Raw genomic sequence first — 72,089 nt, 5'->3', positions numbered from 1 at the left:
CAGCTATATATCCGTCTTTTTTTTTCTTTGTTCTTTGGAGCGCCTATGTCTATGTGCATGCACATGCCAATTTTGTAGTCCCTTTTTCAAGCCTTTTTTTTTTGTGTTTTTGTTGATGGGTTATTTTATAATATGCTTAGTTAAAAAAATGCGATAGATAGTTGGTGTATTTGTCGTTGTTTGTTATACTTATTTGTTACGCGATTGAATAATTACAAATTCGTGTTGGATGTTAAGATGAATCAAATGTATGCACGATATTAACTTTGTATATATAAGGGTATCCGCTATAGAAATCATGGAATTTGAAAGAAACTAGATATAAGGACATCTGGTAGAGACAATTTGTTAGGTAGGGACTAGGGACAATTAATTGTATATGCAGTGGTAGGTCTCGAGACTCTAATACCCCCAGTTATATGCAGAACAACCAAAAAAAAAAAAACAAGACTCATGTCTCCGTTATTAATTTTAGTCATCCGTGTAAAATATTCTGGCATTAAATACTAAAATTTCGACGTTACATCCGTTAAATCATTCATGTTTAACGATTCGAAAATCCAAATAACTATATACATGTTGATATTTGTATATAATATGCAATCGAAAATACGATAACGATGTGTTTTATTGATATATTGTGTATAAAATAATGAATTTTCCGTTTAATTAGATTTTATATAAAAATAATAATAATAGTCGGAATTCTAGCCCGTGCTTGGCACGGATTTCCAAGCTAGTATATGTATATATAGAAATAAATTTTTCACCAAAGCATTCTAATGACATGTGGTTTCATGGACTAAACTCAAGCTTCTCATGCATTTCCCCATAAATGATAACCTAAATTGACATTGAAATTGTTTTATAACAAAAAAAAATTTTAAAAAAAATATATCAATGTAACTGAAATTTGGCATTGAAACTGCTTTATGGCCAAATAATTTTGAAACATAAAACTTCTTCCAAAATAATAGTGTAAACAAACAATGACATCAATGGTATAAAAAATTACATAACCGAAATTTGGCAATGATATTGCTTTATGGTCGATAATCATTAAGAATAATAAATGACAAATTTTATCAATTTTTTTAATAACAAAACGGAAATAACTAAAGCATACACATATTTAATTTATTTTCAATTTTATACACAGTTCATAGCATCCCTATATATTACTCTTATACACATTTCTTCCCTTTTTTTTTTCTTTGAAAAAAGCACCGTTTCCTAAATGCTATTTTATAATTTTAAAATTTTGTCAAAAACTTCTCTCAATTTGGTTAACTAACTTCAATGCTTTATTCAATTTCTACAAAACAGCACATGTATCACATTAATTATATTTGTTGGGTTCAAATCATATTTTAAAGGCAAATCATTAACATGATCAATCTTTTTAAAATTCAATCAAACTGTACTTCATTTGTTCCGTCGTACTAAACAAATCAATTTAAAATACAGATCAATTGTACTTGCATTATGAACCATATTTTATAGACTAATATCCTATATAAAGGCTTGATGTTTTAGTGTAATTCATCATCTGAATGTCAGGTTGATATACATTCAAAGCATATTGTTGGCCCTGATTTTTAATTTTTAATTTGAATAAGAGCAATTACTGGTTTTATTTTTGATGTGTACATTCATTTCTATTCTTACTTCTTTGGTTTTTAGAGATTCCCATGTAAATTAATTTGAGGAGATAAAGTTAGGATTCATGGAACAAAATATATGCTAATTTTATGCTATTGTTTGGTGTCATTATTCATGAAACATTGAAAGGTCCATTTCTTTTCCAATACTACTTGATCAGTAAGAAGTTACCTTGCACATCCATCATCTACGCCAATTATTGAGAATGATTCACATCTACCACTGCTCATAATGATTTTATTTTTTTAAAAAAATATTCATAATGAACTTGTGGAAAATTGTCATGTGTAGACATTCGAGGATTTATTAGTAAATCATATGTATATTGGCCACAATAATATGGTGTATACCACTTTCTTATCGTGTTGTGTTGTTGGTGTAAATATTTATTCTTTGGAAAAGCATTTTAAGAATCTCAAGTTCTATATATGGTCTTCGTTGTTCACCATCAAACAATAATGATTTGTTTTCAAACTGATGAAGAAATACAAATATTCAAAAGGACCATATAAAAAACTAATGATATTAATGTAATAAAAAATTTCTAAATCATTAATCACATTTTAATATTTTAAATGAATGTTATTTTTAATGAAGACATTCTCCTTAATGAGAGGGCTGTGTTGCAAGATAGCATATATATATATATATATATATATATATATATATATATATATATATATATATATGACTACTTTACTCCTATAAAAGTAATGAGAATCACATTATTTAAATGATTTAATTTGTTTAAATCGATTTAATATCATAAATAAAATACCTTAGATATTTAATGGAGAAATAAAGGAGAATCACGTGATTTTAATGCATTAATCACATATAAACTGGTTTTAATCTTTACAGATATTCGACTTACTTGAGACATTTTTATTAGTGTTTTATTAAATAAATTTTATACAACATAATTTTAAGTGTATATAAAAAATTATTTAATTTTGAGATATTTGACTTCCATAAGAAGTTTGTACGAGTGTTTAACAAATTTTATACAAATATAGTTTTAAACATATATAAAAAAGTTTTAGAATATATATATAAAGAGAACTGCTAGCTACTTATAGAAGTTTGTATGAGTGTTTATCAAATTTGGAACATATATGCTTATGAAAGTTATAGTTTCTTATATTTATAGAGAATTAAATTTTTGCTTATATGCTTTAGCAAATTTAGGTCTGACTCTTAATGATTATACTAACTGCAATAGCATCTCTGCCCAAATTAGTGAGTATTTCGTTGAAAACAAGTTTGGTTTATCAAACTTTAGATTCTTAAATTTCTGAGAGAGTTTTGGTTTGGTCTCTCCTCTTTTTCTATTGTATATATTTTTTATTTAATATATTTTGGTGAGGTGATACTCTAATTGCCCACTTTTGGTTTAAAAATAAAAATTATTGAAGACGGTATAAATTCCATTAATATTCTTGATATACTAAATAACATATTCCATTTTTCAAACAATGTATAAAAAATACAGCCTAGCAAAATCAATGCAAATATTTTGCTACCACAATATAGCCGTTTAAAATTGGTCTTCCAACTATCAATGATAATTTTCGGTAAACCATCATACACATAAACGACCCATGGTTTGGGCAAAATGTATGTTATTTGTATCATCTTTATTTTGAGATGTAATATGGACCTCTAAAAATGATGTGTGGATAAAGAAGTTAGTACAAGAGAGTATGATCCATTTTGGAAAATGGAATATAGACACTCTTATAGAAAAATATATTGAAATAGTTGATATACTAGAAGGAAGATTATTGTAGGTGCCTATAGGAAATTAAGTGGGTGGATTAAAGGGTGAAAGAATTAGATAGTTCAAGGTTTAAGAATTGGTACACTAACAAAGTTAGATCGAGAAATGAGGTAGACATTATAGTGAATACGAAATCAAAGAAGGATAGGACATCATATCATATCTATACAATTTATAGTGTAACAATACGTCTTTAGTGTTATAAGTTAGACAGACAAATAGGGTAGACATTATTGTTGATGAGGAATGAAAGAAGGATATTATAGATGTGAAAAGGATAGGAGATCATATCATATTCCTAAAAATTGTAGTGGAACAATACATCTTTAATATCATGAAATTAAGTGGGTGGATGAAAGGGCGAAAGAATTAGACAGTTCAAGGTCTAAGAATTGGTACACTAACAAAGTTAGAACGAGAAATGAGGTAGACATCATAGTGAATACGGAATCAAAGAAGGATATTGTATATGTAAAAAGGATAGGACATCATATCATAGTTATACAATTTATAGTGTAACAATACATCTTTAGTGTTATAAGTTAGACCGACAAATAGGGTAGACATTATTGTTGATGAGGAATGAAAGAAGGATATTAAAGATGTGAAAAGGATAGGAGATCATATCATATTCCTAAAAGTTGTAGTGGAACAATACATCTTTAATATCATTAGTGCTTATGCACCCTGAGCAAGGTTTAAAAAAACTTTAAAAGTAAATTTTGGGATGATTTAGGAGGCTTAATTCTAAATATACCACTAGGAGAAAATACTTTTCTACGAGGGAACCTAAATGTGAATGTAGGGAGTGTTTTGAAGGCTTGAATGGTAAATTCATATAGGGTATGGTCTAAAAGAGATATATGCGGATGGTAAATTCATATACATGGGTCGGGTGCAATAATCATGAGGCCGAGGTGTACACTAGGTTGCCTTAATCAAAGACCAAAACCAGCAAAGTACCACGACAAACTGTAATGCCCACTTTCGTTTAATTGTTTAATTAATTGAGTTTAGGCGATTATATTATATTTATATAATATATGCATGATTTTGATATGTTTTGATGATTTAAGTTGATTTGGATAATTTGATGTGTTTTGATAAGATTATGAGGCTTATTTTATTGTTAAATAAATGGTTAATAGTGTTTTTCACCCCTGTAATATAGGTCATTTCTGGTTTTCGCCCTTATAAAATTTTCGGTTTGATTTGCATTCTTGTAAAACTTTTTTTTCCGGAAAACACCCCTCCCCCATATGACTGTACATATTTGCTGACGTGGTACACTGTGTGGCATGCTGACTGTGCATATATGCTTATGTGGCGTGCTGACTATATAATTATTTTTATTTTTTATTTTTCTAAGGCTACATGTGGCATTTGTGACTATTTTTTTTAAAAAATTATAATATAAATTCATTTATATTAATTTTTGAAAATAAAAAAATTCAGGATTTTTTTATTACGAAAAATATTTTTCAAATTTTTTATTTTTTGTTTAAATTAGAAAATAATTTTTTCTAAAATTTTAATTTCAAAAATGATTTAATAAAAATCTGGAATAAAATTTTCGAAAAAAAAATATGAATTTCTTCTAAATTGTTTAAAAAATTTGTATCCAGATTTTTAAAAATAAAACATTTTCCAAAATTGTTTTTTATAGAAAAAATTTTAAAACTGTTTTTTATTTTGGGAAAAAAATATGACTTTTTTTTAAAATTTATAATTTGTTTTTTCTAATTTAACTTTTTACTTTATTTTGAAAATTAAACTCCAGAATCTTTAAAAAAAAATTCAAAAAATCTGGAATAAAATTTTTGAAAAAAAAAACTGAATTTCTTCTAAATTTTTTAAAAAATTGTATCCAGATTTTTAAAAATAAAACATTTTCCATAAAAAAAATTTTCTTGAAAAAATTTTAAAACTATATTTTTTTTGGGAAAAAAATATGACTTTTTTTTATAAATTTCTAATTTGTTTCTTCTAATTTAACTTTTTTTTTATTTTGAAAATTAAACTCCAGAATCTATAAAAAAAATACTGAATTTCTTCTAAATTTTTTAAAAAATTGTATCCAGATTTGTAAAAATAAAACATTATCCAGAATTTTTTTTTGTAGAAAAAAATTTAAAACCGTTTTTTTTTTCTGGTAAAAAATATGTTTATTTTTTTAAAACCTCGAATTTGTTTTTTCTAATTTTTTGTGATTTTTTAATATTTTAATTTAAAAAAAAAACCGATATTTCAAAAAATCTTATCGTTTTTTCTGATTTTTTTTTTCGATTTTTTAATTTTTTTGGAAAAAATCTGAATATTTTTCTGATTTATTTTTTATTTTTGAAAATTAATTTTCAAATATTTTAAAAAATAAAATCTGATGTAGACAATTAATAATAAATAAAAATTAAAAAAAAAAGCCAAGTCAGGGCCACATATGCGCATTTGATGAGTTGGATGGAGGAGGGTGTTTTCTGGAAAAAAAAAGTTTTACAAGGATGCAAATCAAACCGAAAATTTTATAGGGGCGAAAACTGGAAATGGCCTATATTACAGGGGTGAAAAACACTATTAACCCTTAAATAAAATAAGATTTGATAAGAAAATAGAAATATGAAAAATATTTAGTTGGGGGCTGTTTTGATATTTTAGATAGTTTTGGGGGAGAAAGTGAGATAAGATAAGTAATTAAGAAGAGATATAAATAGGGAAGACCTAATTGTTAGAAAAACTATTGTACGTGAAAACTTTTGGAAAAGGGAGAAAAAGCTTAGAAGGGAGGAGATCAAAGAGAGAGCTGGCCGTAGCGAAATTCATCGCTCGCCACGGCGAGTTATGAGTTTCGCCTCGCGAGTGATGAACATTCATCGCTCGCCTCGCGAACCCTTTTCCCTCGCCTCGCGAGTTGTGCAATGCAGCTCGCCGCGGCGAGCACCCTTACTCGCCATAGCGAGCTAAGGTAGAGAGCATGTAGGATTTTGCAATTTCGACTTTTTAGTTGGACCTTGAGTGCCATTGTGTGCCTGAACATACCTAGTAATGATTAGGAATGAATGTAGGACAAGATTGAACCTAGAACACCATTAGTTTGGAAATTGACTGGTACTCGCCATGGCGAGTAGGAACTCTCGCCTCGCGAGCACTTCCAGATTGGAGTGTCTTGAGTGTTTGTGCGATCTGTGTCGCACGTTTTGATCAAGAGTGAATCCCTAATTGGTAATGAGACCTAATGACGATGTTTAATGCAATCTGTAAAGCCGTTTAAAATATGTCGATATTAATTGAGCATGATTAATGTACTATGCATTATGTAAGATATGAATTAAATATTATGATGCCATTGAATTGTAATTGATATAATGATATCATCCTGTTGTTGTGTGACTTGACTATGCTGCTGCTATTATTTAACTAAGTGCATAATGTCTATATATGATGAATAAGATGACATTTAGCTCCAAATTATTGGATGCATATTGATATGATGAATACGGTGATTTGTTGATAAGAGTCTGATGACACTAGGTCATACACTACTTTTATCTTAGTTTTTATGTAATTTTAGTGGAGTTCAGGAGTTTTCGCATAAGGTTGGAGCTACAAAAGAGCAGATTTGACACTTTAAGGAAGCAAGAAATCGTACTCCGATATCATCAAATCGTAGCCCGATTTAGAGTTGAATTCTGGGCATTTTGCTACGTAAAATATCGTAGTCCGATGGTAACCCATCGTGCTCCGATTTGGTGGAGCGTGCAATCAGATTTGGATATTAATGAGAAATCGTGCTCCGATTTTCTACATCGGGCTACGATTTTAGCGAACCCAGATTTTTTACTATAAAAGCCAAATTGTTTTCTGAGGCAAGGGTTCGAATTTTTGGAGAGAAAATCATACTTTTGGAGCTGGATCACTGAGCAAAAGGTGGGAGACCATCAAAACTCATAGCCGGTTATCAATTTCATGTAATGAATTCTTCTTTATCATTAGTTATTTATGCTTTAGCCATGAGTAGCTAAGTCCTTTTGTGCTTAGGTCAAGAGATGATTCTGTACTAGCTCATGTGGATGTAACCTGAAACTCTTACGTTTATGAATGTCAATCTAGTTTATTCAGTATATCTTGTTCTTAATGCTTTTATGATTCTGACCCAATATAATTGATTTAAGAGATTATATGACTATTGACCGTAGCGTGTAACTCGGATCTATTTATGCTGTTCAATCTAACGGACAATCTAGGGATGGAGCGTTGTTAGGTTGAGATCTTTGAATTAACGGACTTAATATCCTTTGAGAATTATAGGTTCACCTAAGGAATTAGGGAATTATGATTAGATAAGCGGACTTAGGATCAAGGGATTGACCTAAGTTAATGTGTTAGTTGATCATTCACTTTGTGATATTCGTAGACATCAGAACCAGGTTACCAAATGAGTGAAGCGCAGATGAATCAAATGACCTAGTCATCTCTCTAAATTATTTCTAAAACCAACGTTACTATTGTCGATTGAATCACAATTGCACACAAAACCAATTTTGCCTAAGGTAACCCCCAATTTAATTACATCTTAATGATAATGTTCTTGTTAAGCAGAGATTAAAACAGTCCCTGAGGAAACGAATTATTTTATTACTCGATTCAAATTAGTACACTTGCTAATTTTCTATCAGAGTCCATGCATTAGCATTCATTGAGCTTAGTCCTCACCACGATTATTAGGAGCTTTGTCCTCCGCACGTTTAAAGTATATTAATACCTATGATGACGATTGGTACCACAAGCATATAAGGAGTCTAAGAGCAATGTCGCATTGTCGTGTCTATGATGCTATGTTGTTGATGATGATTGAATATGTGAATATGTGATAATTGTTTATCAAATATGCAAAGTTGTTTAAGATTGATTATGATGTTAATGTTAATTTATGATTCGAATTACATTGATTAACATTATTTTGTTATGAAATCTCACCCCTTCTGCTTGAAAATGTTGCCCTTCGTATGGGTAACTTGCAGGTGATCTTGCTTAATGTGCAGTTTGCTGTTGTGAGTGGCCTTGCCTCACTGTGTCGTCTAACTTTTGAAATACTTTGATGGGGCCTGCGTGCCAAAGCGTTTTATGGATTATGAAATAATTCCGCTGCAATGTTTAAGATATTTGGTTAAATTGTTATTTAACTGTTTTGGATTATGTTAAATGTAATATCCCGTTTGTTTATGCTGTTTACTCTGATAAATGTTTATGAAATTTTAATTTTGGGAAAACGGGGTGTTACACAAACCGTGGTGCTGCCTACACGAGAGTACCCCTATCTCACAACCTAATGCCCACAAAGATCCTCTAAAAAATCGCAGTTGCACGGCAGCAAAGCTGCACTACAACAAGCCGAAATACCTGCAACTAAAATACAGAAAAGCCAAGCGGACGCAGCAGCAATTATCCACACACATAAGCCTCCCAGCCAGCGGCTACATCACGTAATAGCAGCGCATAACTGGCAATAACACACCCACAAAAAATGCAAACAACATAAGGTTAATGCAGGACCTACTGTCAACGCCACAAAACTGTCATATAGCACTATGTATATCTTGATTAATTTGTTCACATTTTCTGTTCTTTAATTGATTCTTTTTTCACGTTATCTAGATTAGTGAGCATTCATGACATCATTCTGTAGCAGTTTTTATATCTATTTATTTTCGCGTTAAATAAATAATGGCTTGGGAAATCCTTTACAAATAAGTTTATTTTTTTAGTTTGAGTTAAGCTGAAAGATGCTTTTTTCGATTAAGAATTGAGTCGTAACTTTAATATCATTTTTTCCTGTTGCATTGCATATATTCTCTTACTATCATTTTTAGTTTTTATGACAGAGACAGAATTGAAAATAGACATGTTTCAAGACATAATGATTTTTTTTTTAAGGCCAGAACATGTTGTAATTGTCATTGATAGAATTAGAACAAATGGTGTGTCATTATGCAACTTTGAAAGGAAAAGCTGCACTTAAAATGCATTAAGAGGTAACATAAAACTTCAAAGTAAAAACATGTCTCCACTGAGATATGCTTTGTTAGTGTTGACTCCACTGCACTTCTCTTTGCGTACTACTTTGTTGTTGTTTTTGAAGCAACATAAGTCAAATACTGCTTAGAATTATGGGATGACGAGTTTAGCATCAGGGTGCAAATGACATGGACGAGGCAATTATTTTTATAAAAAAAAAAATTAGACAAATAATTTATTTCAAATGGTTCTAAGATCAGTTATCTTTCTTTTTCTCAAAATGAGAAGCTTATGCAAAGGAAGTAGAGAGAAACTACTCATGTTATTGTTGAAGATGTGAAGAAAAACAGTACTTCACTAATAAAAAATAGGGACAAGGGTGATACATTTGAAGATTATTACACATTAAGAAATTTAGCGCATTCCAACCTTGATGACAAGGTTCTTTTCAAGGGGTGTGTTTTTTATGATATAGTAAAGGCTGATTAGAGTAGTTTAAGTAGTTAAGAGATACTTTTTTTAGGATATAGTAAAGAACAAACTAAGAGTTACTAACTCTACGATACCATTCAGCATTTTCTACATTTTTTAAGCTGATATGTTTAAATATAAAGGATTCTCATATAAAGCTAATATTTTTTCTTTCTCTTCAACATGCACACATATGCATGCAAAGGTGTTAATATTAATTTCGTGACTTTACATTTAATATGCAGATCTACGTATCGGTGACGATGACTTGAAGAAGCTGTGTTTGATTGAAATTGAAATGCTACTTCAGGAAAATGGACGGTCGCTTATTGACTTCAAATCTAAGCCTAGACCAAACAAAGCAGACATGCCAACTTTCACAAACAAGCTTATCGTTGATGAGCTAAATTACAACAAAGATTAACTGGAAAAGACACACGCTGATGTTGACTGATGAACAAGTGCATGACAAGATCATGGAGTCCGTTGGTTCTGACGACGGTGGTTTCTTTTTCTTATATGCTTACGGTGGTACTGGAAAAACCTTTATATGGAAAACATTGTCGGATGTTGTTAGATCGAAGGGGTTAATTGTATTGAATGCTGCATCAAGCGGTATAGCAGCTCTTCAATTACCAGGTGGAAGAACCGCACACTCAACGCTTACATTCCTATTGAGATTAATGAGGCATCATCGCTTATGATGGAAAAGGATAGTCCTAGGGCTGACCTGGTGCGTGCTGCAAAATTGATAATTTGGGATGAGGCTCCAATGATGCACCGATGGTGCTTTGAGGCAGTTGACCGATCAATGCGTTATATCATGTACAAGAATGATCCCCTAAACGAGTTTAGACCTTTTGGTGGAATGACAATAGTTTTAGGTGGTGATTTCAGGCAGATATTGCCTGTTGTCCGAAAAGGAACGAGGCAGGATATTGTTGATGCCTCAATCAATTCATCAAAGATATGGGCTTATTGTAATTTGTTGAGGCTGATTGTTAATATGAGATTGGGTGCATCTTTGATACCTGTAGAGCAGGAAGAAATTCATAATTTTGACAAGTGGATACTCTCAACTGGTGACGGCAACGACGCTTCAGATGAGAATGGTGAAATGAAGGTAGAAATTCCTAAAGATTTGCTCATATCGGACACAACAAATCTGTTGATGTCACTTATAGACTTTGTGTATCCCGATTTGAATGATAACCTTGGTGACCCTCTATTTTTCCAAGAAAGGGGAATACTCGCACCAACGCTTGATTCAGTTGAGCATGTTAACGAATATATGATGTCGCTGATTCTAGGTGAAGAGAAAGAGTATTTAAGCTCTGATTCTATTTGTCGATCGGGTGAAATTTTTGATGTCCAAAGCGAGTATTTCACAATAGAATTTCTTAATGGTATTAAGAGCTCTGAAATTCCAAATCACCGGTTGAAACCAAGGGTGGGATGTCCGGCTATGCTGATGAGAAACATCGATCAGGCCAATGGACTGTGTAATGGTACGAGGCTGACAGTTACACATCTAGGGAAGAGCACGATAACTGCTACCGTAATTACAGGAGAAAGGGCAGGTACCATGGTATTCATTCACATGATGAATCTTATTCCGAGTGATCCAGGACTACACTTGAAATTCAGGTGCATGCAATTTCCATCGACGCTTTGTTTTGCAATGACAATGAAAAAAAGTTAGGGTCAATCTTTATCTCGAGTGGGAGTTTATCTTCCTAAGCCCGTGTTCACGCATGGACAACTCTATGTCGCTGTCTCTCGAGTTACTTCTAGAAAAGGTTTGAAGCTGCTCATCTTGGATGAATATAATAATGTTTGCAAGGAGACCACAAATGTTGTGTATCGTGAAGTTTTTCAGAAAGTATGATCATTGGTACGGGTGCGGGTACGGGTGTGGGGGAAATTTGGAGTTTTAGTACAGGGGCGGGGGCGGGTGTGGGGGATGCTTACCCCCGCCCCGCACCCGCTTTTTAAACCTTTCTTTCTTAAATTTTATAATCTTATTTCCATAAGCACCAACCTATTTTAATATATTAGAAAAAATGAAAACGTTCTTTCTTAAATTTTATGAAAAAATGAAAAAATATGCATTTTTAAAATATTTTATAAAAAATAAAGTTTTCGCGGGTGGGGGTGGTGGTGGAGCCGGGAGACCCATCCCCATTGAGGGCGGGGTTGGGTGTTCAATTTTTACCCCCGATATGGTTTGGGGATGGGGGCGGGTGCATGGAAGTGGGGACGGGGACGGGGATACTCAAACCCGCCTCCGGTCCGCCCCGTTGCCATGTCTACGTATTGGTCATTACAAGACATGCAATTTTGGGTCACAAACCCTAGTTTCTTCTCCTTCATCCACCAAAGAGGGATGATTTAGGGTCAATTTTTGACCCTAAATCACCCCTCTAACTCGTTTTTCTATTTCCCTTTTATTGAAATAAGTGATTTCACATCTATTTCGTTTTTTATTTTGTGATTTCGTCGTCTTCGTACGACGTTGGTTGTTCGTCGTCTTTGTGCGACGTTGTTTGTTTTTCTTGTTTCTCTCAGGTATTTGATCGCTTCAGATTGTCAGATCAGCTTCGATCCAGTGTAGATCCAATCAATGACTTTGGCGTCATCCACGTTGCAGATCTGGAAACATGCATGGTTATTCCGGAGATTTAAATATAGTCATATGTGTAGGCATTTGTACTTTACCGTTTTATGCTATTAACATGGATGCCATGAGCCTGTTCACAGATTCATCCTTTTTGTTTTTAGCGAATTTGCATTATATCGATGTACTCTTTCAATTTGAATGAATGAATATCTTTAATTTTGTCAAAAAAAAAAAAAAAAGCAAACACTAGTCCTTCCCTAAAAAACGCTAGTCCTATTAATTAAAAAAAAAAAGTATAAATTGTGTGCTTGATTGATCGTGTGTGTTTAATGAATTCTATAAATGTGGTATTTATAAGCAAAAATTAGTAATAAATGAATACATTAGAAGCTTTTGGTTGATGAGGACGAAGAGCGATTATCGGTGAATATGACAAATACAATGAGACATGCTTTTGGGCAAGTAACACATGAATAAACCAAATCATATCAGAATAAGAGGGATCTTGAGGATGAGTAGATATAACATTATATGGTTGGACAGATTATAAGAATTTATTGATACTACATATGTCAACAAAATACATCTTCTTTTTGTTAGTCCAAAAGATAATAAATTCATAGTTGTGCTTGACTTGGAGCACTATTTGAACGGGTGACATTTTTTTAAGTTTCCCGTGAGTGAAAAAAAAACATGAAGACAATTTAAACAAAAAAAAAAAAAAACATGAAGACAATTGTTGGTTTGCGTATATATAGGGAATAACAAAAAAAAAAAAACAATGTTGCTTACATAATTTAACCTCTGCTACACTATAGTGTTTACTGGTGTTTTCGGCAAACTATGGGCTAGTTCAGATTATAACGTGCGAGATCGAACTAGAAATCTTAGGATATGTTGTGCAAATGTTTTGATAAAAAATGGTTTAAAAAAAGGGCCACGAGATGCACTCAGGTTACATAGAGAGCAGGACGAGTTTTGAAATAAAAAGGGCACTGTCTCTCGACAGATTTGAGATTGCAAGTAAAAGCAAGACAAAATTAAAGGAAAGGGTAAAAGTTTAAATGCATAAACTTAAATGAAATGTAAAATGCATTGCATTACAAGTAAAGTGGTCTACAAATCAGTTTACGTACATTCAGTATAACTCGTTTCCCTAGACGTCGGTAGTTTGAGTGTTGTAGAATTTTTATAAATGATTTGCGACCCATTTTTCGACTTGGAAACACCTAATTATACTAAGAGAAAATAACTGGCGACCACTAATCCCATGATCAACACTTTCTCCATTTTGGACAACCGCTTGTCCCCGCGTTTCCACCAAGGGAACTACTCTTGAGCTTGATATTGTGTTTTCCCGCCTTGATTGCTTGAATTCGACGCGATTGAACTCTCAGCCTTGTTCTGTCGAACTTCTGATTATGCGCGCTAGGATTGCCATCCTGTCGAAATCCTTCAATTGAAATGAGAAAATCTTCGATTCCTACAAAGTTAAAGGTCAAACAAATGTTGACCATATTAAATGAGCCTGTCGAAATTACAGACTAACATATATAGTTAGTGACATTATAAACACGAAAACAAGTAAAATACCAAATTATTAATTTTCACTAAGTTTTGACTGAACCTAACAATCCTACAACATTCCTGGACCTATGGACTTGAGAAAAATCCGAATCTCTCGTATTGGGTTGTTTTGCATTCGCATAACCCGAATCCAGCTTAAGGAACTTCAGTTTATCATAAATTTGATTGTGTCTCATTTTCTACTACCATCTAATTTATTTTTAGATTTCACCAAGTTATTGTTTAAGAAGATGCATTTACGATTTAGAGCGACGTTAGTGTAAGTATAACTATATTTCTTTATTGTTTAATTTTTATTTTAATTAATATTTTTTTAACGATTTGTTTTTTGTTTTGTTTTTGTATTTCAGACTCACGAGCATACAGTAAAGGCAATCACACATGGGAGGAAGATAGCCTCACTTACATATCCAACTGACTAGTTCGACTAGTTTTAGACTCAAGTTCATGGATTTGGTCTTCCTACTTCTTCAAACTAGGTTCAAGACCATCAGTACTGCGCCCATGGTTACTGCATTGTTAGAAAGATGGCATGAGGAGACCAACCACTTTCATATGCCTGAATGACGTGTTGTTCTACACATCCCCGTCGAAGGGAAGATGATGAGGCATGAGGATCAGTCCTCCTATGAAAAAGGTGTGCTCCTGATGACAAAGTTGTTGGGTGTTGTTGGGGATGAGGCGGTGGAGGAGACAATCAGGTGGTGGTTTTATAGGTTCCCCTTCTTGAAGTGATTATATGAGGGGAACCTTAGTAGGGCAATTGAGTCGGAGGATGCAGATAGGGACGGGGAGGAATAAGAGAAAGCTAACATGCAAGATATGTGTGTGAGGGATTTCATACTATTTTTGGTTGGTTGTACCATACTCTCCGACGAGAGCAACAAGCACATTGACCTCATATGACTCAATGGGATGCTGGATTTTAACAGGATACATGAATGTCATGGGGTGGGATGACACTAGCTAATCCTTACCTTCATCTTTCTAAGACTACTGACCCTGAGAAGAGCTCCATCAGCGGATACATGTCCCCCTTTGAGGTAGTAATTTATTTTGTTTTTATGTTTGTTGTATATCATATTATAATACGTTAATATAATTGTGTTATTATAAATGTGTTTGTTTGCATTTTTAGGCATGTGCTATCGAGCACTTCAAATTTTTATTTACATGGGACCTTAATCCGGTGTATGCACCAAAGTTGCAACAGTGTCTTACCGTTGGTGCCAACAGTGGTTAACTGCTAATGGGGTGAAATAGGTAGTTTCGGGGCTGTAAAGAGAAAGTTTATGAGTGACATGAACAAAATCCCAAGTTAAATAGAAAGAAAAAAAGTAATGGGCTTAGCCCATGTGTGAGAGAAAACAATGTTTTAGTCCTAAATTGCAAAAGGGAGGGTAGATTAAATATGAGACGGGAAAGAAGATGAAAAAAATAGATCAATAACAAGTGCAATATGAACTGAAAAAAAAATGCATTTACTTTGAGAAAAAAAATATTACTCAAACAAAATGGATCAAAAACATAATTCTTAAAAGTCATAGCTGTTGACATGAATGATGCACGAAAGGAATTGGTTAGGAGTTTTGTTTAAGTTAAGTTTGAGATTAATATTTTATATATAATACATATTAATTATATGCTTTGATTAAGTGAACGATTGATTGTTCACTAGAGCACTTCAACATCATATGATTTATATGTACCATTTCTTGTTTTTTAAGTGTTGAAATACAGTTAGCTCCTCCTTCTGAATCTTAATTAAACATAGTGTATATGCGAAGCTTTCAACTGCTATGACAATAATACTATATAACTTGTCCTTTTATTGATTAGAATACGTATGTTATTCCGACTGCTAGACTAGTAATTGCATCAATTGAGACTCCAAAACATATTAAATAAAAGAAGAAATCGTAAAATTTAATATATAGTTTAAGAAAGCCCCGGTTTCAAAAAGCGAATTACTTAACATCTTTGACGATGATTGTCACAAGAAATTATTATATTAAGGACTTTGGTAATTTTTATTTTTATATTTTAAAACTCAAAGGACTTGGCTATATTGGTACAATAAGTATGTAATTTATACCTGTTAGGAGTCCCACATCGAGTAGATCAAAGTGCTTGATGTGGTACTTAAGTCCTAACAACGGGTGTTTTCATTGAGAGTTGGACAACGGAAAGGGCTACCTATAGGTTGTATTAAGGTGTTCCACCGAATACTGATAGGTGATTGAAGCCGCCAAAAAGGAAAGGGGTCAGTGCCGATAGAGTGAAAGTCGCCGTGGACGTCGGCTCTTAAAGGGCGTGACAATGTTAGGAGTCTCACATCGAGTAGATCAAACTACTTGATGTGATACTTAAGTCATGAGGTTTTCTCACCTATTGGAGTAGTCTTTTTTATAGGCTTAAGTCCTAACAATTGGTGCTTTCATTGAGAGTTGGACCACGGAAAGGGCTACCTATAGGCTGGATTAAGGTGTTCCACCGAATACTGATAGGTGATTGAAGCCGCCAAAAAGGAAAGGGGTCAGTGCCGATAGAGTGAAAGTCACCGTGGACGTCGGCTCTTAAAGGGCGTGGCAATGTTAGGAGTCTCACATCGAGTAGATCAAAGTGCTTGATGGGTACTTTATTGGTTTGAAACATTATTAGGCTGGACAGCTAAACCTGAATTAAAACCCGAATCCTACACTCGTGTGTTTGAGTTTTCAAGTGATTGTTGCCATTACATGCATCTATCAATAAAAAAAATATGATTTAATTACAAATCGACTGTTTCTTTCGGATATTTTTTTGTTCTTTTATCAAATGGTGATGCTAAGGAGCACCGTCTAAATATTGTAAAATGAAAATATCAGAGATGCAAAAAAAGAAAGGGGTCAAATCCATTTCTAGTGAAAGCAAATCCAAGCTGCAAAGGCAACTCATTTCACCAACGAATGAATTAGTGGAAGGAAAGACCATAACACTGTCTCTTTCGGAATTATAACCATAACAATTATATCAATCAATGACACAAATAATAAACACAGATACATAGGAATGTGGAGAATCTTGACCAAGCTTTGGGAGCTTATTTGAGACCATATAATTACTTTTTGAGTTTGAATATAAATTTAGAGTGTTTTAAATCAACAAACTCGGGAGGTTATTTGACAAACATTAATTCTTCAGAGATAACATCATTTAAGAATGTACTTTTCAGTTTCAAGGAAGCATCCGAATTTGAACTATTTTCTTGTTTTTTTTTCTTCTTTCATGTGTTTCCCTAGTTCATTTTCCCATCTCTATTTTTGAAGCCAAAGGTAAAAATATACTAAAATAAAATAAAAAGATACACAAATTAGGGGGACATTAGACCTGATCCATGTACAACCAAAATAAGAATATAGCACGATAAATCAAAACGTAGTGGATCAACCGATAAATCCTAACAAACACACACTTATCACAAATGCAACCCACTGAATCCGCGTATAGACTCGAAAGCAGATTGCATAAAAATAGTGAAGAGCGAGCATCTGTAAGATAGTTTAGGGTTCAAAGTTGGCGAATAAATCGACCGCCAACATAGAATCGAGATCCAAGTAGCAACAACTTCCTGAAAACAACAACAAGCATAAAAACTCTTTCAAACATAAAAATTCGAGATCGGTCACAAACTGAGGCGAATAAGAAAACAATATCGGAAGGAAGGCAACCCTAACACATTGAGACCTACAGATCTCAACAGACATGGAAACATAAGAGAATCAAAGATATCAGGAACTAAACACAACCAATTTCACATACGCGTATGAACTCAGATCGAGGGATGAGTCCAACACACAATATTAACCAAACAATCCTTTCGGGAGAACTAACATACCCTTTTAGGTTATTAAAACTGAACCACAACATAAGGCACATACCTAAAACTACCAACATCTGATCATAAACCGTAAAACAAAAGCACAAAAATGAAAACAAAATTCCAGAGACCCACAACCAAGCAACTGCGCAACAGTAAAACTGGTAGGACCTGAACAACAAACCGACGACACAACAATAAACCGACAACTACAAAGGAAAAAAGGCAAATAACCAACAACAAAGTAAAAAGAAATAAAATAAAATAAAAAAGGATGAACAACATGAACCACCAAAGAGATGGTGGCGCGACATAAACCTCAACTCCCCGATGAGGCACAAAACTGTTAAAGCGTAGACCAGATCTTGCGAACTCAAACTGGATCTAGAGACTGCAAAATAATCTAACGAGAGCGCCAGAGGAAGGAGGGAACAACGGGGGTGCGGATAGGTTCTCGCATCGCACCACTAGGCTTTGGATCTACATCTTCAAGTAGGTTGATTTAGATCAGGAAGGGAAGAGGAAGGTGGTGGCTTGGTGGAAGTTTGTAGAGAGAGTGAGAGGAGGCGAGCTAGAGAGAGAAAGTAGCTTGACAAAAAATACAGTTTCAGCTCTCTCAATTGTTGACATAAGCAACAATTAAATGTAAGGTTATAATTGATGTTAATTAAGATTTGAACATTGGCTTTATGCATGTTTGTAGAAGTCAAATTTCAACACTTATAATTATAAAAGTATTTTAATTTTTTTTAATCAACTAATTTATTAACGCAACGCCTCTCATGAATAATGAAAACAATGCAGGATAGAAAAATTCCAAAATAAAATGGAATAATACTGTCTTGCTAAAACCAAAACACATCAGCAGAAACATCATTCTTGCACAACCAGCAAAAACCTCTCCTTAATAGCACTCCCACCATGCAATAAAACCAACCCAGGTCACCTCAAAAGGTAATATTTGGGGTTCCAACACTACTCATAGTACAAAAAAGTTGGAACCTTCAATCTAACCAAAGTCCACCGTCAAGATAACACCTTAACTTCCTTTACCAATTCATTCACCTCCTTAACCATATTTGAGAAAAGTCTAAAATTACGTGCATTCCAAATATCTCAAATTGTTGCTTTCCAAATAATCCAATAACTATTCCGCAATTTTTCATTTGTCACTATGCCAGTCCAACATTCAAAATGAACAAACAAATTCGGAGACATAATAAACATGAATTCTAACCAACACATCCCGAAGCGCCACACCCTACTTGTCACATCATAAACAAAGAAGATATGACTATCATTTTTCCTTTCTGACTCACAAAAAACACAACTGACTGAAATCTCAAGAGAAAGGACATTACAAATGAGGAGATTATGTTTAGTCGAAATGCGGAGTAAAAGTTTCCACGAAAAGGCAATCACTCGTGAAGGAGCCTTGCCTTTCCAAATATAACTATAAACCCTTTTCTCAATATCACTCCACTTATCTTCCGACACCAATGATTTTTCCAACAACGTATATGCCGACGAAACTGAAAACATTCCATTCTCCTTTGGAATCCATTTCCAATAATTCATCTGTTGCGTACAGTTAAAACCCTCCAACACCTCTATCATATTATCTAAAAGCCTACCCTCCCAAACAAAAAAATTCTCTTCCAAGATAAACCAAAGTTCCAAAAAAATTTTTGTCACCTCCATCATTTCCTTCACGGAAGCTTCCTTATAGTTTGAAATCACAAAAAGTCTATGAAATTTTCGAACTAACGAAGCAATTCCCCTCCATTTATCCTTTCAGAAACTAGTCAACTCGTTGTTGTTTTTTTTTATTTTTAACAGATAACATGAGGAGTTCTATGGATACTCTTTATCTAACACACATTCTCTTATTAGGTGAAATCCATGTGAGTACTACACGTTGGAAATGGATCTTACATATATAAAGTGGTGAGACCTACATGAGTTTCAATCAAAATAAGAGTGAGTGTTAGAGAATGTTCGTAGCATTTCATAGATTTACATTTGTTTACTTGTTACTCAAACTTAAATTTCTTGTTAATCTGAAAAATTGGCCCTCAAAATTTTGAGACCTTGTACTATAGGCCTCATTGCATAACTAGGGTATGCTTTGTAAGGGCTCAAATGATAAGGGTTTTCGGCTACATATATACACCATCAGTCCATAAACCTTATAGCAATGTAAGACATTAATACACTTTAATATTTTTTCTCGAAGAATGTTAGCAACGACACTTTCTTTTTAACACTCTCTAACATTCATTCTTTTATTGGATAAAATTAATATAGGTTTCACCATTTTATGTTAATTCCATTTTCAAAGTGTATGATCCACATTGATTTAACCCAATAAAAAAGTGAGGTTTAGAGAGAGTATTATTAGCACTACTCCTTCTTACTACTTAATCAACCTTAGATACTACTCCTTCCGTCCCAAATTGTATGACGTTTTGGCCATTTCATACATATTAAGAATGTAATTAATATTGTGTGGGAAAGAGATATTACGAGTTATTTTACAAAATTGTCCTTAATAAATGATATGAGAAAGATAAATGAAGGAATTGAAAGAAGAGAGTAATAAATAGTTAAGGATATAATAGGAAAAGTAACATTAATATTTCATTGGTATTGTAAAGCGACATATAATTTGGGATAAATATTTTTTCTAAAATGACATATAATTTGGGACGGAGGGAGTATAGACTAACGAAATAGGAGGAGAACAATTAGTGTCTCTCATCTTTTCAAAAAAAATTATTGTCTCTCAATAATTGCATGAGCCATTGTTGCTTTGATTTTGACGTCATTGTTGCTTTCCTATTTAAATAAACCAAAAGGAATCCTAGAATAAACATATTTTGTCTCCAATGTTCACACCCACCTGCAGATATGATAATAGGTTACAGAGAAAATTTCCGTAACTTTAAAAAAACATGATAGTGATGATTAAGGCAATATATATGCTTTCAATAGTTACAAAGCTACTTTATTTTATATGATGAAATTTCCTTAATTGACTATGTCCATAATGGTATGGATAAAGTAACCATATTATACATAAAATTTCCACAATGAGAGCCATTCCTCAATTGATATTGATCATTATAAATCGTCTTGTCCACCACCATGATGGAAATTAAAGAGAAATTGAAGAGAGATATTTTTGTGTTATATTGTCTATAAAACAACTTTTTGTTTTGTCAAAAAAAAACAACTTTTTGTATAATGACATTCCTTTTAGCAGGTGTTCTATCAGTTGTTGAGTTACTAAAAATTGATCATTTTTGTCGTCTTCCGCCTCGTTTTTGTTTGGTTTTCGAAAGAAAAAAAGTTACTCTGGATCTAAAAATTTTATGTGTAGATTTTGAAGCCAAGTCTTCTAAATCCCACCCATACCAAGTGCTAGATATGTACTCCCTCCGTCATTCTGAATATTTTACAAAAATTACGAGTATTAAAAAAAAGAGGCTTCTTTTTTAAAAAAATCGTTGGAATAATAAATTTATATACGAAATGTGTGACTATTATTCAATTGTCTTTTATGTACAAGTGCATTAAATGGTGATTTTCACTCCCTCCGATCCTATTTACAAAAACAATGATTTTCTAAACCAAATACATAAATTATTCAATGTATCTGAAAAATCAATTGTTTCTTGTAAATAAGATCAGAGGGAGTATATATAAGACAATTGGTAGTATTAATAAGAGGTATAATTATATTTCTTGTTCTCTCAAACAAAAAAAATTATATTTCTTGTAAATAATGAATCTTCATCACAAAATAATGGTGTTAATCAAGATAGAAAGGGAGAGGCACATATTATCATGAAGAACATAAAATGTGAAGAACATATGGCTCATGGAGAAAGTGACTCATACTATGGTCTCGTATCCCTCAAGACAGCTACATATTATGAACTAGGAAGCAGTGATGGATGTTACTTGTATACTAGATGAAATAATCACATGACTTGCCATAAGGAATGGCTTCTCAACTTTGATGGTTCAAAAGAAATCTAAGATTTTATTTTCTGACAATAGAACAATTCCAGCTGAAGGTGTAGGTGATTTATTGATCATAGGAAATTAAAGTTATCAAGCAATCATTGTTGGTGTGCTATATGTACCAAGCATGAAGAACAACTTAATGAGTATGGATTAACTGCTGGAAAAAGGATTAACTGTTGGAAATGATAAGTGATGAAGCATGGTAATAGCATCCAAGGTATGAACATCTAAATTTTGAAAGTCTTAGCACTTTGAAAACACATGTATTGGTTAGTGGTTTTCCCTACAATTACATATGTGTAAGGATTGTTTGATAGGTAAGAAACCTAGGAAATAGTTTGTTTATGAGTTTCCTGTGAGATTCCTAAGAAGTATATGTGTTGAATTAGTTGTAATTCCATTAGTTACCTAGGTTAGTTGAGTTGCTTGCATTTCAAGTAACTAATTAACCATGCTAGTTAAAATTCTTAGAGTGCAAGTAACTAATTAACTAAGGTGCTTAACTTGTATTGTGCCTTGTTAGTGACTTGTAAGTCCAAATACTAAGATGTATAAGTACACATTGAGATCATGAAATAATAATTAAGTTGCATTACCATAATTTGAAAACATTTCCTACTTTTTCTTAGTTTCTCACTTTCTCTCTTTTATTTTCTAAGTATGTGAGTGTTTTTGTTGGTTTATATGCCGAACAAGAAGGTGCGTTAGATAGAGGGTGGGTAGTGTTTTTAGATTTTCAAAAGAGTTTGCGAAAACAGGAATTGAAAACTTATGACTTATCGGATTCGTGCAAGACAATGATAACAATTCTAAAAGAATGAAAACCTATTACTTATCAGATTCGTGGAAGACAATGATAACAATTCTAAGACAATGAGTAATAACTAAGATTCAAAGTTGAATTGAGTGGTTCAAATATTAAATCTTATTAAGCGCATCAAATATCAATATTCAAGCATACAAATTTCAAAACAAACAATCTGAAACCAAACCTATTTGCAACAAATCACACTAACACTAATGAACACAAGGTATAAGAATCAATGGTTTGAAACTTAATTGAAGCTTGATTGTGATAAAATTGAATTTGAAAGAGTCTCGGTTCAAGTAATTAAGATTAGGTCAAGTGTAATAAAAGTAATCACAATCAAATCAAATAGTTTCAAACATAAATTCATATATGATTAGCAATGCAAAACTCTAAAAGGATAAGGAAGAGAAGTACACCGGAATTTATAGTGGTTCCCCATTTCGTCCTCATTTCGGGTACCTCCACTCTTCACGATAGAAAACTCCTCTATCAAGGACTTCCACTATTGTTGAAAAATATTTACAAATTGTTATGATTACAACATATTCCCTCAATAACCCTAATCTTCAATCCTAAGCAACCATAACACCACCAATCTTCAAGAACTCTTGAGATTGGAGATTCTTTAAGTTATCAAAACTCAAGCTCAAATGCAATCCTTGGAACTCCTTCACCTTGAATTCTTCTTTGCTATGTCCAAAGATTTGATACCCTTGAAACTCGAATCAAAGTAACAGAGGTTGTTTGACTTTTTGATTTTTAAGTTGCTTCTCCTTGAACTCGAATGAAGTGGATTTTAGATGAAGATTGATACGATTCGGAAGATCATAGGCAAAGAAATGAATCGAATCAAAGTAACCTAGATGAAGGTTAATACAAATCAATGAACAGTGATACGATCCATAAAGACAAAACACAAGACCAGAAAACACAATTGATACGAATCAACAACTTGTGATTCGATTGAAAAATTCATGAAACAATTCAAATTTACATGATCACTAAAAGCCAAGGTCAGAGAAGAAAAATGATATGATTCAAACCAAAATGAATCGAATCAAAAGCTTAGAAAAAGGGTTTTGCCACAAAAAAAAAAAAGTTTTCCCACACAATAAGAAACTTGATACACAAGCCACATATGTCACGATGAAACAAGGATTGCTAGGTGCTTTAACATATTCTAATTATTAACTAATATGATCAATAAACATCATCAAAAGAAACTAGAATCTAGCCTAATAAAACATCATCAAAACACAAATCTAACACTCGGTGCAACTTCAGTTTTAACAGGATCAACTTTCTAATAATCAATGTACCTCTCCCCTCTCCACCTTCTCTCTGGTTGTTCCATTCTCATATTTTTGTTTGACTTTTTGATTTTTAAGTTGCTTCTTCTTCTTTGATTTTCCTCTCTTCTGGTTTTTGCATGTTAAACATATAATTTCATTTTAGTTTTTGGTCGCTTGTCATCTTGTGCTTTGGTGTATTTTTTAATTGGTCTATCAATGGTTTGGTTTGAATTTTGGATTCATTGGAAGACTATTTTAACATTCTTCGTTGAATTCTCCAAAAGATATATGTTTGGGTTGAATAGTGCCAAATGTTACATTTTATTATTCAAAGAGTATATTTGTAACAAGTTTAAAACTTATTTTTAAAAAAAAAACTTCAAATATTTTAAATTTTCCATTTTTGTTTGTTCAAAAAAAAAAAAATTTAAAAGAGGAAATGTTAGAACATTAGAAAATATCTTTAGTATATATAATATTTTTTTTTTTGAAAGATTGTTAAAGATTAGTACTATTATTACTATTATTTTGATAATTATGATTTGGTTCTTAATATAAAATCGAGTCTATCTCTAAAAATAGGTATTATTATTTAGTCTTTTATACCAAGTTTTATTCAATACTTTGCTTTTTATCGAAACTTTGGTCTTCCTTTTTTCTTCTTCCTATTCTTCTCTTTATAAATTCATATTGTTGGCAACATCCAGTGTGAGACTCACCTAATTTACACTATCTTTTTTGCAACTAAAACATAAGTGTTGCATGTATAAATACCACCATCACATAGCTACGATTTTTAAAGGGTAAATTCGTAGATACATTTAGTTGAGTACTGATATCCCGTAGGTAAAACTCATTTACAATTTGATTTGATTTTTAAATAAACTACTATATCAATATGACATGAATTGAATGATGAGGATATATATATATATATTTAGAGATAGGATCCGTTGACACCAGGTGTCAACGGATTGTTTGACACCAAATCATGTCCCTTGATTTCATTTGATCCAATGGCTCTTGTTAATTCACTTAACCCTGCACCGAACATGTGGCCCATTGAACCTCACCTTCCCCATCTTCATCTCTCATTGTTAATTTGCGTATCTGGTGCCTCAAATTTTCTCTCATTCTTAATTTTCGGTTATCTCTACATGAGTGCTCCTTCCAGATGTTTTATCTATACAATGTTCTCTTCATATTGAAATTAAAACTCATTATTCAATTAGTGGTGGATATGAATTGAAAAACATATTAAAGTTGAAAAATGTTTGATCTAATGTCTTTTGCAATTACAAATCAACAATTCTCCTCCGAATCCATCTACCCTAATTTGAAAGTTATTGTTTGCTTTCTCCCTAAACATAATTATATTTACAGCATAAACCGTTTTCAATCCAATAAACAAAGCTCTGGAAGGAATGGAAATTGACACTCAAAATTTCAATCCTACAATTGTTTTTCTCAAGAATCTCATCAACCTGGGATAAAAGATTGAGAATTATAAAATCTTCATCAACGTTAGTTTTGTTTGAGAGGCTTGATCATCATTCATCAACGTAGGAGAAATAACAAAAATAGTCACACAAAAAACCATGATATCTAGTGCAGACGAGATGCCGTGGGGATTGAGTGAATTACTAAGAGCCCTTGGATCAAATCAAATCAAGGGACATAATTTGGTGTCAACGAATTCGTTGACACCTGGTGTCAACGGATCCTATCTCATATATATATATATATATATATATATATATATATATATTGACCAGAAGAAACTTATTGTATTTCAATTAAAATAATAGTAGAGATACACAACGGAATCTTAATATGAATATGGAAACAAGAATGACACAAAGCCGTCCTAGTGAAACTATGAGCTACTTCGTTGGCTTGTCTCATAATAAACCTGACATCAAAGGTTACTAAATCAAGAGCTAATAGACGTCTACAATCATCAATCACTGCACTATAATTAAAAACACCATTTTTACCACCATAGAGACTATCGACCACAGTTTTGGAATCAAACTGAAAATCTACAATCCCCAACTGCAGATTACACCCCCAATGAAGCGTTGATAAGAAGGTTAAAGCCTCCCTTAAGTCTACATCAAGAAGTGGAATCAAACATTCAGTTTACACCACAAAACAACCTTCATCATCTTGAATACACATGCCAAGGCCAACCAGATTCAAAGTATGGGAAAAGGAAGCATTTAAATTACATTGTGACCACCGGGACTTGGTTTTCGCCATTGCATATCTCCAAGATGAGTAAGATTAGTGGAGTGCATAGAAGTGTGATTTTGAAAAGTTTGGGCATTCATCCAGCTTGTAGAAAAATACCATGATCGACCACAAATAGTTTAAGATGATTCAGTGATGTTGTTCCAAACCTTGTTATTACTATGCTTCCAGATACTTCATAGGGTCAAACAAAAAACTTGTTTTTGCTTCGGATCTAGGTGTTGTAAAATAACAAACACATTTGTTGCAAAACTTGTAGTAGGATCGAAGACACCCATCAAAATACTCCATAATCTTGTGCGCTGCCAACAAAGCACACTTTTACTGTACATGAAAAACAAATGATTTCTATCTTCACAAACCACGCACTAATCAGGACACTTAAAAACTTTTGATTGCAACAGAACTCTCGCAGACAAACAATTTTGATAAGCACTCCACAAGAAATTTTTAACCTTCGGTGGCAGCTTGAGCTTCCAAACACAATTCCAATTCTCAGACACACGATGTTGTAGAGCTAACACATCATGATTCATAATGCCCTTATACACACTCCTATCTGTATAAACACCGTCCTTCTCAAGTTCCCAAGTAGGCACATCATGAAGCTCCAAAGCCAACAATGGAGTATTAGAAATACTTCTGGCTGTGTTGTTGTAAAAAAAGCCATTAATTAGCTCCATATTCCATTGATTTTGATGTGTAACCATCAAGTCTGCAATAGTGATATATGGCCATTCCAACTGTTGAGGAGTTGTTGGCAAAATGCACATTGTGTTACTAAGGCAATGATGGTCCCAGACTGGTATGTGATCTCCTTTTTTTATGCTCCATTGAAGATATGGATGAATTATATCTTTCACACTCTAGATACTACACCAAACATAGCTAGGATTATGGCCTATACCAGTCCTAAAATAATCACCTCGAGAAAAATATTTAGCTTTCAGTAAACGGGTGATTAGACACTCTGATTTAGAAACAAACTTGCAAACCTGCTTGCCAACCATAGCCATATTAAAAGCCTTAAAACTCTTAAAACACATTCCACCAAACACCTTAGGAGTGGAAAGTCTTTCCTAAGATATCTAGTGCAAGCGAGAATTTGCTGAATTATGACCCCACCAGTAATTTGACATTTTCTTAAATTCATTAGTGAGTGAACCCAGAATGAGAAAAACACTCATCACATAGGAAGGAATAGCCTGCAAAATGATTTAATAAGAATCTCAGTTCCATCTTGTGAGAGACACGTCCTAGTACTTCAAGAATTTATTTTACTCCATATGTGATCCTTTATAAACTTAAAAGTTGCAGGTTTACTTCTCACAATCATAGAGGGCAACCCAAGATATTTATTGGCACCTAAAACTTGATGAAACCAAGAGTAGTGACAATGAGGTTCTTGAGATCATCTGGAGTATAACGGCTACTAAACAATTATGATTTTTTGTAAATTAATAGCTTGCCCCGAAGCCACTTCATAAATAGTCAAAATGTTTTTCATAGCAATTGCTTCTTTTTCACAAGCTTTAAAGAAAAGAAAACAATCATCGGCAAAAAGAGGTGAGGAATATTTAGTGCCTTTGTGCATATCATAGTACCTCTGATCTCGACGCTCAACCTTACAAATTAAGGAAGAAAGAGCTTCAACACAAATAATGAAGAGATAGGGTGAAAGGGGATCCCTCTGACGAAGGCCACGTCCTGGCATAATAGGACCTACATATGTTCCATTAACCAAGACCGAGTAGTCTATGGTCTCAACACAAAGCATATATATATATATATATATATATATATATATATATATATATATATATTGCTAGAAGACACATTTTATGAAGGTGTCTTTTAGCAAGTTATAACTAAAAAGTGGATAATCACACCTTGAGGTGTTGCTTGCTAAAAGACACCTCTAAAGGGTGTCTTCTAGCAAAAGCATATATATATATATAACATTTGTGATACTAATTTATTTATTTTTATTTGACAGGCGGCCGTATGACGATTCTTAGAAATCATAGAGACTTTCTTGAAGAATTGATAAACCTACTAAAATGGACATACTAGGAGTCAAGGACACCATGAATTTTCAACGTCTAACCGTGCAAGTCTTAGTATATACATACATATATGTGTTTCCCCTGTTATTGAAGTACAATTGTGTCCGTTATGGTGACTAAAGATTTATGATTGTAAATTCATTTTGAAGACTTCTGTAAATCTTGTGTAGTGTTGGAGTATAATCAATGGTAGTGGATTTTATTAGATTTTGCCTAGGAACAAAAGATGATAGTGAATTTCAAGACAGTGAAATTCAATATGGACACAAAGACACTCCAAATTAATTAGACCTTTGAGATAAAGACACCAAATTATGAGTGAACATGAAGTTTTAAGGCCAGCTCATTTCTCAAACGTGATTTGCATTGATAACCAATAGGACCTTCTTTCTTTCTCCTTTTTTTAATGAAATTGATTATGTTTCTTCAATGTGCATGTCATTTTTGACCAATTATAGGATGGTCGAAAATTTTACATACACCAATTGACAAGTAGCCGGGCAAAAGGAAAAAAAAAAAGGCAGAAGTAGTTAAATGTTTGCTTGATATAACATACTTTTTTTTATTACTTTTTAATTAGAAAACTAACAAATGTTTTTTTACCAACAGAAAATCAACATATTATCATCGCATTTTAATTTTTCTGTTTTCACTATTTGTATAGAAGACAAATAAATAAGAATATGCCTTCAAAAAAAATAATATAACATGTTTTGTTAAATAATATATATATATATATATATATATATATATATATATATATATATATATATATATATTTTACTTTAAATTATAAAATTGCCACGCTTTTTTTATTTCAAAAGATCTATAAAGAAAACATGGTAAACAAAAGTACTTTTCACAAGTCTATATAACAGAAAGCAAATAGGAAATAAAAAATCAAGTAAAACAGTGTGTCATTTTTTAAAATCTAAAACGAAAAATATATGAAAATAAAAATATAAAATGTTTCTCACCAACCATAAAATTCATTCTATTGTTTTTATTTTATCAAAAAATAATTATGTAATTGTAAAACATGATTTACTCTTCAATAATTAATATCTGACTTTATCACAAAAATTTGCTTATGTTAAAAAATAATAGAGTTTAACTTATATACTTTATTTTATGTTCAACTTAGTTGGCATTATACTTTACGAAGAGAAATGTTGCAAAAGCTTAATGACTCATAGTAATAATTTCACCATGGACTATACTCTGGAAAACAAATAGTAGAAAACTTAAAAGGGGACAACGTCCCTTGAAAGAGTCAAAACCCAATTAAGTTACACTACATTGATTGATTATAAGAATGAACATAGATTTTCTAAATTATGCATTGAACACTTTTCCAAGACAAACCTTTTTTTGTCAAAAAATAAGACAACTCTTTTTTCTCCTTTCATGTTTGATTAAATTCCTAAACGAATTTGATAGTGAGAGTAAATTAAGCTCATCATTTCATTCATTCATCAGAGGATTCTTGCACTTGTCAATTAGTCTTTTAATCTGGTCCCACCAATACATATGTAGAGTGTGACACTAGATTTTGGAGGTGGGACCCATAGACTTTCTTGTCATTACAATTTCTAAGGTGTCTATTTAAATGATGTGCTCAAAAAAACATATATTCTAAATTCTCTCATAAGGCTATTTGGAGAAATGGGCCATCATTGTTGCAGCAAGCAGAAGATCAAAAGAGGATTATGGTCTCCTGAAGAAGATGATAAGCTTATTACATATATTACTACTCATGGACATAAAAGCTGGAGTTCTGTTCCAAAATTTGCAGGTATACATTTCTTTCTTCTATACTTGTGAATTATTATTGTGCTTGTTTTAAAGTGTGTTTGAAGACTTTTATAAGTATAAGTATGTGTGTGTTGAAACCATGATTTGTCTCGGGACAACTACTTTTAATGCGGTTGATCTTCTCACATCTTTACTCGTAAAGGTAAGAGTTAGACGTATTGGTGGTTAAAATCGTGTTACGTTTTGTTTAATTTTGATTACCACACTTGAAGATTGAATCCTTTGATGTGTTTAAATGCAGTTTCCTAAGTTTTTCTTCTATTGCTGCGTTTGCAGTGATTTTTTTGTGTAACATACTTTGACTCTTTGTTTCTCCAGGACTCCTTTTCAAAAAAAAAAAATGTGGTTGATATTGTAGTTGCAGAAACCTCAAAATGCTTTATATTGCGGCCATAATTACAGTTGTGCATCACAATTGTGTGTTGCGTATGTGTCGGCCGAGATGTCATGATTTTTATTGTTTATGCAAACAGCTTGTGGTTATGACTGAGGCTGCATTTGACTGTAATTCTTTGAAATATCAAGAATCATATGCAATTGTGATTTCAAACCTCAAATTAATTTATAGGCATTTTTCTTTTAGTTTTCTTAGTGTGTATAGCAAACAAAATATGATGCTAGTGTGGTTTGCTATATACAGGCCTGCAAAGATGTGGAAAGAGTTGCAGATTAAGATGGACAAACTATTTGAGACCAGATCTAAAAAGAGGCTCCTTCACTGCTGAAGAAGAACAGATCATAATTGACATACATAGAATTCTTGGAAACAGGTAAAGTGTAATAATAAAACTGAACAACCAATTTGATTTCCCAAAATTTGGGTGGGACCCGATTCAGTCTTAGACAAAAATTATTTCTAAAATTAGTCCTTGATATTTTTCTATAGGGAACAAATTCTTCTATTAATTCATTAAAATAGAGCGACTAATTTGTGTTTGTATGAAAATATCAAGGACCAATTTAGGTATTATTTTTGTCATAGACTTTGGGTCACAGAGAAAATTATGAGAGATCAAATAAAATATTATCCTAATAATAGTTACAAGTACAAAAAGATGAGAGAGGAAAATATTTGTAATAGTATAATATGAGTGCTTGTAAATTCATGAATGCATGCATTATTTGTCTGCTGCAGATGGGCCCAAATAGCAAAGCACCTTCCTGGTAGAACTGATAATGAAGTGAAGAATTTTTGGAACTCTTGCATTAAAAAGAAGCTTATTTCTCAAGGCTTAGATCCACAAACTCACAATTTACTTTCTTCTTCTCATCCTAAGAGAAACAACTCAAATTATAAAAGTTCCAATTCCATTTTCATTCTTAGTTCACAAATGCCACCAAATACTAATTATCTCATTGAAACAACAAATCAAACCTTTCCTTCACTACCTAAACCTCTACAAAATAATATTCTTCAAACTCCTACAAGTGTTTCCCCTAACCAATATCAAGCATCTTTCAATGTAATTTCAAATCAACTCAGTGTTCCCGAGCATGAACTGCCTCGAATATTAACTGAGAACATATCAAACATTTGTTCTACTTCCTGCAATGAGAATAGCATATGGGTTTCAAGAGTTGATGATTGTAGAGGTTCAATGTTAGAAGAAGGAACACAAGCTCATGTGGAGCAAGAAAAGGAGAAGATTTGTGAGAAGGGAATGGATGAAAAAGAAGTTAATGAGAAAGAAGATATTGAAATGAATGGTTGTTTTGAGAATTCTAACTTTGATTTTGGGTTGTTGGAGAGTGTACTTAACTCTGAGTTTATATCTCATGATCTAGACTATATGGATCAACTTGCATGGAACTTTTAAGCCATGATCTAATTCTGGTTTCTATTTTTATTTTTTTTGTGAACTTTTTGGTTTCTATCATTAATGTATATTTATCAGTGAGTTTCCTAAATATTAAGATGTGCTAAACACACACACACACACACACACACACACACACATATTACATTTCAAATTTATAAACATCTTCTAGAAGGTATTAGGTTTAGGACAAGCTCCCTTGAAAATGAAATATAAGAAAAAAATTGAAATCTTAATATTGGTTTAATTCATTCAAGAAAATTATTGTAACTTCTCCTAAACTAGCATTACTTGGATGAAGTAAAATAAAATTTGTATATAAAAAAAGAATTTGTTTTTGACAAATTAAAGAAAAGAACTTGGAGTCATTAGAACAAAAAAAAATATTTCTTTTTGAAAGCATTGAGCCAAGGCTTTTTTTTTTGTTGACGATATCCGAAATAAAATGTACTCATATTTTTCTTTTAGGAGACATTGTACTTATTTTCTATCATTTCCCCTCCTTTATATTTACCTGACTTTAAGACGGACACTCTGTGCTCATCTGTTCGTTTTTTATTGTACTAATACGTATAAATTACGAACATTAGTTTTCATGAAATTTTGATTAAATAATTTTGATTTTGATTAAAGTTATTGTTGAGGCAAAATCCCTAATTTATTTTAAAGATAACAAACCTTGATGATTAAGGAATTAATGGACTTTGATTAATTTGTTGGTATTTAACTTGTGCTCTTGAGTGGTTAACTAAGACAGGAACAAGTGTAAATTTATACCAAGATACAAAGAATCAAAAGACATAAAGACTTAAGAACTCAGTCAGAGTTCAGAAAGTTAAAAAGAGTTCAGAAGGTTGGACAGAGTTCAGAAGGTTGTTCATGATGAACATCAAGAACCAAGCCCAGAAACTCATGAACTAAATGAAGAACATGCAAGGTTCACGTGACTTAAATGAAAGCCCAGAAAAGTACATGACTGAGATCAATCAAGGAATAAAAGCATTTATTTGATTAAAGTCAAAAAGGGCATCTTCAATGTTCATTTAAGACTATGAACAATTGAAGTACAAAACATTAGGAATATTCCATTAAGAATATCATCCTAGATGTTTTCCATGCTGCACTTCATAGATGTTTCACTATTAGGATTTGATTACATTAATTACAAGTCTTACAAATCATCCTAAGTAAAACAAAAGAAACATTCTGAAGTCCCCTGAGTTCAGAATGTTCGTTCCTGCTCCATGCTTTTTCTGACGTGAACAGTACAGCAGTTGGAAAGCAAGAGGCAAAGTCAAAAGCAAGATCAGATCTGATTCATCAAGATCTCGACACATAAGGGAGTTGGTACTGTACAAAGTAAACCAAATCCCCTAAAGCATGGAAGTGAAGTGACAGCACCACTTTATGATATCCTGCACGCGTTCCAAGACAGATTTCAAAGAAGATCTGCTACAGGAACATTCTGAAGTATGTCCAAGAACAATCTTCAAGTATAACCCAGAAATTCATGATACATTCATCTGCAAAAACCCAGATGCATATCTGGCCGTTCATCCACATGAACTCAGATGAAGATCATGAAGAACACAACAACATTCTGAAGTATTCAACAACATTCTGAAGTATTCGAACAACATTCTGAAGTATCTCAGTTTGCCCAGAATTTCAAGTTAAAGTTGGTGGGTCCCAGAACACGTGGCATAAGACCAGTGGTCACTCTCCAACGGCTACAAAGGCTCAAGAACTCTATAAATAGAGATCAAGACCGCATCATACAACACACCTTTGCAAAGCATACAAGAAAACAACACAAGAGTGTTTAAAGCTTTAGCAAAAATATTGATCATCACAAAGATTCCAAGAAGTCTTCAAAAGTGTAAATCAATATCTCTCTTATCTTTTCAAAGATAAATTTCAACCTCCATTCTTCTCTTGTCTGATCTATATCATTCAACCTCCATACAAATTGTAAAGAAAGTCTCATCTAGCTTTAGGGGTACTAAAGTGTTAGTTTGAGAAGAAAGGTGTAAAGTCTAAGTGGGTAACTTAGCAAGAAAGGTGTAAGCCTGCTGAGGCTAAGAGAATACAGTTGTTGTAATTGTTCAGGTGAACAAGGTTGTAAGGTGCAGGATTTGAGAAGTTATCTCAAGCATCATAGTGGAAAATCTCACAAGATTGTGAGGAGTGGACTAACCCACATTGGGTGAACCACTATAAATTTCTGTGTGTTCTTCTTCTCTTCTCTTTACTATTTACTTACAGTAAACACAACACACACAAACACATTTAATTATTCAAATTGTGTTTACACTAATACTTCAGAACGTTCTGAAGTCTGTCTGTTAACTTAACCATTCCAAGTTATCAACTTGAGAATAACTTTTAAGTGGCAGGATTAATTTTTAAAGGGTCACAATTCAAACCCCCCCTTCCTTGTGACTATTTTATCTACTTCAATTGGTATCAGAGCCTGGTTCTAAGGGTTTGAACACTTAAACAAGTGTTAGAGAAAAGATTCAGGAAGTATGTCTAAAGTCAAATACATAGCTGAAGGAGGATCATCAAACAGACCACCACTTTTTGATGGCTCAAACTACTACTTCTGGAAAGGCAAGATGGAACTCTTTCTCAGATCTCAAGACAATGACATGTGGACAGTAATCACAGATGGAGACTTTGTTCCACTAACCAAAGAAGGGATCATCAAAGTTAAGAGTGCATGGTCAACAGATGAAAAGGCTCAGGTATTGCTAAACTCTAAAGCTAGACTCTTTCTATCATGTGCACTAACCATGGAAGAAAGTGAAAGAGTTGATGAATGCAAAAATGCTAAAGAGGTATGGGATACCTTGAAAGTACATCATGAAGGTACATCTCATGTCAAAGAGACCAGAATTGACATTGGAGTCAGAAAGTTTGAAGTCTTTGAAATGAGTGAAAATGAAACCATTGATGAGATGTATGCCAGATTTACTACAATAGTAAATGAAATGAGATCTCTTGGAAAAGCATATTCCACTCATGAGAGAATCAGAAAAATATTGAGATGTCTTCCAAGTATGTGGAGACCTATGGTCACTGCAATCACTCAGGCCAAAGATTTGAAATCTATGAACCTGGAAGATCTCATTGGTTCACTGAGAGCTCATGAAGTTGTACTTCAAGGAGACAAACCAGTAAAGAAAGTAAAGTCACTTGCCTTGAAAGCCTCTCAGCAAACCTCATCAGTAACTGAAGATGATGTGCAAGAAACACAAGAAATAGAAGAAGTTCATGAAGAAGAAGCTGAAGATGAACTAGCACTAATCTCAAAAAGGATACAAAGAATGATGATGAGAAGAAATCAAATCAGGAAGAAATTTCCCAACACAAGCAACAACAACAGAACTGAAACTGACAAAAGTCAGGTCACTTGTTTTGGCTGCAACAAAACTGGACACTACAAAAGTGAGTGTCCTGACATTAAAAAGGTGCAAAGAAAACCACCTTTCAAGAAGAAAGCTATGATCACCTGGGATGACATGGAAGAAACAGAATCACAAGAAGATGAGGAAGCCAACTTAAGTTTGATGGCTCAAACAGATGATGAAGAAGAGGTAATTGTCTACAAAACTCATCCTTTATATAAAGACCTTGAAAGTAAACTTGATAGCCTTTTATATGATTCAAACTTCTTAACTAATAGATGTCAGTCATTAATCAAGGAACTTTCTGAACTAAAAATAGAAAAGGAAAAACTTCAAAATAAATATGATGAATCTAGAAAAACCATACAGACTTTACAGGACTCTCATTTTAAAATGTCTGAACAACAAAGAGAATTAAACAAAAGGCAAAAGAACATTTATTCCAAACCTTCTGAGGTACAAAAGGAAAACATTCTTTTGAAAAATGAAGTTGAGAAACTGAAAAATGATCTCACATGCTTCATAAAGTCTACAGAAACATTTCAAAATATTTTGGGATCTCAAAGCAAAAGTGCTGAGAAATCTGGTTTAGGATTCAAAGATCCAAACAAGAATCTCATTAAAAACTTTGTACCTCAAAAGGCTGAAATGAAGTTACAATGTTCTTACTGTGATAGATTAGGACATGATGTATCTGTATGTTATCATAAGAAGAAGTTTATTAGAAAAAATAAGATTAATCTTAGTTCAGAACGTTCTCATCTTAATAGATCAGAAAGTTCACAAAAGGCTGAGATGGCTAAGATGATATGTTCCTGCTGTAACAAATCTGATCATACAAGACAGAAAGTTACATTCAGAAAAGATCTCTTAGAAGAACTAACCCTCAAGGACCCAACATTACATGGGTACCTAAAGTTTTTGTCTTGTCAAATGTAGGTCTTGCCTCAAGGTGCAAGAACAAAGCCATGGTACTTGGATAGTGGTTGTTCTAGACACATGACAGGTGACAGGAATTGTTTTCTAACCTTTGAAAAGAAGGATGGAGGACTTGTGACATTTGGAAACAATGACAAAGGTAAAATCAGAGGAAAAGGTACTATAGGTAAATTTAACTCTGCTAAGATAGAAAATGTTCAGTATGTAGAAGGTTTGAAACACAATCTACTTAGCATAAGTCAATTGTGTGATAGTGGATTTGAAGTTATATTTAAACCTAACATATGTGAAATAAGACAAACCTCCTCTAACAAACTTTTCTTTTCTGGATCAAGGAAAAAGAACTTATATGTTCTAGATCTAAATGATATGCCAGCTGAATCATGTTTTATTTCTCTTGAAAAAGATAAATGGATTTGGCACAAAAGAGCTGGTCATATAAGTATGAAAACCATTGCTAAACTTTCTCAACTTGATCTAGTTAGAGGTTTGCCAAAGATTAGCTTTGAAAAGGACAAGATCTGTGAAGCTTGTGTTAAAGGAAAACAAGTCAAAAGTAGTTTCAAAACAATTGAATTTATTTCAACTCAGAAACCTTTGGAACTTCTTCACATTGATCTCTTTGGTCCAGTTCAAACTGCAAGTCTAACTGGCAAAAGATATGGTTTTGTTATTGTTGATGACTTTTCCAGATTTACATGGGTTCTATTTTTAAAACATAAAGATGAATCTTTTGAAGCATTTCAAAACTTCTGTATAAGAGTTCAAAATGAAAAAAGCTCAAATATCATAACAGTTAGGAGTGATCATGGAGGTGAATTTGAAAATGCATCTTTCAAAACATTCTTTGATGAAAAGGGTATTAAACATAATTTTTCTTGTGCAAGAACTCCACAACAAAATGGAGTTGTTGAAAGAAAAAATAGAACTTTACAAGAAATGGCTAGAACCATGTTAAATGAATCAAATGTTGAAGATTATTTTTGGGCAGAAGCCATTAACACATCTTGCTACATTTTGAATAGAGTTTCAATAAGAAAGGTTCTTAATAAAACCCCATATGAACTCTGGAAAAATATCAAACCTAGCATATCTTATTTTCACATATTTGGATGCTATTGCTACATTCTGAACAATAAAGAAAAATTGGGTAAGTTTGATCCTAAATCAGATAAAGCTATCTTTTTAGGATACTCTACAACTTCCAAAGGTTATAGAGTATACAATCTAAAAACCCAGACAGTTGAAATCAGTATGCATGTCATATTTGATGAATATGATGAACATTCTCAACTCAAAGAGAGTGAAGAAACTGAAGAACCAGTACTTCAGAATGTTTCAAATCAAGACACTGTAAATACAGTAGATAAGGAAGATGATCAGAATAATCAAGATCCATCACTTCAGAGTCCTCCTAGAAGTTGGAGAATGGTAGGAGATCATCCTGCAGAACAAATCATTGGAAGCACAACTGATGGTATAAGAACCAGATTGTCCTTTCAAGATAACAACATGGCAATGATTTCTCAATTGGAACCTAAGTCAATCAATGAAGCCATCATTGATGACTCATGGATTGAAGCCATGAAGGAAGAACTTTCTCAGTTTGAAAGAAACAAAGTTTGGAATTTAGTTCCAAATAATCAAAGCAAAACCATCATTGGAACAAGATGGGTTTTCAGGAACAAGCTTGATGAAGAAGGTAAGGTTGTCAGAAACAAAGCAAGGCTAGTAGCTCAAGGTTACAATCAACAAGAAGGTATTGACTATGATGAGACTTTTGCACCAGTAGCAAGGTTAGAAGCCATTAGAATACTTCTTGCGTATGCTGCACATAAAAGTATTAAACTTTTTCAAATGGATGTGAAAAGTGCATTTCTAAATGGTTTTCTAAATGAAGAAGTTTATGTAAGTCAACCTCCTGGCTTCATAAATAAAGAGAACCCAAATCATGTTTTTAAACTAACTAAAGCACTTTATGGTCTTAAGCAAGCTCCTAGAGCTTGGTATGATAGACTTAGCACATTCTTGATTGAAAATGGTTTTTCAAGAGGAAAAATAGATACCACACTTTTTAGAAAAACTCATAACTCAGACTTACTGATTGTCCAAGTTTATGTAGATGATATTATTTTTGGTGCTACAAAAATAAAAATGTGTGAAGACTTTTCCAATCTCATGCAAAGTGAATTTGAGATGAGCATGATGGGTGAACTTGGTTTTTTCCTTGGATTACAAATCAAGCAACATCCAAATGGAATTTTTATAAGTCAAGAAAAGTATGTCAAAGACATCCTTAAGAAATACAAAATGAATGAGGCAAAAATCATGGTCACCCCCATGCATCCATCTTCAAGTTTAGATAGGGATGAGAGTGGAAAATCTATTTCTGAAAAAGAATATAGAGGCATGATAGGATCATTATTGTATTTAACTGCTAGCAGACCTGACATAGTGTTTGCAGTAGGTTTATGTGCTAGATTTCAAACTTGTGCAAAAGAATCCCACTTAACTGCAGTTAAAAGGATTTTTAGATATCTAGTAGGTACTACTGATCTTGGCCTTTGGTATAGAAAAGGTTCTAGTTTTGATCTTGTAGCTTATTGTGATGCTGATTACGCTGGAGACAAAGTTGAGAGGAAGAGTACAAGTGGCACCTGTCAATTCTTGGGACAAGCATTGATTGGATGGTCTTGCAGAAAGCAAAACACCATTGCACTCTCCACAACTGAAGCTGAGTATGTATCTGCAGCAAATTGTTGCTCTCAAGTCTTATGGATCAGAAATCAAATGGAAGATTATTCACTAAGGTACACAAATGTTCCTATTATGTGTGATAACACAAGTGCTATAAATCTTTCTAAAAATCCAATTCAGCATTCTAGGTCTAAACACATTGAAATTAAACATCATTTCATTAGAGACCATGTTCAGAAAAAGGATATTGCATTAAGCTTTGTTGATACAGAAAATCAATTAGCTGACATTTTTACAAAACCATTGGTTGAGGATAGATTCAATTTTATTAAAGAAAAATTGTTAATCATGAAAAATCCCAACAAAAGTTGATTACTGAAGCACTAAGGGCCATAAACCAACCCCCTTGATGCTATCTGATTCTTATCAGAAAGTTCAAACAAAGTTCAGAATGTTTGCAAAAGTTCAGAATGTTCACACAAGTTCAGAATGTTCGCATCTGATAAAAATGTTCAGAACTGTCCTTTTGAACAATTTAAATAATTCATTTTTAAAATGATTATTTAAAAGTAATCCTTCCATATCTCTAAGCATTTAATGCTGTCTCAAAAAGAAGTTTTAAGCCTGGATAATAACTACTAGACAGTGAAAACTGTCCAAACCATCTCTTCATCTTCCCTCTTCAACGGCTACTTTACTTTCTCTTTCCATCTTTACAGTTTTTATTTTCTTTCCCCATAAAACTGTCTCCAACTACTCACTTCTCTTTCCCACTCTCTCACGTCTTCTCTATAACACTAATCATCACTCTCTACTAAACCTCTCACACTTCTAATTTCACTTTATCTCTTTTCTCTCTCCATTTTTTTTTCAAAACTCTGTTTTTGCTTAAGGTTCTTCAATGGCACGAACCAAAACAACTTGTCCACCATCTGAAGATGATTCAACACCCATTGATCAATCTGAATCATCATTCCAAACCGCTGTTGATGAATCAAACTCATCCCCTCTGAACGAAACTCCTGTTCATACCGTACTCCCTGATGAAATTATCCCAATCACCAAAACCACTAAACCATCCAATCCAAAGAAAGCTATCAAACCTAAGGCAACAAGAAAATCCTCAAGACTTAGGTCTGGATCCTCAACTTCCAAAACCAAAACAATTTCTCATATTGACCTCACAGACTCATTAGAAAAAGATGATGGTGATGAAACTCTCTCTGAGTTCATAAAAACTTCAAAGGCTGAGTCTAAGAAGAAGAAAGGAAAGACTCAAGTGATTGAAACCCCTCCTGCATCTGAAACTTCTGAGAAGGACTCATCAGAAGAGGAAGAAGAGAAAGAAACAACTCCACCCAAGAAGCATGGCAAGGGAAAAGATGTCAAACTTATTGCATCTTTAAGGAAAGCTGAGAAGGAAGCTAAACAATCTCAGAGACCAGTGAGCAAAGCAAAATACTTTGACTTTGCAGATCTAAAGAAGAAAAACTGGAATCTACGAGAATACACTGATTCTCAGGATTGGTCTTGTTTTGTGTCACTTCAAGATCTCACCTTTGAGAATCTGGTGAGAGAGTTCTACAGCTCAATGAAAATCAAAGAAAAGAAGAAAGAAAAGATCCTCATCTCCACTGTCAAAGGCGTTGAAATCAAAATCACCAAGGATTTTCTTTCAAAAGCTTTAAGAATTCCAAATGAAGGTAATGAACTTTTCTTTCCTTCCTGGTTTCATGAGATGAAAGTCAGTCGTAACAAACTCATAGTTGAGTACACCAAACCTGACCTCCCTTTCAATTCCACAAATCTGAAAGATGTTCCTAAAATCCTTCACAATATGATTAGACACACTCTGCTTCCTAGAAGTGGCACTTTTGAAGTAGTCACTGATACAGATTTGTGTATCATGTATCATATGATCACAAAGAAAAGGTTGAACCTCTGTTACATCATTCTTCAACACATGACTGATTCATGTTTGAACCCCAAACAATCAAATGCTGCCCTTGCTTATGGTATGCATATCACTTCCATACTAAGATCTGCTAAGGTTAATCTTGAAGGAGAAGACGGTGATTACTCCTTCATGAGATTCACATCAAAAACTCTAGCTCAACTCCACATAACCACCTCCAGCATGCCTACTCCTGTGTCTTCTCAAACAACTAGCTCTGTCAAAAGACACTCAGTTCAGAATGTTAAGAAGCCAAGTAAGAAGAGAAAGCTTGAAAAAGTCAGGAATCTTTCAAGCATTCAAAGACAAGAGGAAGAAAACTCTCCTGAAAAAGAAGAGTCTGATGATGAAATGGCTGATTCCCCACCAAAGGATGGTGAACCCTCTGATATAAATCTTTTCCAAGATATTGCTGAAAATGCAAAGGAAATCCTTCAGCAAAATGCAGAAGATCAGAATGTTGAAGAGTCTGAGAAAGAAGAAGATGTTGCTGGTCAAGACAAGATGCAAGAAGAAGAAGAAGATGTCTCTCAGGAAACAGAAGAAGAACCAACTCAAGATGAACCCCAAGTTGCTGCAATCTCTGAAGAGGAACTTCAGAATGTTGACTCAACTGCTGCTGCTGAAGTTCAGAATGTTGATACTCCTCCTACTGAACAACTTCAGAAAGTTAATGAAGTTGAAGAAAATACTGAGCAAACTGCTCAAGAAGTTGCTTATGCTGTGGAAGAAGGATCTCAGGAAAATGATCAAGACATGCAAGATGTGGCTGAAATTCTTGTCTCTCAAAGAATGAGTGATGGACATGATGAAATGGAGCCTCAAGAGTTTGAGCAAGCTGAAAATCAAACTGGCTTTGATCTAAATGTGGAAGATCCAAGCTCAGATGTGAATGTGTACCAAGATGCACAGCCTGAAAACAATGAGGAAGTGCTTCAGGAAGCTCACGAAATGATTCAGGAACTTCAAGAAAATCCTGCAATCACAGTTCAGAATGTTCAGACAAATGCATCTGCTGAACCTAGCTTGCCTCAAGAGAATGAGATGTCAGCTGATCCTATTCCTCAAGCATCAGGATCACTTCCCTCTGATGAAGTTCACCTCATGGCTCAACAAACCCCTCAAAATCAAAATCTGAATTTCTCCACTTCTACCATGGAATCAGAAGTTGGAAAATTCTTTGTTTCTCCTCTGCTCACTCCAAGTGTATTGCCTTCTCCAATCACAAACAAAACCACTAGCAAGCTGCCTAACATTCCTGACCTTTTTGAATCTCTGGATACGTTTGTTACCAAAGATGGTCCTTCTAAGGACAAGGTTGAAACATCTGCTCCTGCTCCCTCCACCAAAATATCCAAAGCTGAGAAAATGGCTGCCAGGGCACTTAGGGTCTCCACCAAAACTCATAAGATTGCCTGCGTGCTAGCTAAGTGGACCATTGATGTTCATGCTCCTGGTCTGGCTCTTGACCCTCCTATTTTTGAAGATCCTAGTGTATTTGACTCTGAGCCCTCCTCTGACTCTGGGGATTCCACCCCTTAGTTCTCTGTGTCTTGTACCTCCTTATCTTTTTGCAGATGACAAAAAGGGGAGAAGCTTTAGGATAATTATGTCTTTAAGTTTCTAGGTTTAGGCCCTAAGTAGGTCAGTGATCAAATCTTGTTGGAGAAGTTCTTAAAACTTCATTCCTTTTTTTTTGCTTGATCACATATGCATTTATAATTCCTTTTTTGTTTTTGAACCATATAAGTCATGTACTTGTACTGAATGTTTTAACAATCAATGAATGAAAATGAATTTGGTTCAAATGTGCATGTTTTATTTATGCCTTGAATTATAAAAGTGAGGGGGAGCTTTATAAAGCTTTTAAAAAAAAACTCACTGCATGAATTATAAAAATGAGGGGGAGCATAAAAATATATTTTTAGCTCTGAAACTTCTCATATATATAATCAAAAATCCATAATCCTAAATCATAGGTTTGTCATCATCAAAAAGGGGGAGATTGTTGAGGCAAAATCCCTAATTTATTTTAAAGATAACAAACCTTGATGATTAAGGAATTAATGGACTTTGATTAATTTGTTGGTATTTAACTTGTGCTCTTGAGTGGTTAACTAAGACAGGAACAAGTGTAAATTTATACCAAGATACAAAGAATCAAAAGACATAAAGACTTAAGAACTCAGTCAGAGTTCAGAAAGTTAAAAAGAGTTCAGAAGGTTGGACAGAGTTCAGAAGGTTGTTCATGATGAACATCAAGAACCAAGCCCAGAAACTCATGAACTAAATGAAGAACATGCAAGGTTCACGTGACTTAAATGAAAGCCCAGAAAAGTACATGACTGAGATCAATCAAGGAATAAAAGCATTTATTTGATTAAAGTCAAAAAGGGCATCTTCAATGTTCATTTAAGACTATGAACAATTGAAGTACAAAACATTAGGAATATTCCATTAAGAATATCATCCTAGATGTTTTCCATGCTGCACTTCATAGATGTTTCACTATTAGGATTTGATTACATTAATTACAAGTCTTACAAATCATCCTAAGTAAAACAAAAGAAACATTCTGAAGTCCCCTGAGTTCAGAATGTTCGTTCCTGCTCCATGCTTTTTCTGACGTGAACAGTACAGCAGTTGGAAAGCAAGAGGCAAAGTCAAAAGCAAGATCAGATCTGATTCATCAAGATCTCGACACATAAGGGAGTTGGTACTGTACAAAGTAAACCAAATCCCCTAAAGCATGGAAGTGAAGTGACAGCACCACTTTATGATATCCTGCACGCGTTCCAAGACAGATTTCAAAGAAGATCTGCTACAGGAACATTCTGAAGTATGTCCAAGAACAATCTTCAAGTATAACCCAGAAATTCATGATACATTCATCTGCAAAAACCCAGATGCATATCTGGCCGTTCATCCACATGAACTCAGATGAAGATCATGAAGAACACAACAACATTCTGAAGTATTCAACAACATTCTGAAGTATCTCAGTTTGCCCAGAATTTCAAGTTAAAGTTGGTGGGTCCCAGAACACGTGGCATAAGACCAGTGGTCACTCTCCAACGGCTACAAAGGCTCAAGAACTCTATAAATAGAGATCAAGACCGCATCATACAACACACCTTTGCAAAGCATACAAGAAAACAACACAAGAGTGTTTAAAGCTTTAGCAAAAATATTGATCATCACAAAGATTCCAAGAAGTCTTCAAAAGTGTAAATCAATATCTCTCTTATCTTTTCAAAGATAAATTTCAACCTCCATTCTTCTCTTGTCTGATCTATATCATTCAACCTCCATACAAATTGTAAAGAAAGTCTCATCTAGCTTTAGGGGTACTAAAGTGTTAGTTTGAGAAGAAAGGTGTAAAGTCTAAGTGGGTAACTTAGCAAGAAAGGTGTAAGCCTGCTGAGGCTAAGAGAATACAGTTGTTGTAATTGTTCAGGTGAACAAGGTTGTAAGGTGCAGGATTTGAGAAGTTATCTCAAGCATCATAGTGGAAAATCTCACAAGATTGTGAGGAGTGGACTAACCCACATTGGGTGAACCACTATAAATTTCTGTGTGTTCTTCTTCTCTTCTCTTTACTATTTACTTACAGTAAACACAACACACACAAACACATTTAATTATTCAAATTGTGTTTACACTAATACTTCAGAACGTTCTGAAGTCTGTCTGTTAACTTAACCATTCCAAGTTATCAACTTGAGAATAACTTTTAAGTGGCAGGATTAATTTTTAAAGGGTCACAATTCAAACCCCCCTTCCTTGTGACTATTTTATCTACTTCAGTTATATGTATAGATAATATATATTTTTCACTTTTATTTTGTAACAGGCATGCTTATGGTTTATTTTTTTTTTTCATTGACACCAACAATATAACAAATAAAATATTTCTCAAAAAAATATAACAACTATAATATAAATTCTTATCGTTTTGAACAACACTAACAAAATAACATTCTTATGGTCAAATTTGCTTAATGATATAATTGAAATGAGAAAAATTATAGTCAAATTTGTTTAACGGTATAATTGGAAGGAGGAAAAGCCAGCCCAAAATATCATATTTTCTTTATATATAGTATAGATTTAATAAAAAAACAAGTTTTTGGTTTTAACTTTTTTCTCATAGACCAGCTGATAGGGTGAGAGCCCTTTGCGAGTCTTAAAAGTTGTTCTATATGTCCACAGTGCATCGTCTAACTTCATAGACCAATCCTTCCTATTTGACATAACTGTTTTCTCTAAAATCTACTTAAGCTGACGGTTTGAAACCTAATTTTGTCCACTTGTTTGAGTGTGATAAAGGGTTGCAACTTTGTGTTTGACATCATATTTTTTAAAAACATTCTTAAGATATTTATTGCAGAAATGCTTCCCCCCATCATTGATCAAAACTCTAGGGGTTTCAATCCTAGTGAAATTATGCTTCTTTAAAAAGTTCACCATAATGTTGGAATCATTAGCAACACACAATATTGCTTCAACCCACTTGGTTATATAATCAACACAAACTAGAATATGCAAATAAGAGTAAGAGGATGGGAAAGGTCCCATGAAGTCAACGCCCCAACAATCAAATGGTTCAATTTCATGAATTCCGTTTTGGGGCATCTTATTGCTCTTAGATATGTTACCTGTTCTCTGGCACTTATCACACTGCCTCACGAAGTCTTGGTAGTCCTTGAAAAGAGTTGGCCAGCAAAATCTGCTTTGCAAATCATTTGCAGTGGTTCTTTCACCACTATGGTGGCCCCCATAAGCTGAGTTATGGAAGTGCCACATTATATTTTTGGCCTCCTCACTCGCAACACAACGTCTAATCAAATTGTCAGTGCTTACCTTAAATGGAACAGGATCATCCCATAAGTAGTGGTTGGCATCCTTAAAGAGCTTATTCCTCTATTGCCAGTCCAGATCATCGGGAATCAAGTTCCCGGCCTTAAAGTTGGCCATATCGACAAACCATGACCTTTCTCCCACTGCAAACAACTTCTCATATGGGAACTCTACCACAATGGATTTTTCTTTCTCTGTCACCTCCTTATTTTCCAACCTAGAGAGGTGATCTTCTACCACATTCTCAACTCCCTTCTTGTCTGTGATTTCAAGATCAAACTCTTGTAGAAACAAGATCCACCTCAAAAATCGAGGTTTTGAATCCCCCTTTGTCAACAAATATTTTAGAGTTGCTATTTACCTTGGTTTTTGGTAAACAAACGCTGGTTTCTCAAAATAGTTTTCTTTGGAGATCAATCGGTAAATCTAAGGGTATATTGTGTTTATGTTTTCTAGAAAGTACGAATGTTCTTGATGCAAAATATGAATGTAACCGTCAGAATCAAACACGCGTGGAATCCGTTGAAGTAAATTGCTAGAAAGAATAAGTAAATTGGAAGGAATTTAAAGGAAAAACTTAAATTGCATAAATGAATGTAAATTGGTACATAGATTCATACATTTGCAACTTGTTTACTCGTTTCTGCTTAAGTGTTGATAGTTTGAGTGTGTAAGTTTTGTGTGTGATTGAAAAAATCTTATTTATACTAAGCAATTGCCTATACAGAAAATGTCGAACATAACCGCTAATAACTACTTTAGACATCTTTTGAATTTCAAATGACATCTCTTCGATAGTATCTGCTGCTTGGCTTGTTAAATCCGACACCAACTTCTCTTCGATATCTTGCTTGCTTGTCGAAGCTTCACCATCGAACGGCAAAAGCTCTCTAAATCCATAAACTCGATCCAGCTTGTGAGTCAAACTCATTTAGATTTCTTCAAAACCTAAGTCAAACCTAAGTCAAACTCATTTTTCAGTTGTGGAATAATTAATTTAATTTTCATTCAAAACCTTGCTTGCATAGTAAATTGAATGGAAAAATTTCTCCTTGCGTTAGCCTAGAACTTGCATTACACATAAGTTCAAATGGGATATCCCAATTTGGAGAAATGATTACTGGCGCAGTCACTAACTTGATTTTAATCAAAGAAAAATAATCTAAACATTCAGAATCGAAATTGAAGTCATTTTCCTTTAGTAAAAGGTTACAAAGGGGCTTAGCTATTTTTAAGAAGTCTTTGATAAAGCGCCGATAAAAACTAGCATGCCCCAAGAAACTCCTAACTCCTTTTACAATCACAGGAGGGGGAAGTTTCTCTATAACCTCAATCTTTGCTTGGTCCACCTAGATGCCTTTTGCGCTTATTTTGTGCCCCAAAACTATCATGTCACTTACCATGAAATCGAATTTTCCCAATTTAAAATAAGGTTAGTTTCGGTTCACCATTTTAGGACAACATCAAGGTGGAACAAACATTGATCAAATGACTTACCAAAAACATAAAAATTATTTAAGTCAAAAGATATGCAACATGATTTGGCCTCATAATCCATTATGCATTAAATCAAATATGCCATTATATTTTGAAACATTTTGAAGCAAATATTATTTGGCATAACTAATGATTTCATATCCATAATCAATTATATTTTTCTAGCGAAAAAATATTTTCTTGCAAAATCACTTTTCAAGAAATTTTAATTAGGCATTGCTTCATATGAGGAACTTAGAAAAATGTTTGTAATTATTTTCTGAGCATTCTAAGTTGTTCCATAATTTAAGAATGATAAATGAAAAGATAAATGTCATACTTACAAAGAGTATAACCAAGAAGTCTAGGCACTAATCTTTAATCATAATCTTCATCTTGTGCCTCCATATGTTTTCTTCTTTTGTGATGTGAGTTTTTATCATCAAAACCCAGCCAAGTCTAAGAAGGAAATCTTCTTCACATCTTTCTCAAAGTCAAACTCGTCTCCTGTAACAAATACCTCCCATGGAATACCACAATCGGCGCCGTCTATATCCCTCTCAAGGAACTTCTTGATAACCCTGCTGCTGCTGGCCACCAACTCAGTTACCAGGTTAGGAAAAAACCCTCTCACAAATCCAGGGGTAGCTTAAACCTCTCCTACAAATTTGGTGATCGTGTCAAAGGTCTCTCCAAAGAGGAGAGAGAGGAGTTTGAACGGAATTATATGTTAGGTGTCCCACCGTGGGTATAACTGTGATGCTGGTTTTTGCTTTTTTTTTTCTTCTTTGTATTTTGTTAGGTTTCAACCTGAAATTTGTACTTAGTTTTTTAAATATAAAATAACTTTCATCTAATTTGATCTTATGTGTCTGATTTTATCTTTTATATAAGTGACATATGACATATCATTTTTATACTCTTTTGGTGATATATCATATATTATACAGTTGGCAAATTAAATGAAATTATACCATTGTACACCTTCTTTTGTAATGGGATGTGTATCTCTTCTTTTGGCAACTATGCAGACCTTATAAAAATAAAAAAAGAGGTAGAAACCGTGATGTTCCTGTTAAGAAGAGGTGTAATATATACTGCTATAAGACTTGTGTTAAGAAATCAAAAGTGTCACCATATGATAATCAACGTAAAGATAAAGACGATACTCCTTTGTCGACGAGACTTGCAATGCCGGTTGGTAAATCTGCCGATAAGTCACTTTCTTCCCCGAAGAAAGAATTTGATTTGGTAGAAAAATTATTTGAAGAATTCAAAAAGAAAAGACAAGAAGAAGAGGAAAGATTGCAGTCCATAAAGAGAGATATTGAGGAGTGCTCCAAAGAGCTTGGAAATATGAAAAGAAATTAGTTAATCACAAGATATGGAAAATACTGCAGCACTACACCTAGGCATTGAAAACAAGAATATGGAAATTTAATAACAGAGGCAATTACACAGTTAAGTCAGTTAATCACTTTGCTTTAAAGACACTCCTTGCTAATTCAGAATTCCGAGTACCTGGTAATTGGCCTGGTTTGTTAGTTGTTACAATAGGGTGTCTCCCGACTAGAACAAGATTGCAGACAAAGGGTGTGGACTGTTAGGTCTATTTTCCCTACTGTGATGGCACATATGAAAATGATTTCCATGCCTTTTTTGGTTGACACAAAGCGCGTGAGGACTGGATGGAAGCAGGCCATTGGAGAAGATTATCAGAATACGTTGATCAAGCAGCAGATGGGTTTGTGGAACTTTGCTTTCAGATTCTGCATTCCTTCGGAAATGGTGCACGACATGGTGATGATATTAACATTAGCCATGACAGAATGGATGGATATTGCATCATAATGAACTAGATATCTCTTAATAAACATTCTTGAGGAAAAGATAGGGAGGTTCAACTGTTCAAGTGGGGAAGGTTAATGAAATCATGTTTAGACATAAAGTTTAAAGTATAGAGGCTACAGTACAATTTGCTCATGGAACTTTGAGTAAGTAGTAGTGATATTCTTACAAGAAAATGCAGAGCAAAAGCAAGCACAAAGATAGAAATCACAAACAACAAAATGTAACTATAATTGAAGTAATTAGGTGAGGAAAGCAATAGAATAAGCAAAATCTTGCATTCCTTAACCTCATCATTTCTATTGATAATAACTTTGGATCAAAAAAGAATCTAAAAACTCAATTTAATCGTATACTAGTATAATCCTGACCTAAACTTTAGAGAACAACAAAAAATACCAATACTGTATACAGAAAAAAAAAATGTAAGGAATATGTGAAAATATACACACAGGTTTGTTATGGATTATCACCGCAACTGTTGCAAAAGAACACCAATATTCAAACATTCAGAATACGTCTTCTGAAACTATCTGGCTACTTTTGCAAAAAGAAATTTGAAGCCTCTATCCATCGACGATTAACCAAAAACATATTTTCGTTCACTGCTCACATAGACTCCTTAGTTACAAACGCATTAGCAACTACATGTGTCACAGTGGGCCTAAGTTCTGTTAAATGAGTAGCTCCTAACCGCTCTGCTATCTTCCTGAGTTTTCGTAAGTCATGACCATGAAAAGCACAGCTGAAAACGATCACACATCCGCTTAGGACTTCACCTCGAAGTGATGACAAAACATGGAAAACATGAATTGATTGCAAGAGTGATATAACGTTATCGAAATATCTCACTAGGATCACAAATTAACTTATATTTCTAATTATCAAAATGCATGAACTAGAAGAAAGATAACTATCAACAAGATAACTAGCTATCTGCCTCATGTCTTGATCGACAAGGTCTCCTTGAAGTTCCAACAAATTCCCACCACACAGTTTTAGCAATATATCAAATACAACAGACTTTTTATCAGCGACGTATGAGATATACATCGAAGAATTTGAGTTGATCAGTCTTAGCACTTTCAGAATTTGAAATTGAGGTCAACTTCCTGGCAACTTTAATTGAAAAAGTGGTCAGATTATCTTTGTGCTTCTGCCATACCTACAACATTTGTTAGCAACATTTTCAATAAAAGGTAGTGACTTCTGAATCATTAATTAAGTGGATAGATCTTTAGCACATTTGAAACTATGAGCTGGGTATTTAGAGAATAAACTTTAGAGGAATGGTTCATTACTTGCTCTAACCAACGAAGAATGCTAGCAACACTTTATTTTAGCACTTGCGCTCTTATTCGATAAAACTCATGTAGGTTCCACTACTTAACGTGAGACACCTTCCAAAAGTGGTAGGACCTACATCAATTTTATTAAACAGGAAAATGAGTGTTGAAAAGAGGTGCATTAATATCTCGGTTCCAAATCAATTTACTTTGCAATGACGCTTCCAATGATTATGAAGCTGTAATAAATTAGTTTTACATTTGCATTTGATGTTTGTAGGAACTAAGAGTGCTTGAATATCTATCTCCCGCAACATATGATTATAGCGTTCTTTGATTCATATTATACAATTGTGTTTAGTTTGTTAATTCATATAGGTAAAAAGAAAAATGTTTTGAGATTTTCATCCTCATAGATTAACTATCACGAACCATTCCAATTAGATAATTCAGAAAAAACCAATCAGAAACTAGCAGTGCACTCACCTTTTTTTTTATCATCAAGAATTATTATTACACTTTTTGTCCCCAACACAACATTCAGATCCTTCTGCTTCATTTCAGTCCCATCATCTCAATAAATCACCTTATCTTTGAAGTATTCCACTTGAGGATCAAGCAGCTTGGCCATCTCTAGTGAATACTGCCGAATACCCATGGTGTAGATGTACATTTCAAACACTTCACTTGCTTCTTTAAGAAATGTACGGACGAAGGGCCTCAACTTGTTCATTCTTTGCATATCCAATACGAAGAGGCTACCTCTGGCAATATCTATTTTTTTGGTGGTGTCCTGGGTTCGAACCCCAGACCTTGCATATATTATGCATTATCCCTACCAACTGAGTTAAGCTCACAAGGACTCTGGCGAGATCTATTGTTTCATCATATAAAAGTTCAGGAAGGTAGCATATATAAAAAGCCATAAAAACCCAGACAATCAAGAAAGAGTTGTAAGGAAATTCACTCATGAGGATGGTGCTATTTTTAGGAGATGAATTTACTCTATATAAATGAGTTTGAAATGCCCTAATTCTACTTCTCATGATATCGGAGGAGGAGATGTAATTTTGAGGACATGAATCTACTCTATATATAACTTATGATGTTCTATGTGATGATGTGCAGGTTGGTACTTGCAATTGCAGAATAATACAATGATATCTGTCTTTTAGTAACAAAAGTTCATGAACAGATGTTTTTTCAGAAAATTTTCATAATAGAATCAAAGACATGCAAAATGCATAAAGCATGTTGCAACCTTTCCAAAAGCATTTAACAAACGCAACTGTAAGATTATATGGAATATAAGTTCTTCGATTCCATTTCAGTAAAGGATTATCTAAAGACAACACAGTAGAACTAGCACACATTATGCTGAATACAGAGGTCTCTTGTTCACTAATAATAAGATAAAGTTACAATTAAAAAATAGATGAATTTGTACTTGATAAAAATAGCAGAGATGGGGAAATGCATCAAGTAAAACTTTTATAAAATGGTGCATTCGGTGGCATATACTTTCTAGAGAATCTGTATAGATTTTTAAATGCATTTCTTCTGGGGCTCAAATGATGAAGGGGAGTGGTATTTAGCAGTGTGTGATCTAGGCCCAGAATAACCAAGCAAAGCTTTCTATGGTTTATAAATTCTGTGTGTCTAAGCTGCACACTCTACAAATTTCCTCATCGTGAAGTCTTAGTCCCTGAACATACAAAAATCTCCATATTTAAATCATGTAGAATAGTTGGATTGTGTGTATGATAGGATAATAAAACAAATAAAAATAGGATTTATAGTAATATTTCCAAGACCTGAGAGTAAAATTCATACTAGAGTGTCCCAATTCTGAATTACCACAGCAATATAATTGACATCTAGTAATAATTTAAATTGTTACTAAATCAAGAAAAATGTCACTAATTAAAATTAGTGACACTTGTACAATTGTAACGCCCATGTCACTAAAGAGCTTCGGTAACATTTTATAGTATTCTGTAAAATTCAAAATGTGTCGTAAAATGTTACCTTATTGTAACACTTTTTGTATCACCGGTAACACTAAAAAAAATATTACATTTATAATTTTTAAGAAGTTGTAAAAAGTGTCGCAAAATTATCCAGACTAAAAAATTGTGAATCTACCAAAAAATGTTACTATAATTATAATAGATTAGAAAAAGTGGATTATCAATAAGAGTTAATCCACCACATTGAATCTAGAGATTACATAATTGTTTTTACATGATCCAAGCAAATCAAAATACTACATTTTCATCAAAATTTAGATCAACTATTTGGATAAGATTGCAATGAAATAAGATATCCTAAATAAACCTAGTAATAATCACTTTTTCCACCAACAAAATAAAAATTAGCCATGAGGGGATCTAAGCAAGATAATGCAACAAATATCTTCTTGGCTTTTTCATAGCTTCTCTGGAAACAACAAAAGTCTTCTAGCTGCAAGTATTTAAAAGAAATGTGAGAACAAAAACAAAATAAAAGTAAATTTGAGGTATAAATAATTTAACCAAATCCAACAATCACTAAAAAATTGAGATATAAAGATGGAGCAAAATTTACCTTTACTAAAGATGAACCAAGCAACAAAATCCTATTGATTTAAGTGTTGTTAATTTCTGAACAGAGGAACGGAGGAAGGACTTCCTCTGAATTGTTATATTCCAAGAGAGTAAAACCAATCCTACCATATCCTAAGCACAAAAAACATCATATAGATTCACAATTACCACACAACAGAACATACAAGCTACTCAAATAGTGATCAAATATAGAAACCAATCGAAAAGGAAAAGCATGATAAAATCAAACACCTCTGTAGAGATGAACAAAGACAACACAAGGATCATGTTAAACTCTTGTTCAACAATAACAACACTCACTCATAAGACTTCCTACACATTAATAACTCAAATAACAACACCCTATGTCTTTTCCACATAGTTGGCAATTGGCATGTTTGACCATCTAACTAATATTGTAAAATATTACCAAGTTTTGATAATGCATTAACTGTGTTGCTAATATTTATAAACAATAAATAGGATTACAACTCATGCATACCAAGTACAAGTAGCTAACTCATTAAAGTAGAGAATGAAAACAACCTAAAAAGTTTGAGTTTAGTACCAGCGAGGAAAATATGTGATGGTCTTTAAACGGTTCAAAGATTTCATAAAATAAATTAACTTGATTGGTTATATTCTACAGTTTTCTAAAAACTGTGACACAATCTTTTAAGTAAACATATGAAATTAGTTCATCAAGGTGATGAAACCACTTTGATGATGAATCTGAGATGTTTAGCTTGATAACATGATCTCTAGCCACAGGGCATGAAACACACCAAACCAATTACAAATATCTGATTCAAGCATATTTTAATTGAGAAGCTCTTTGATATAATCCTCAAGGAATTTGGGCGGTGTATTTACAAGTTACCCAATAAAGGCCATGTAATGTCCAAATGATTTTGATACCTGTAACTAAAGAGAAAAGAAAAATTCAGCAGAACAGAAAACTCCTAAAGAGAAAATGTTTATTCATTCGCAATGATGAAAATATGCTAGACTAAAACTTAAAGGAATCTAATAAAACAATCATTTATGTATACCTTAAAATCACACCAATGAAACAAAGATGTGTGTAGCAAAGGAATTTAAATGGTAATCAATGAGTAAAGTAGCCTCAAGTAACAATAACAACAAAATAGTTCTAAATCTATGTGTAAAGCAATACCATAAACATATTCAAATCAACTAAAGATAAGAGAGCAATAATGAAAACAAACACACAAGACTGGTAACCAAGTTTGGTCCAATATGACCTACTATGGGGGAGAGAGCAGCTCTCCAATCCACTATAATGAAAGTGATACAAAGGGGTAACAAGAAATTACCTTAAAAGCTCACAAAGAACAAGACTTAACTTCTACCTGTTTTTTAAGTCACCCACACTCACAATGAATCCTAAGAGAAAAAAGACTAATTTTGCCACCTTCTATCACAACACCATATGAAGTCTTTCATATATATCTGTTGTTAATTCGGACAAAATCACACCAATCAAACAAAGATGTGTGGAGCAAAGAAAGTGATAATCAATGAGTAAAGTAGCATCAAGCAACAACAACAATAACATAGATCTAAATCTATTTGTAAAGCAACACCACAAGCATATTCAAAACACCATAAGAGTGTAGTAGTACAAAGAAATACGACAGGATTGCTCAATGCCTCCACTATTTCCGGCAACTAATGGATTTTCTAAAACTCTCTCTCTCTAGAAATGTGACCTGTAACCGTTTTTTTCGGCAACCTCATCTTTCTCCAGCCAAGCTCCGGCATTGCTCCGATCACCTCTTTCCTTCAGTTTTCATGGTCATTTCACACCCTTCTACGGTGGCTGATTCATCATCTCTACCCTCCAGAGCTGGTAATTCTCTTCTCCTCCGTTTCCACACTCTTTGGAACTATTGCAATTGACGAGGTTCATTTTTCGGCGAAGTCTCTTTGATTCATTTCAATGGTGTGCCTGTGGCCGTTCATAGCTGCTATGGATTCGACGATGGAAAAGCAAGTGAACTCACCGGTGAAACCAATGGTATCAGGTAAATCTTTTGCTCAAATTCTCTCCGGTGAAGTTTATGGTGAATCCTTCCTTGCTCAGCTACCTCCCAAGGTGGTTATGGGAAGTACGGTGCGTGTGAAAATTCCTCGAGCTGCTTACGAATCTGGAAGCGTGTAAAATACACCTCCATTGAAGGCTAATCCTACGTAAAGGGGATGCGCCATTAACAACTCAAGCCTAGAAAGCAAAACTCAGCAATCAATGGCCTCAATTGAAAAATTGGAATTTGATTCCGCTTGGAAAGGGTTTCTTCGAGCTCAATTTCAATTCAGTGGAAGACATGCGTCAAATTTGGGCCCTTGGAACCGTTAATCTCAAGCCTTGGTTGATGCACTTTTACTGTTGGTCAAAGGATTTTGCACCTCAAGCTCAATCACAAATTCATGCACAAATTTGGGTAAGATTTCTGAACCTACCTCAAGAATACTGGGAAAAACAGACTTTGTTTGAAATAGCTTCAGGTTTGGGCACACCTTTATCCATTGATGAAGCTACACAACATAGACGTTTTGGTATTTTTGCTAGAGTCTTGAAAGATGTGGATTTGTCTGAGAACTTGTTTGAATCTGTGGTGGTAGAAAGGGAAGACCATGCTTTATCCATTTCAATTCAATATGAAAAATATCCTTTGTTTTGTGCACATTGCAAGATGTTAAGGCACTCTATCCAAAGTTGCTCCAAATTGAGTGCATCTAACACAACTTAAGTCCCTGCTATTGCTCATAAGAAACCTCAATCTGATTATGCTAGAACCAAACCTGTTGTGCCTTGGAAAAAACCTGTGAATGTTGCTGGCAAACTGGCTGGAGAGTGTACAGATCTTTGAACACAATGAGGAGCTTGAGGTTCATAATGTCACTGCTATTGATGTTGAGGAAGGTGAGATGGACAAGAATAACATTGCTGATGCACTTACTAATGATGGGAACCAGGATCATGGTAATGTACAGAAAAATGGAGAGAATCTAACACTTCATAACACCTTTGACGTTTTAGATTTAGACACTGCGCAGGGCATAGTGGATTCTACAACAAATGATAAGGAATCTAATCCCACTGAACTGGATATGCAAATGGATAAAAATCCAAGTGTGGAGGAATCTTGTTTCTTGATGAGCCTCTGATGCATTTTACATCTATTCCTTCTTGGTCTTGGAAGAGGCTTAATCTTCACCCTAGCAAAAATTGACAGGCACTCTCTTGGCATTCCACTCAATGGTGGCCATCTGCACCTCCTTTCCTCCTGAATTTTCTCTCTAGAGATAGATTAGGGATGCCATTTACTAGATTTCATATGTCTTGATTGTTTCCCTCCCTCCTGATTTGGATTTGGGGGGTTTGGTTTTGGTTTGTTTTGATCGGTTTAATTGTTTTTAGATGTTATCTTGTTTGAGGTTCAGACATCTCCTGACTTTTATATTGAATTTCTAGCTTTATCAAAAAAAAAAAAAAAAATATTCAAAACACCTTAAGCACCTTGAAGAAAAGATGATAATTTTGCCACCTTCTATTACAACACCAATATGAAGTCTTCATATATATCCATAATATTTAATTTTTCCAACAAACTAGCTCAGTTCATAGTCTTCACTTTTAACATACAGTGGTGTTGATTATACAGTAAATAAATATCATTACACCTCAACATTATTTCACCTTGTCTACTTTGCCTCTAATCTCATCTTGTGGAGGTTTTTCAAACAATGATCAATAGCAAGGTCCTCTACAAAGGCAGAATATAGATTTTTAGCTAACACTACTACTTGATTATCACTTAGTTAGCTGCAACACCTCTCATTTCTACCGATAATCTAAGTGCTACATATCTCGCTCAAAATCAAGTATACAACACTTGCATGAAGCACATATCCATCCATTGACATGCAATTAGTATGTGATCTGGTACAACAATGATGAAAAGATCAAAGTTTAACAACTCAGCATCACTGATGAGCTAGTAAGTTGTCTTACAAAACCACACTCTAAATCTCGTCATCAATACTTACAAAACAAGTTTGGCGTTTCCAATAACACTCCAATCGTAGAGCATGTTAGACAATGCATTCATTACCAATCAATTAGCAAATAAAAATGATTTCATTCATTAACTATCATTAGCAAATAAAATGGTTGCATTCATTAGCAATCACTTCAACATTCATTATTGGTTGTATAGCTCTTGTAAATCAAATTAATGTAACATATTGAGTGATACATTTCTTACAGTTACAGCTTGTTCGTGTCAAATCATGTAACAAATCTGGGTGGTCTAGTTTTTCATTGTTGTATTTGTATGTATGTGTAATCCCATTATTATCAAAATCACGATCAAAATCTCGTACCTACAATTTTGTGATTTTACTCACCTTCATCGTTCCAAATTGATTGTAGAATCGAAAAACTTGCAAATTCGTGATAAGATCGCATCAAAATCGCAGGAAATTGTGAAATCGCAGCAAAATTGCAGATTTTTACACGATTTTGAAGGATTATTGGTTTTTTGAGTACTTATGAACATGATATTTCGAGTCTTTTAGATTTTGAGTTACTTTATGAACTCATTACTTGGTTTTTATGAATTTGCAGGATGATGATTATGACATTTTTTTTTTGAAGGAGAGGGATGATGATTATGACTTATTAATTTAGTTTAAAGTATTTAAAATTTACAAGTTATTTTGTTTTTATAATTTTAATTTTATGCTTGTGCGTGTTTACATGTGAAGTTACAATTTTGTGTGTATATGTGGATTACGAATTTACAAATTTGGATTTTGTTATCCCCTTTCGATTTGAAAAAAAATCTCGATTTTCGTAACCTTGTTTATTCCAAAGATCATTGGATGTGTTGCTAAATTTCTTGAATTGCTTGATTTTTCTCCCTACAAATATTGAAGTGCATAAAGAAGAACAATTGTAAATGAATAATCCCCATATCCATTTGCTTCCATAGAAGACAAAACATTTGAACACCAACATACAAGATTATATAACATTGTAACAAAATATAAAAAAACCTCTATGAAAAAGAAAAAAAATAACACAAACAAAACAAAAAGAAAACTATGCCAGCTAGCTAGCCTCCTTGGCCAGCATATTCTACTATCTTTTCAGTACACCATATGTGTAGTAGCCTCTACTATGCGGCTGAAAAAAGAAAAAGAAAAAAAAAAACCATTTGTGTGGTTATTTTAGCCAACACAAATGTTTGTGTCAAATGAATATTAATGATATGATATACTATAGTATGAGTCATGCATTTATGTTAGTATAATAATCATTCTATGGCATAGGAAAAGCCACAGAATGATCTTGAGAGGAACATAAAGAGATGATTTCTTCTAGTGTTCCATTCATACAGTCTCTGTATTTGTCATACAAAAAGCAGTCTTGAGATATATCAGGCTTCATTATTGATTTTGTCTCCATTTGTGAGAAATCTTCCATCATTAAAGGTGTTTGCGGGAATTGATTATAGAACCCATACATAGGTATTTCTATATCCTGCATCATTTAAAAAAAATACTATATTAATTATTAAATATCATGATACACACTACTAGAAAAAATAAAAATTCAATGACAAAAAATTAGTGACAGAAAAATTATATAAGACTAATGCAAGCTTTTCTTTAATATTATAATTATATATGACTAATTATCTAGTCACCAAATTTATGTTGAATTTTTTTCTAGCTCTTTAAAAAGAAATTATAATGTCCTTATTGAAATATATGAACTATATGAAGACATATGCATGTATAACTAATGCCTAGCTAATTGGAACTAAAGTTACTCTTGGGAACAGTGCAAGTGGCAAAAAAAGAGTAGGGTTATTTCTATTGTAGAGGCTTTAGGTTTAAATTGAAAAGATTAAAAAGTGATGTACTTGATTTGAGGGTGTAAGAGAAAATTTGAACTTGTTGAAGTCCCCAATCAAATGCATATATTGCTCGCATGAATTCAATAAATATTATAAAGATGGTTGAAATAGTTGTTACATCACTATAGCTTTTGCTAAAATTGGAAATGATCAAAACATTATTGATAAAAAAGAATGTGATTAAAGCTAAAGATGTATCTTAGTGGTTTGGTATGTGTATATGCTTTAGTCTTTGAAACCTAACAAACCGTGAGGAAAAATGGGAGTAAAGAGATCTTTACTTTGGAAAACGTTTTGAGTATATAGTCAGTCAAAAGAAATTATAGGGAATGGTGAAGAAAAGCTAAATTAGAGTCAGTCCAAGTGAATTTTAGAAGTGAGCTTTATAAAAAGATTATGAACTTCATCATACTTCCAACTTTCATCACTTTAAGATCAAAAGAGAAACTCAAAAATAAGCTATGTGGGCCATTAATAAAATCCAAAAATTTACATGTAAAATTACCAAGACATATACTATTAAAATATGTTAAATTTCGCCATAAAATATAGAGACAACTCTCTCTAATTTTCTTTGGCATTTCAACATTTTTATAAATGTTCAAGTAGATGCAAATGTGTGAAGTAAGAACAAGAAGTGATTTAAATTCTAACATTTGAGGTGTGATAATGAAGCCCTAAATTTTATTAGTACATAATAGGGCTGTAAATGCAGGGTAGGCAAAGGAAGTCATCATGAGCATAAATGCTACAAACATGGAGAAAAAGGAAAAGTTAATATACCAAGCAGATCAATATAATAATGATCATTCTATGACCCCACTTTTGCTTTTTCATATGTCCCCTACCAATCTAATAGATTCATGACACATCTACGTGAATATTACTACAATACAAAATCAAACAATCATGAAGTTTATGAAATTAAAGTATTTTTTTCATAAAATTATTGAAGTATTTAATCAATAATTTAATTTGTTTACACCTAATGTAATTTTTATGCTACCAAACAATCACAATCAATGTATATATGATTTTTAAGATTGTTTTGATTAAAGTTAAATAATGTTAATAAACTAATTCAGTAACAGTATAAAAAATGTTACCTGAAATAAATTTGAGGGGTAGCTTATTCCCATTGGATAAGAAATAGCTGAACTATTTTCTTCATCATAAGCAAATTGTGCATGAATATCCTCTGTCATTATATTATTACATGTCTCTGTTGGTGTACATGTTCCTTGAGTGACATCAGATGAAGAAGCATCACATAGAAATTTTGGATGTTCATCATGATTAAGAATTTTTTCATCCATAGTTTGCATTATTTCTCTTGAAATCTCAGTGCCACCACTTGAGTCTTCCCCTTGCACTTGCTCTTCAAAGACCGTCATTTCCTTTTTTGTATCCTTAACTTGTTCTTCTTCATTAGTTTTTGTTGGAATTTGAATTGTTTTCTTGAAAATTCGACACAATGAATATGAATCCTGAAATTTTTTCATAACATTACTTAGCTTTTAATGGTACATTTATTTGTGTGGTCAAAAGCAATTTATTTGTAGTAATTCATGTAGGCTAAAAAATGTTTGTCTTTAATTATAACTATTTTAAAGTCCTATTAATGATTGTTTGTAATTTGTTGACATCTTAAAACTTTTTACATTGAGAGTGTATTAAAATTAAACACTGTGATATTGGATGCAATGCAAGAAAAAAGTAAGAAAATATAAAGCAAATGTATAGCAAGATTGGAAAAAGAAAAGGGTTAATAGTATTACTACGTACACGGATCTGAATTTTTCATCACAACATTTTGATCATAAGCTATTTTTTTAAAAGATGATAAAAGAAAAATTAAAGTTTGCAAGTCATATAAAGAAAAAGAAAATAAAGGAACATATATAGTGACTAGTGTAGGCATGTGCATCCTTGTAGAACAAGGTTCAAACATGATTCCGGTCCTATTTGATTATGTGATATAATCATAACAACATAAGCTGATCAATCTCAAAAAATAATCCTATATGGATCAGTGATATACAAACTTTGGATTAAAGCAAGCACTAAACAATGGTTTATCTCATGAATTGTTTTTTAGTAGGGTTCCATCAATGAAAAAATTCAATTTTTTGAAGAAGCAAAAAATGATAGATAAAATTAAGAGAATAGATACTTAATCTCAAATACCAAACGCTATTTTCATCAAAACAAGACATTCTCAAAACTGACATAAACTCTTAAGTAAAAAAAAAAAATTAACATTAACACCTAATTAGAAGGGGACAACACATTCAAATGTTATACATAAAACTTTAAAAGATAGATAAAGAAAGAAAAAAGAATCATTCCTCTACTGTTTGTATACAGCAACCTAACAACCAAAATCAACTGCTTCCCTGCTTTATTTGTTTCATAATATTATCAATTTTCTTCAAAACCCTAATTCTATTTAGTTATTTCTTAAATGATATTTATACAAAATAAAGCCTAAAAATTACCAAGCTAACATATTCCTTCTTAAAAAGAGAAGATTAATAGAAGAACAAAATACTATTAACGAGAGAAATAAGTTCATGCGAATTTCAAATTCTTTCACCAATATTACTAACAACTAATTACTAATATTTGCCGTTAAAAAACCAAAGTTTACATAAATCTTAATATTTACCTTCAAAGAGGAGAGAGAAGCACCAGGATGTGATTCAATAAGTCGATATTCATGCATAACCCAATTGGTTCTAATCCCATGAGGTGCTCTACCTTTGTAATAAACAAGTGTCTTCTTCATTCCAACTTGTTTCTTTTGAGAGTTTACTGCCCTATCTTTTCCAGTTGCTTTCCAATATCCACCTCTTGTTGCCCTATTTGTTCTTGACCCATTTGGATACTTTCTATCTCTTGGACTATAAAAATACCACTCCATATCCTTGCTAGGAAGAAATGATCTTTCTGCAAATAATTAATGCTTGTTATGATCTTAATTAAATATATATATGATGGCTGAATTATATAAAATAAAAATATGAATGCAAGAGATGATTATATATTATTGTAAGAAATGTACCTGGTAAATCCCAAGGTTCACATTTATAGAGATCAACTTCTGCAATGATATCAAGCTCTATAGTTCTTCCTGTTATTTTTCTTTCTAAGTAGTAAGCAACAAGTTCTTCATCTGTAGGGTGGAACCTGAATCCTGGTGGTAGAGTCATTGGAGCCATTGCAAACTTTTGATGAATTAATTGTAGAGAGAGAGAGAGAGATTTAGAGAGAGTGAGAGAGAATTTGGAAATAGGGATATGAACTAAAACAACTTGAGTAACATTGAACTAAATAGGCCACTGTTGTGATCAAAGAATGTACAATTTGCCCCTGAATTTTTGGTATATTATATTACTAAATGAAGGGTTAAAGTGTAATTATGGGGAAAAATGAAGGGCTAAAGTGTAAAAGGGGATATAATACTTTGGCTTTTGAAGAGATTCTATGTGTAAGTTGTTGTGTGAAAACCTAGAGGGAGAGGATAAGAAGCTTCTCTGCTTTTGTCTGCTCATAAACTAACAAAAAACAGTGTCCCTATCAAAAGCTTCTGTGGGTCCACTAAACCGTCCATATAAATAATCTATGCTGCCATAATTATTAATTAATCATATAACATATGTTATATATGTCTTTCATCATTATAATATAATTGATTGTATGTATTGTTTAAGAAATAACATATTGTATATATCGCTTGGGGTTCAGTCGGTATGAATTTATCTTTGATCTTATAATAACCAAAATTCGAATTATTTTGTTCATATGTGACTATGGTAGGGGTTTATGCGAGTAATATATAAATTTCTCTCTGAAAGCATTGAAAGCCAACTCACATGATTTTTTATATAAAAAATAACAATATCTGCATGTATTTTATGATGTCATATAGTGTGTTATTTCATAATTAGATACCTAGCTAGCATTCCATGCAAAAGGGAACAAAGGTATATAGAACCTTATACGTATTGGCTCATCATGTGCAAGCTATTGTACTAAAGCTGCATGCTCCTGGACCATGGTTTTCATTATAATACAATCATGTAAAAAGGAAGGATAAAAATGAATGTGGACAATCTTATCATATGAAAATTTGTATATACGACGTACAGGTTTATGGTTACTTTGAAATACAATTAGCTTAAGTTTGGTAGCCTCCAATCTTTAGATTTCCTTAATAATATTTTAATCAAATCGGGTAACTCTCCTTAATAATATTCTCTCTGTCTTAACCCCAAAACCATTAGACTTCATTTTGCATCATGTTGAAAAATAACTCAATACTGATGTTGAAGGTTTGTCAGAAATCTTGGTACGATAGGAGAAGTAGTTTGATGTTTTCGCCTGATTTTGGTTCAAGTTTAGTTTTATATTATGTACGAGCTCCAAATCTGGGCACGATTCAAGTAAATCGTGTTCCGATGTTTTCAGTGTCTGAGTACTATATAAGTCTTTATTCTTCATTTTTTTTTTTTTAAGGTGGCTTCAAGAGAGAGAATATTGGTAAGGAAAAGAGGGAAATTTTAGGGTAAAAAAAGCTAAGGATTGAGTGTCTTTGGGAGAGATTCTTGGGTTGGGAAACACATTCACAAAGACCTTATGTAGTGAGATCTCATAAGAACACGGACCAAAAAGCTTTCTTTATTGTTTTCTATTAGGATTCATTTTGGGTTCAAGTGACTTGAAATATGTGTAGAAATTAGGGTTTGTACTTTGTGAGCTTTAAATTTAATTTCCTGTAACATTTTTGTATCACTATTTTCATAGTGAATTGGAGAGCTGCTCTCTCCTAGATGTAGGACAAATTTTTCTAAATTGGGTACACAAATATTGGTGAGTTAGTTTTCTCTACTTTTGTATCTTGGTTGTTTTGATTATGTTTGTGGTTCTGCTTCACACATAGATCTAGTTTTGTTTGTTGTTGTTGTTGTTGTTGTTCTGCCTTTTTTCCTCAAATATTTTACATGCATATAAATTTTAGTATAAATATTTGTTAACTTATCTTAATTGTATCGTATATATCCTAAAATTTAAAAATTTCGTATATCCACGTATCTGTATTATATCGTACTTGCACTCGTACTACGTATCCAAGCTTCATTGGGTTGAAGATATTGAGAAAGTGGTTGACAGGAGTCAATTCCTCTTTTAAAAGTGGTTCTTCAGTAGACACTTTAAGTGTCGTTAATATTAGAATATAAATATTAATATTTGTATATGATTAAATTAGGCAATTTAAATTTCAGCATTGCAATTTGCAACTTTAAAATAATATTTAGAATTTCATATCACAATTCTACGTTGGGCATGCTTTCTTTCAATATAAGTAGGTGATGAAGTCAATTCCTTGCTGCCACTTATGGTATAATTTTAAGCCTCCAAACAACATCACAAGTTTCTAGTCATTTCTAGTCATTTAACTAAATATAACGCAGTAAATTTAAAAAGAAAAAGGTGAAACGCAAGACTGCTTTTCTAAACAATAATAAAATGCTAGAACAGGATTTAGCTGTACACATTTTTCTATTCAAAATTATTTTTCTATTCATATCATATTTTATTTAAGAAAAACACTAAGGTGAAGTCATGAAAATGACTTTTTTGATGAAGTTAAATGGCCAATCATTGATCATTTGTGTATTAATCCATGTCACGTCAGATTATACGGTGTATTGCATATTTGCCCATAAAGTGTGTCATTATATCTTTACGGGTTGCAATTGTGTCCCTGATTAAATCAAAATTAAACATAGATTCCCATTTGTGCACTAAGATTGAAATTCACCTTAATATTTTGCATGAGGACTTATTTGTAATAAGGTAAAATTTAATTTTAGAGTAGTCCATCAGCGTGACACTAGTTGACATAAACATCGGCAGTTATACTGGATAAACAAAATAATTTTTCTAAAAAAATCAATTTTCTGACTGCACCATAGAAGCCCCTTTATTTAAATCTTGATCGTTCTAGGTATTTTTGCTCTACTTTCTATTTGTTTATGTTGCTAAATGTGGTCCTATATTAACTTCCATTGTTTTGATTAGAGGCAATGATGACTAGTCTTCTGAACAAAGATATTTGATTATGAAAACCATAGCATATAGATACCCCTTTGTCCAACATATTGGATTGGATTAAAGACACCGCGTATGCTACCACATTGCATACAAAAGCAAACCCAAAATACTATAATGTCTTGCTACAGTCGTATATTATACTTTTTTTCTTTGTTTATAGTCGTATATTATACTTAAAGCATGTAGTAATTGTTAAAATATTAGTGAATGTTCAGGAAAGAATATTTCATTAACAACTTTGAAATTTAATATGTCATTAATTAGCAATGTTGTAGCATGTCACTTCTTGTAACATGTCTTATGTCGTAGATACTTTACTCTGCCGCTTTAATTTTCTGATTAATTAATTAATTACTATACGTTCTTAATATGACACATGGCTCATTAGTATGTTGATTTAGACATGATTTAAGTAGGGTAGGGATAAGCGACAATCCAATAACCTAATTTTAAAAGTTACCAAAGGTTGTGGAATGTTGCTATTTATTAGATAATATTGTTTTGCAGGACGTCTAGAAGTCCTAGCTCAACTGACAAATGCTGAAATTGAAGGCCGAACATCGTGACCTGGGTTCGAACCCGGGACCTTACAGTTTTATGTGAGTTTAATTTCAGTGGATTACCACTTCATCTAAGACCAAAAAAAAAAAAAAAAAAAAAATTGTTTTGCAGGACTACTTGGGTTTGGAAGCAATTAATCTATAAACTATAGACTTATGATGGTCACAAGCTCAACGTTATTCAATAGACACTATCTAGAACAAATATGTTCCTCTAAAAGTGTCTCATTTTGCTGGACGATGGCTTATTAAAAGAATCTCAACAAAGGATAAATTGCTTGGATGTGATATTCTTCAGCAAAGTTCGTTGTTATGCTCGGGCAGTTGTGGGAAGATGGAGTCGATTATCGCTCAAATAATTGACATGGTGAAACTTCATTTATGGTTGTGGTTTAATGTGTAAATACAAATCTTTTTTTATTTCCATGCTTGGGATCATTTACTTTTTTTAAATATATTCCATTTGGCTTCTTCGTGAAGAAAAAAAGGACACCAATTGAAATTGAGAGAAAAATGATTTGTTATAAACTTTAATCAATAAGCTATTTGATTTAGCTTAAATAAAAAAACTATAAGCTAATTTAAATAAGTTATAAGTTTGTGAGAAAATATTATTCTTTTATCCAATAGGTCTTTTTTAGTAATATGAGCTTATAAGTCATTTTGTTAATCTTGTAAATTTGAAGAAAAAAATTAGGGCAATGAAATCATGTTAATGGTTCCCTTAAAATAAACATATTAAACCTAATTTAGGGTATACCAAATAAAATCAATTATAACTTATTCCTAACATTTTAATCCATTAAGTCAATCTATCTCTGATTCTTGATTATATAGCAATATAAAAATTCAAAAATATGATTTATTTCTTGGTCGAAATGTAAACCCATTTTTGAATTGATATTTACACATAATCTATGAGGATAATATCAATGTTGTATTATTTTATTACTATGCAATAATTTTTATAGTTGCTGTATTCTATCATATCATATTACTTAAACGAATTTTCCTTAGAAAAATACTATAAATTGGTTTGGTCTAGTATTACAAAAATAGATCTTACATTCCGAGGTTACAGGTTCGAACACGACTATTGTCATTCGAGGGATACAAATCCTTCGACTAGAATATCATCCCCTCAACGTAAAAAAATGTTTTATCAAGAAAAAAACTTAAAAATAAGTACTATGTTTTACTTTGTTTAGGAAAATTGTTATGAGGAAAGAGTATTGAAGGGCTTAGTGTGTGTGTGTGTGTGTGTATATATATATATATATATATATATAAATATAAAATCTTTTTCATAAAAACAACATTTAAAATGATTATAAAATCTTCAATTACATTTAATTGATTTTAAAAACTATTTTATATTATTCATAATTTAAAAGAGAAAGTAATCTTTTCACTTCCTTCTCTTGCAAAACCGTTCATCCAAACGTGCGTTCAATGTGTTAATAAAAAAAATTGCTCAAATGAAAAGTTATTGTTGTAGTATGACTCAAAATTTGATGGATGAAGAATATTGGTGCTAAAAATATAAAAGATTTGTTTCAAATATATTTTGTGTTGAAAATATATAAATATATTTATGGAAAATAAATATATTTTTGTACCGTATGAAGGTTTATATAGAGCTTGCTCTTGGCAACAAACACTAGGGTTGGGGTTGATTCATCTTGGAAAACACTATTAGGATTGAATCTCTTGGTCACGGAAAGAAATTGGGACTTTGAGTAGAATTAGGTTTGGAGACTTATTCTTGTAACTCATTGATATCTCTTTTGTAAAGTTACTCTAGTAGAACAGAGGGTTGTTCTCTCCCCAAAACTAAGTCAGTATTGGACCGAACTGAGTAAACAAATTTTATGTGTTCTCTTTTTCTTTCTCTCGTTGTTTTTTCACTTTTGCTTGTGTTTATAACTGTAATACACTTTGTTTGTTCTGGTTGCTTGATTATTAGTTAGCTTGCTCCAAACATCAAATATTTTATTGGTATGATATGATTTTTCAACGAATTCACTGCTTCTCATTTCAAAACTATTAGTTATCCATTTTTAATGCAAAATATCTGTTAAATGTTATATTTTGTTGTTAAACTTTTTGCTACATATTGAGTGAAATTAATTGATTCATTCACAGTTCACCAAAAGAAAAATATTGATTCATTCATTTTTACTTTTTAGTGTTATATAACTATATAAAAGAGTGGGTCCATGAGATGTTCCTTCTAAATTTGGCCCAAGTTGAAAAGAACCCTTTTAATCTTTTATCATTAATCAGTTCAGAAATTCAAGATGGACCCACTAAGCATCTGAACAAATCAACCTGGCATACAGTCACTCTCTTCTTTTCTTTTTTACAATTTTTTCCCTTTAATTTTTCCCCCTTCTATCTAACTTTACTTTTTCTTTACTGTTTCCTTTGCTCCTTGTTTATTTATTGTCCTTTCCTTAAAAAAATCATTTTCATATGAGTAAAGACATCCTAATCACTTTAATCATTACAACACAAAATCTTTGACTAGCCTTCTCCCTCACACAACACTACCAAGTGGTACTAGCCAAGTGAAAATTTGTTTAGAAAAATTGTATAAAATATTTTCTTTTAGGGAAAAAAAATTGTATAAATATTTAGCAAGCATTAATAAGGGTGGCTTTTATTTTATCAAATAGTAGCTGCATTTGTATTGTCTTGGTCGGTTACACTAAGGAATTTTGGTACCTGAGAGTGAATTTTGGTTAACTAATTGGAAATTCAAGGTAAACTAGAAATGTTTTAGTCAATTTAAATGTTTTAATTTAATTTCCTTTATTTTTAATATTTTGTAATAATTTTTTCATTTTCTTAACTTTGTTGAACTAGATTTTTTTGTATAAATTTAAAAAAAAAAAATAGAAGTATTAGTATATAATGAAAAGTGACTAAAAAATGAGGATTTCATAAAGTTGAAGTGCCGATTAGGAATTTTAAAAAAAAAAATCGAGGGGCCAATTATCAAAGTTTGAAGAAAAAGAATAGGGACTAATGTGTAAATATTTGAAATATATATAAACAAATTCACATAATTTGAGATAATTATAAGGACCAATTTAAAATTCTCTAAATTTAGCTTTGACAAAACATTTCTTGAAATCCATTTATTTAATTAAAATCTTCAAAATTTATCATCCAAATAAGAGAATTTGTATAGAAGAAATTGAAGTATCCTCTAAATTACAATACCTAGAAAAACTAATTGGTCCAAACACACTCTAAAAGTTAAAAAAGAACTAATAAATTAGAATTTATATATATAGTGTAAAAATTAAAAGTGGCAAGGTCAAATCATTTTTGTCCATATATTTTTGCTTGGAAGTTATCACATTCAAGTAAAACGGCTATTCCACATTCTTATTGGTTGCAAACCAACTTTTCTATCTGTTTGAATCTTTGCTTAACTAGCTTTATAGTTTTAACCCTTAAATGATGTGGATTGAGTAGTGTAAAATCAAATTCCATTAGTGAGAGAGAAAGGGTTCTGGACTCTTTTGACGAAAGACCTTTTCTATTGCGTTAAAAATCCATATATACTTCAGAAATTTTTCATTCTAACATTGTGATAATTTTTTCTTAGTAGAATATTGCTTTTAATTTGCATAAAGAGATTCCAAACTTATTCATTACCTCCAATGAATTATAGTAACACTATAAGCTCCTATTAAATAAAGTAATACCTATACCTATTTTATTCTGATCCAGTTACACATAACACTTTACTTAGCTCTATCACTCACATGGGTTTATTTGATATTAATTTTCAATGAATTCATAAACAAAATCAGAGACAGAGAGATTTGATGGATAGTTGTTAAAGCCATACAACCTTTCACACACGATCTTAGTTGTTTGGATGATAAAGTGTTAAAATGCATGAAAGCATAATGAAGGGAATTATATGATGCAAAAATAAATATTATTCCCCTATTTTTGCACTTAAGTTTTTAAAAGCTTTGAATAATTAACTGGAGAAAAAAAAAAACACAAATAAAAAAACATAAATAATCGTGAAAATCAGAGAAAGAAAAAATAAAAAGAAAATTCACTTATGTTTTGTCATTAAATTTCATTTTTCATGTTTTTGAAGAGTTCACTTAACGAAACTTACACACATTAAATGTGAAGAAAATAAACGTAGTAGGTTTGAACTCAGGTCAAATATCTTCACATTTTTTTATCATATAATTTGTTCTTAAGAGACACTAAATTTAATTGTTTTAAACAATGACATTACTAAATTGTTTTGATTGTTTAACATTTGAGAAGCAATAGTGAGACAATAATGACGAACATACTAAATGAAATTCCATTAAAACTTATATTTTTTAAAACCACAATCAATTTGGCTCAAAAATATAAATAAAGAGCACACAAAAGTGAGTTTATAGAATGTACTCTTTAGATCTAGCGGTGCTTGGCTTGGATATAATTAAGATATATGAGAATATAGCCAGGGAGCATTAGATTCTTAAAATTTGGCTCGGTGTGTGACCACACATGTTAGTTTGTGCAAGAAAGACAAATTGGTCAGATTCTTCTCTTTTTCCTATTTTAGTAACTTTCATGTGGGATTTTATCTCTGCAATTCAATATGGCAGACACTTACTTGAGGATGAATTACAAGGGATTCAAGGAACCATTTTATGATAAGTTTTAGATAATGATCTAAAACTTTTTATGTGTGATTTTTTCTAGTAGTTCTATTCATCAAAGATGATCATCTTATTTTATTTTAAAGGAAATGTTAATAAGTGCCTCAGGGTCACTCTTTAAAGACTATAAGTAGTAAGTGTTTTTAAAAATGCATATAATCAATGCATTGGAAATCGAATTGTATGACTTTTTTAAAGAATAATTGCTTATTTTAGTATGTTTAAAGAGTACTCTGGAGACACTCGTTGACAAAACTCTATTTCAAATACTTTTGAGACATTTAATCGTTTGTATCTCTTTCAATCAAAATTCAATCAAATATTAATATATGTTTTATTTTTAATCAGAATTCAAACCTTTATTCATCACATTGTATTCAACTGGTCTTAGCTTTATATGTGTGTGGCTAAATTGCATTTTTGGTCCCTTAACTATTTAGGTAGTGTCGATTTGGTCCTTTAATTAAAATTCGATTTATTTTGGTCCATTAACTTCTATCCGTTACATATTTTAGTCATTTCCGTTAGTTTTAATTCAAAAATGTTAGGTTTTCTTCATCTTCTTCTCCTCTATTTCATCTTCATATCATCTCCATCAACCTTCAACAACAAGAATCGCAGAAAAATTCTAGAGAAAATGAAGAAAACCTAATGTTTTTGAATTAAAACTATCGGAAAGGACCAAAATGTGTAACGAAGAGAAGTTAAGGGACCAAAATAAATCAAATTTTAATTAAGGGACCAAAGCGATACTACCTAAATAGTTAAGGGACCAAAAATACAATTTAACCTATATGCGCTTATCATTAGCAAGCCGACAATTTGGACCATGTTTTTTTCACCTGATATTTTGAACTAAAATTGTATGCACCTTTAATAATGAGAAAAGGTGGTAATAGAGAATGACCAACATCAATTCTAACGGTTGTGGCATGGTATCCTATACAACCTATTAAGTACAATAGTTACTTTAATCGTTTTATACGGTTGATTACAATCTTTCATATGCCAATATTATACGAGAACAAAAAGTAAAGGAAATCTACGGGTCAGTGCATTTTAAAGGTAGAGTAGATTTGTATCCTCACTTCTCTACGGGTTTTTGTCTTCATAGTGTCATCTTAATGTTGTTCTAATTATGAATTATGATCACATGAAGCAAAGCCACTAATCATTGGAGTCTATAATATATAGGTTATTTCTTTTTAAAGTAACCTAATATATCATGTGGCGATATTGTAAATTACATAGATTGTCATTTTAGTTCCTAAAATTACCAAATAATAATAAATTAGTCATTGATGAATTTATTTTCTTTGTCATTCAACTTAAAGGTGTAAACGTAAAAAGTCTCATATTGAAATTAGATAGTCATGTCACCGGTAGCGTTGGAGCTACCTGAAGGGTTAGACTCCCACAATGTGTCATATCAATGTTCAAATTTCGGTTGAAAGAGGAACTTACATTTAATGTCACCACATATTTCAAGTAGTATTATGAGAAACCAAAAAAATAATAGTTCATTAGGAATGTTGAGCAATAAATAAGTGAGAGGATTCACATTATACATTTTTTTTAAAAGACGGTTCACATTATACATTACGTCTTAAGATTTTAAATAAAAATTTAGTGTCAAAA

General features: G+C 32.6%; 3 protein-coding genes across 3 annotated transcripts; 2 read left to right on the top strand and 1 right to left on the bottom strand.

Annotated features, from left to right (window-relative positions):
• The first annotated feature begins 30,080 nt into the window (after positions 1-30,080).
• LOC11440747 (transcription factor MYB61) lies at positions 30,081-32,165 on the top strand. The gene is made up of 3 exons (XM_003595909.3): positions 30,081-30,237; positions 30,898-31,027; positions 31,393-32,165. The coding sequence occupies exons 1-3, from the start codon at positions 30,108-30,110 to the stop codon at positions 32,072-32,074; spliced, it is 942 nt and encodes a 313-aa protein (XP_003595957.1). The 5' UTR covers positions 30,081-30,107; the 3' UTR covers positions 32,075-32,165.
• A 7,856-nt stretch (positions 32,166-40,021) lies between these two features.
• On the top strand, positions 40,022-42,616 carry LOC11446010 (uncharacterized protein DDB_G0290301). The gene has a single exon (XM_003595908.2). It carries the CDS (start codon positions 40,022-40,024, stop codon positions 42,614-42,616), a length of 2,595 nt encoding a protein of 864 aa, XP_003595956.2.
• Positions 42,617-58,131: 15,515 nt separating this feature from the next.
• On the bottom strand, positions 58,132-62,361 carry LOC11441739 (NAC domain-containing protein 96). The gene is made up of 4 exons (XM_003595904.4): positions 62,145-62,361; positions 61,749-62,029; positions 60,187-60,567; positions 58,132-58,701 (listed from the first exon to the last, which is right to left on the bottom strand). Exons 1-4 carry the CDS (start codon positions 62,299-62,301, stop codon positions 58,480-58,482), a joined length of 1,041 nt encoding a protein of 346 aa, XP_003595952.1. The 5' UTR covers positions 62,302-62,361; the 3' UTR covers positions 58,132-58,479.
• Positions 62,362-72,089: the final 9,728 nt, after the last annotated feature.

The sequence above is a fragment of the Medicago truncatula genome, chromosome 2, assembly GCF_003473485.1.
Source record: "Medicago truncatula cultivar Jemalong A17 chromosome 2, MtrunA17r5.0-ANR, whole genome shotgun sequence".
NCBI classification, from domain to species: Eukaryota; Viridiplantae; Streptophyta; class Magnoliopsida; order Fabales; family Fabaceae; genus Medicago; species Medicago truncatula.
The sequence above is the reverse complement of the archived record's forward strand: the minus strand, read 5'-3'. Positions and strand labels throughout refer to the sequence as shown.

What these genes read in the sequence shown, in the direction of transcription:
- LOC11440747 (XM_003595909.3), top strand. Translation starts at nt 30,108, where the DNA reads ATGGGCCATCATTGTTGCAGCAAGCAGAAGATCAAAAGAGGATTATGG. An exon ending in TTCTGTTCCAAAATTTGCAG is followed by an intron (nt 30,238 to 30,897) that starts GTATACATTTCT and finishes TGCTATATACAG; the next exon opens with GCCTGCAAAGATGTGGAAAG. An exon ending in CATAGAATTCTTGGAAACAG is followed by an intron (nt 31,028 to 31,392) that starts GTAAAGTGTAAT and finishes TGTCTGCTGCAG; the next exon opens with ATGGGCCCAAATAGCAAAGC.
- LOC11446010 (XM_003595908.2), top strand. Translation starts at nt 40,022, where the DNA reads ATGGCACGAACCAAAACAACTTGTCCACCATCTGAAGATGATTCAACA.
- LOC11441739 (XM_003595904.4), bottom strand. Translation starts at nt 62,301, where the DNA reads ATGGCTCCAATGACTCTACCACCAGGATTCAGGTTCCACCCTACAGAT. An exon ending in TGAACCTTGGGATTTACCAG is followed by an intron (nt 62,030 to 62,144) that starts GTACATTTCTTA and finishes AATTATTTGCAG; the next exon opens with AAAGATCATTTCTTCCTAGC. An exon ending in ACCCCTCAAATTTATTTCAG is followed by an intron (nt 58,702 to 60,186) that starts GTAACATTTTTT and finishes TAAATGATGCAG; the next exon opens with GATATAGAAATACCTATGTA.